Here is a 52,355-nt window from a genome sequence, read left to right as displayed (position 1 = left end):
ACTTGGTTGCTGTCGGGGTGACGCAGAACCGGTGCAGTTTCTTGGTTTAAGATGTTCGGATGCAGGGAGTGGATCAACGGTCATTCCTATTATTTTTTTGTTTATGCAACCATCCCTCTCGCTTCATTGTGATAAGTTTCCTTTCGCAGCCCTCAGCAGACAAGTACAACCCCACTAAAAAACAAATGCCTATCACTGAAAACGCACTTTGTCCCTGTCAGGACTGAACGTGGTTGACGGAGGAACGATGCATATTGGCCGTTCACGACATACGTGCGGTATGACTCAGCGGCCGCGTCAAAAGGGCAAGCAGACTCTGAATATTTGGCCTGATAGCGGTGACGAACCTTATTTCCTGAAGCACTGGAGTAGCTGGTTTGCTTTGTAAGAGCGAGGCTAACATTTGTTTCGCGTGACCTTTAAGCTTTACGTGCTGGATATTGTTTTTGTTTTGTATTACTTTAGATGCCTTCAGACTACTATTTCGAGCCTCCTAGAAAGAAGCACATAGTGAGAGTTCTCTCTTACATTTGTTCGTTTGGGCTTGAAAAGATAACTAAAAACGTTCCCGCGAACTGACATTTGTTAGGCTTTGTAATGAAAGTATACGCAAAAATACTGTTCCGCATGCACCACCAATGGCACAACATAGAGGAGCCAATGCTTCCTTCCTGTTGAGCGTGTGATGTAATGGCTTAATTCCACCTCACCGTAGAGCTGAAGCACGACCAGCAGCTCTCCAATGATGTTGGCGAAGCCCACGACGTGATACAGGTACTCCGTAACCAGGACCTCTATGTAGGGGCCAGCCTGAAGTTAGAAAAGATCGTTATTATTTCAAACAGGAGCATCTTGCACACATTAGAATGCTGAAAAGTAAAAGCTCAGGGATAGCGGCGAGAACTGGCAAGGAATCAGCTGCTTACACATTGCCGTGTGGGGAGAACGCCAGCCAGAATATAAATTCAGAGGTAAAAAGCAGTCAACTCTTTAATGAACACACCTGTACACAGAAGCGAAGTAACGGAACTCACGGGTGGCATAATTTTCAGTGTCCCTCGTCGACGTTCTTTTTGAACAAACGTTTCTTGGCGACAAGCTCAGACAATGGAGAATAGCCCTGACGAATGTGCATTTGTGTAATCAAATGCGCATTAATTGCGATCAAGGAAATGGTGGTCGCGGTAAATAACAAACTGGCCCATTGAAGCAAAGCACGAAATCATGACATTCACTCTCCGTGACAACGAATAAAAGTGACTAGGAAACCAGACAACCAAACATCGCTGCATCTAGATGCATAACTAACTTTATTTAAGTGTGAAAAGGCCTAAAAAAGAACGATCGGCACTTTTTCCCTCGAAATGTGCGAAGTAACCCTGATAGTCAGTCTTGTTATTATAATGGAAAGGGCATGCAATGCTTTCATACTCGTCTTCTCTGAACATGAACACAACTACCGCAGTGAAAAAGTTGTAGTGGAGTATTCGCCTCCAGTCCTGTAAGTAGTGGCCTCGAATATTACTGCCAGTGGCAGCCCCTGCAGCTTCCAACGAGTCACTGCAAGATCTCATCCGCACTTCTCTTCCAGCTCTTTTTGGCCCATCGTCTAATTAATGGTGGGTGTCTCGAACCCAGCGTAGATGCGTGAATGAGTGACGTAAAACATTGTGTTAAATGCAAAGTTCTTTGGCAGTCTTAGGCCATTTTAGGTCGACATTAAAGATATTCTTTGTCTTCCGCCATGAAACTTCTGTAACGAGTATTACTGATGTCATTACTGAGGGCTTCAATGATTTATCCGATCCTTAACGTTTCAAATCCTTGTGCATTTCGACGGTGTATTCCTTGAATTGTTGGCTGTTACCTCAAATTCATTTATGTATCGCAGGTAGAGCACATTGATATACAGAAAAGATGGTTTGGTTTGGTTTATAAGGGTTTAACGTCCCAAAGCGACTCAGGCTATGAGAGACGCCGTAGTGAAGGGCTCCGGAGATTTCGACCACCTGGGGTTCTTTAACGTGCACTGACATCGCACAGTACACGGGCCTCTAGAATTTCGCCTCCATCGAAATTCGACAGCCACGGCCGGGATCGAACCCGCGTCTTTCGGGCCGGCAGCCGAGCGCCGTAACCACTCAGCCACCGCGGCGGCTTATATACAGAAAAAAGGCTGTGCATCGCATCGTGTAGCTCGATTTTTGTATTACATCTGCAACATGCGACATCAACAACGACATCTCGCTGGCCTTTCTGTCGGGCCCGCTTTCAAAAAGGTGCCCAGATTCGTACACGGCTACCTCAATCGTATGGACTGTGGCGAGCGTTGTTTTAAATCTGCGGTACGAGAACTCATCACGGCATTCGTGCACTGTCTTTGTCAAATAGAGTTCACCCAAGAGTTAGCAGAGCGCCGATCCTCGCGATTCTTTGATCTCAGATTAGGTGTAGGCGATGGACACCTGTGCTAGTAGTTTGAGCCGAGAGGGAGCAAGCCTCTTCTGTCCGACAAATACGCTCACTGAAATTTCATAAGGAGAGGAACGGTGGACCTCTCTTTCAGAAATGTATTGACAAAGTCATACGCGCACTCAATAAGCGCACCTTAAAGGAGCAGCTTCCCGGGTCGATTAATCTGACTATTCGAGCACCTACTCATTTCAATGGCAGGAAGTCGTCTGAAGAAGGTAAAAAAAAAACATCACACTGCAGTGGTGGTCTAGCGGCTTGAACATCCCCATCGCATGTGAGAGGTGCGGGGTTCAATCCCTCGTGCCCCCGGGTACCCACCGGTGATACAATGAGCACGAACTTCTTCTGGCCTGGTGCTCAGCTTATTCAGGAAGAAATGCTTGGGAAATGGGTCTTTGACACCACCTTGAGCAAACAAAAATGCCTCTTGCCATGGTGCTCTTTGGCCGCAGATGCCATTTCGCCATAACAATTCACCAGCATTATCATAAAAAAATGACGGTCGCTGAACGTATTTAAGCCAAATAGAACCTAGGTGCGCTGGAATTTCGGTTTTTGGTTCGATCTTCGGTTTCCAGGTTTCTCTACTTTCATAGATACCTGGCAGTCCTCATACCACTCCCGGCGCGGTGGTGCCGCGGTTAACCGACGCGCCACTGTCCCGCGATGGTAGGCGCTGTCATCGATGGGGCTTGTGCGACTCACGTTCCTGTCCCTTAGCAGCCTCTCGTGATCAATCATTAACTGAACTATAACCTGGCATGGTAGTCATTTCGTTTACAATCCGGCAGGTAGGCTGTTATGACGTCACAAGGTCACGGGACCTAGTTAGCCTACCTTCTACCTAGGTGGCAGGTGGGCCACCTAAGGTTGCCCACAACGCGGTAGACACACAGAGGGACCGCACACTCCGACAGACAATGGCTTTTCGGCAGCGATGAAGCCTCAGTGCTAGTGCAGTAAAAGAGATTCGATGGAGGTGCGGTCCTAATCGGTGCTACTAAAAAAAAAATGGGCGGTGGTTCAGCTCTGGTTAAACCAGGAGTGACGCGATAGCTACAGCTGGCCGGAACTTGGTCATGTGGCCAACCACATGACGAACCACGTGATCAGCCACGGCGTAGCGCCGCCGGCAGCTTCTCCGCACCACGTGACCAACTACGTGACAGTGTGGCGGCACAGCCACGGTGTGGCAGCGCAGTCACTCTGAAGGCTCGAAACTCTACCGTAATGTTGCTAGCGCTACAAAATAGAGAGCTTTAGTTTCACGTACGTACAGAGTTCACGTACGGAAACGTGAGAAGTCCATGTAGCATACGCGCATGTCGCTTCAAACCCTTTCAGTTGCACGTACGCGGCAGTCGCCGCGCGTTCTTCCTAGCGCCATCTACTGACTGATGAAGACACTGCTGTAGCCACTCTAAGACAAGACGAGTCAAAGCCAATTAGGCCAGTCGAACTGCGTCAGAGCGCTGCTTCGTTAGGCTTGACAGCTGGGAAAAAACCCTTATATCTGAAAAACAAAAGCTATTTGTTGCTTGAAACTTTATTCAAGGGTAAGAATGTGCAAATCAAGGCGAATACAACAGTTTAGAACACGATGTCGCGTCGAGGTATCAGTGACGAAGCTGTTATCGCTCTGAAGCGGCGGGCAGGGCGCCGTCATTTTGTCAACGCTACGTACGAAAGCAACGCAAAGACCGCAACGTAAAAATCTGAATCTCAGTTAGGTATGTGAGACTCGCGCATAGCTTTTGCGTTCTGCGCATGCGCACTGGTTACCCGTAAGAGCTCTACGTACGTGAAGCCTCTACGTACGTGAAACTAAAACTCTTTAATGATTCGTCCTGCTTTCGCGTATGAACAGTCGGAGGAAAAGACCGTGCAACGAGCTGGAGTCCAGCCGTCTTTTTCAGCCTTTGGCAAGCTGTCAAGGCTGTGTAATAACGCTAATGCCTCGGCTAGCTGTCACCCAGAGCGCGCAATTATGCACGCGTTGTCGTCCTCGGCATGCAGTGTAGGAGCCGTCTGCGAAATCTGTCTAAGCAGTGGTAAGAAATATGTTGGCCTGACCAATAGGTGTCTTAGCAAAGGGCTCACGGAGCAGTGGAATAATGCACACCGAACTGTGAAGGGACATCTTAGGGTGCGCTGTCTTAAATGTCCCATACACGTCAGTGAATACCCATTTTCTATCCCTCCACTATCCTTGCTTATAAATAAGATAAATAAATAATGCCCTCTCCTTGCAAAGAAAACGCAGAAAATCACGTGCCATTATAACGAACCCTAAAATATTTTCAGATTAAGATATGACTCATCGATCCAGCACACTGTCGATTACCGGTCAGAAAGCGAATTGCGGTACCTTAATGAACCATGACTGCAACAGTACGTTGTAGCTAGTTTGTAATTTTCTTTTAATTTTTTACATTCTTTTTGCTTGAATATTCTCGGCCTGGTATTTACCGCTACCAATTTTATAGCTTTCCAAGCTCTTGCTCCTTTTGATCGCCCAGAAATTCTACTGCGCCTGTCATCACCTGTCCATGTGGTCGTCGTGTACACTGGTCGTTATTCATCTCAAAATTTGGATTTTTTTGCACTGCCTCATGCCTTCTTACACCAAATATCGGCACTATTGGTTACCTTTTGTTCCTGCACTTCCAAATGCGCTGTACCGCCTCTCTTCGGAATAGAACGAAAAGGTGAACTCAGCGATGTAGTGTTTTTCTCTTCCTGCCTGGTTGCGCAGGTTTTGGGTTGACACTTGTCCTAAAGGAGTTGGCAGTTGTTACGCTGCTGACAGCTAGTGAGAACTGATCGAGATCATGAGAGGAAATTGACTAGAAGGATAACAATAGGGTAAAGCGCATATGTCAGGTTCTCTCAGATCATGAATAACAGTTTACCAATACCCCCAAGAGAAAAGTTTACAACAGCTGTATCTTGCCGGTACTCACCTGCGGGGAAGCAACGTGGAGGCTAACGAAAAGGGTTCAGCATAAGTTGAGGACAACGCAGCCAGCCATGAAAAGAAAAAAAAATTGGCGGTGGTTTAGGTTTCAATAAACCTAAAGGGACGCGGTAGCTACAGCTGGTCGGGTGGGACTTGGTCATGTGAACAACCACATGACAACCCACGTGATCAGCCACGGCGCCGCGCCGACGGCAGCTGCTCCGCACCACGTGACCAACCACGTGACTGCGTGGCGGCGCAGCCACAGGATAGCAGCGCCGCCACAGTGTGGCAGTGCCGCCACAGGGTGGCAGCGCCGCCACGCTGGAGGCTCCAAATGCTACCGTAAGGTAGCTGTCGCTGCAAAATGATAGGTGTTACGTTAATAGACTAGAAGCGGGCAGAGTGGGTGAGGGAACAAACGAGGGTTAATGACATCCAAGTCGAAATCAAGAGGAAGAAATGGGCTTGAGCAGGTCATGTGATGCGAAGACAGACAGGACAACCGCTGGTTATTAAGGTTAACGGAGTGGATTCCAAGAGAAGGCAAGCATAGCAGGGGGCGACAGAAGGTTAGGTGGGTGCATGTGATTAAGTTTGCAGACATAGGGTGGGTGCAGCTGGCAAAATACAGGGTTAATTGGAGAGACATGGGAGAGGTTTTGCACTGAAGTGGGTGTAGTCAGGCTGATGATGATGCTGATGACAAGTTGATATACTTTGTCTAAAGAATGAAAGCAGCACAGTGGAAGTGATGCAAGCACAAGGATGACACACACTAATGGCTCCGTCTAACTTGTCTCGTAATCTGCTTATCCGGCTACTGCCTTGGTTCCTGTGCCTAGTCGCCTACATTCACTGGCTTCGAAAGCGAGTGTAGTGGTATAAGTTTGCGTTCTGTAACGGTACTGCGTTTTCTGTTCCTACAGGAAAAACCACGTTGACGCATAGAGCTGCCACGCTAGCGTAGATTGCAAATTTTTTACGCCTACCTCTACTTAGCAGAAGAATCGAATTGCAATAAACGTGACAAAGTGGTATTTAATTTCCGGCATCTGTGATTCTTCTGCGTCTAATAAAAAGCGTTGACTTTACCGCAAGCACGTCATGTGATCGTAGCACGGTAAGCGGGAAGCAAACTTTCGTCTGTTACGGGAGGTTCTGGTGAGAAGATAGAATAGCGCATCCATTTCTTAACTTCCTTAAAACACGCAGCTTCGATTTTTTGTCCCTGTGTGTGGCTAAATATTTCCACTGACATTGTCTGTGTTTTGTACACGTTTAAATCCCATATACTTTGAACATAATACATGTGCCCAACACAAGGTGTTTAAACGTCTCTGCCTAAACTTTTCTTCATGATTGTCATTATAATCTCAAATCTACCCTTTAGCCTGTTTCTTGGAGGAGAGCTTGCATTAAAATATGAATAATGAATCTTTGGGCAGAATAGGCGAATGCGTAATAGTTAACTTCAAACCGATACATTAGATTTTGGTTTTGGCATATCTCCTTGCGGAACTTAGGGTAGTGGAAATGACAGTGACATTACTGCAGCCCTTAAAAGTCTCATTGATGGATGTAAACTTTTTCCCGTGATGAACCCTAGAGGTGAATAGTGCAACATAGTGAATCATTGTTTTCTAAGAAAGCATAGTGGATCTTATCCGCGTCACTTCTGGAAATGACGCCATAGCATGTACCAGTCTTCATGAAATAGAAAGTGAAAAGGCGCTATGGAAGGACATAACTGGTAATATAAAAACATGAATTCTGTTGGGGTGCATGTGTAAAAAGACTAAAACGAATAAAAAGACTAAACCAATATTTGTATTCCTGATGTGTCCCCCTGGAAAAGCGTCCAAACTGGCCGTGCGATTCACGAGGGTGGCGTAGACGCAGCTCGCGAGCAGGCAGACGGCCGACGTGACTCCGTGGTCCGTGCGCTTGTTGACGTGAGAGTGCGGGAACTCCTCGCCGACCACTTCCACCACCAGCTCAGTCGTGAGCAGCTGCACAGAGCACGTGGAGAAGCACGTTCCGTTGTTCAACGCCAAAACACGTGGTAAAAGCTACGGAGAACGCCGCACGCAATACATCACGATTCTTCGAATATTGCTGCTGTGGACGGGCATTTTAGCTATTCATTCCACTGCGCCGAGACAATCTGTATTCATTACATAAAAAAGAACTAAAGCAAACATTTGCGAAACATATCATGAAACAGGGTTAGCTGCTGAGCTTAGCAGTGATTCTGAATACACGGCACCTAGAAAGTTCCAAGTTACAGAACGGTGTCAAGTAATCTTGACCGCACAAATCCTGACCACTGAGTGCGGTGAAAAATCGTAAACCATGGGGGAGGTGGACACTGTAAGAAGCAGAATAAGAAGCTGCTCCTAGCTTGTTGTTTAATTCCGGTCATGCTGGTGGTCATCTCAGTACAAGTGTATCCGAGCTACAATTAAGCTCTCCAAAGAAATAAAAGCTGACAATAAACGAATGCGTTTAGATTGCTTTCTTACAGCTCTATACTTATAGATTTCTGCCAATAATTTCAGCGAAAAATGAGAGAATATAAAAAATGCTCTTCTGCGGCAACATCAGAGATTGCGGCTGCTTGGACAGGGCACGCTCGGGTGGCAATTGTGGGAAGATCCCATGAAGGGCAGGCATTTAAACAGAGGGCACAGTGTGGTGTCACTGCACGTTAAACAATACCAGGTGGTCGAAATTATTCCGCAGCTCTCCTGTACGAGGCCTCTTTCTCTGCTCTTTAGTTCTCTCCCTCTTTCACTCCTTCCCTCACCGCGCCGTTCGCGTGTCCAGCAAGAGTGAGGGACTACTGCGTCTTCCGTGTCCTGATAATCGGTTTATGTTACATATGTTTATTACGTACCGAGTAATCGAGCTCATTGCACGCCAAGGTTTTTAAGAACACCGAGTGCCGTAGGTAAGTGAAGCGCACTGAATGCTGTTGACAGTCGTGTCGCCTACTCTGCAGCATTTTCTTCACTCTGTAGAGTTACTCTATTCTAAAATACCAATTAGCTGAGATTACAAATTAATGCTTCGGGAATACTGAGCATTTGAAAGTTATTGATGCTTATGAAAAACCATAGACTGAAATATTTGAAGCAAGGTACCATTGGTCTTATTGCTTTTCTGAAAAAATTTCGCGGAATACCAGAATCATCGCATGTGAGCGTATTTATTTTAGCGCCCCACGACTAGCTCTCCATGAACAATATCTACTCGTCTGCGGAGTACTGTACCCTAAAACACTTTGAGTTCGCAGTGGCAGGAATATAAGCGCCAGGTGCTTAAATTCGAGCTAAAAATATGCGTAAATTATCCCATGACGTAGACATTTTAGTCTGCGGTTTTACAAGACGATTCGCAACACCAGAACTGACGTTTTCCCGAAGCGAATATTTTTAAAAAGTTATCTAATTACTCTCTACTATTTAACCGAAATTGCCAAAATAAAAAAATTACTGCACACTAACCCACACGACTGTAAACAGCACAGGATGGGATTCACGTACCAAGGACACCCCGCATAAATTTCTTAAAGCGTGGTTGCATTTTGCCTTAGTACTTATTATAACGAACCAATTACCCATACAAAAGTGTCCTATGGCCGGCTATAGAATTTTGGCCCAAATAGCTATAGACCTTTCCTATTTCTCTCTATAGCTGTCTATACAGGCTGATATATTTTTCTACAGAGAGCTTAAGACAATTGTATGGTTCGAAAGCTATAGCTTTAGTGGCATAGATTTTTCAATAGCTGGCAATAAGCACCTCTATGGGTGCTTATAGACGTTCATAAAAGGCCATAGACGGACATAGCTTTTTCCATAGACACTCATAGGACTTTTTTGTATGGGTATAGCGCTTTTTCTATTTTACGCCAGGAATAAAAAGAGTTCTTCCAATGCATCTCTAATATGAAGGCGCACTAGCGGAGCTAGATTCTGACATCTAAATTCTACACTTCCTGATACGAATTTGAGGGGCCTTAAGCTGAGCAGCTCAGCCTTAACGGAACGGCGCGATAGCGTTAATGGGCCCGCTTCAGCGGCCTAGGGTACTCTTTTTATGCCATTTCGCAGACACGGGCGTGGTTCTTTATTTCATTTTTTTGTCGTTTTTATCGTGACTGGTTTTGTGTTTATTATCATTACTGTTGATTTACCATGAGACACAGAAGGCCTCCCTTCAACCAAGTCGAACGAACATTCCTCAGTGGTCAAGCGGTGTACCCGGTTCGAATCGCGGATGGATCGTTTTTGTTTTCAGGACAGTTGCTTTTACTTCTTCAGGGGCACTATGTAGCTGTGATGCAATGAGGTCACGATGATTTAAACCAATGAGGAATTGTGCAGTAAAGTCATCACTGTTGTAATCTGTAACCGTTGCGTTATGTTTGAACTACCCGCGCGAGGCAGTGCGGTTGTGGCATTGCGACCCTCTCGACCAATCCGTATTCCTCGAAACTCCATCAGTGCCAACACCGACATCGAGTTTTCCGTTGAAGGAGGCCCTTAATGCTATCGCGCTATAAGACACAATGCGTCAAAAATTACACAGGATGGTTTCAAGTGTGAAACAAGAATGTTTGTGTTAGCTATGGTGAAAGAGCAACGAGTTCTTCTAGTTTTCTGGATTAAACTAGGCGGCTCCTCTCCGATGCTGAGGTGAACGTTTTTCAACATGCGTAGCTTAGTGCACTATGCCCCATGCTCATAGTCTGGGCGGGTTTCTTATACACAGGCTGGCACAGCCGACAGCAGAAGCGTCAGCAGCCAACGTCTGCGCTGCGGATGGCGCCGACGCCGATGGCGCATAACTTGGGAACGAGCTGTTACAGAGCTCATGGTCTGAAAACCTTCCATTTGAAGACGGGATTTTTTTTGTAGGAAACAGACGACGAGCACATGCAGATGCCAAGGCAGATGGGGCAGCAACCGCCAACAACCGCTAACAGTTCAGACAGGAGACTCGTGCGTGGGCGATCAGCTTTGTTGAAGAAGGGCGCCTGCCACTGGCTGTTTATCGTCTCCCTTACAGTGTGTCATGCGGACGGTGCCGACGCCGACGGCGAAAAAATTAGGAAAAATCTGAGAAGAGCTAACGTTGTAGAATATTTTTATCAAGATGTCTCATGAACTTCTCCATGTCATGCCTTAGCAAGCAAAATATTTTGATGATGTTGAAGAGATATTTCTGGACGTAAATAATATGAAGTCAAGTAGAATGTGCAGATTCCAACATGGTATTGACTCCGGCAAGAAAAAAGGATAAAAACTAAAAAAAAGAAAATGAGCGGTAGTTTTAGCGACCTTTCAAGATTGTTGCCTCACTTTAGCGTGACCAATGGCAGTGGAACTCAACCAATGCTTCCCTAGTGTGTGTATTACTTTCTATGTGGTAGTTTTACTAGGTAACAAAAGATTACTTTTCCTGCCAGTTCTCGCGCCCATCTAAAGGTAGGTGTAACGTTGGTGTTTGATTCACGAGAATGTTTCCCTCGGGGCTATTCACCTTCGCGGCCAGCAGACCGGTGAAGCTCGAGTGAGGCACTTTTTTATGGTTACCTGACTGAGCATTCTGTCTGAACACAATAGGACTTAGGGATTTTCGCAATTGACTCCGCACATTATTCTATAGCAAGCGATATGGCAAATTTAAGCCCAAATTTGCAAGCGTTTCTAAGCAAGGGTGAAGGTGCCTTCTTGAGCGCTTGTGCAAAATGTGACTGACACGGAACAAATGCAAACCTTGAAGTGCCAGGCATAAACCCTGTAATTGTTGGTTCAGCCAATAAATACAAAGTTGTATCCGGGACCTTTATTGCGCCATGTTCTGTGAAGAAAATGCTCACTGCCTGGTATATTTTTCAGCTCGGCGAGGTACCAATCCTCATGAAGCACGTAAAACGAGTTAGGCAAGCAGAGGTACCAATTCACGCTGCACGGGAGGTTGATGCAGATATCGCTGTTCTCAATTTCTTCCTCTTTACATCGTTTACACAGAACACTGCAGCTGAGTTGATACACAGTTCGTTTGCCGGACAAAGAATAGTTGAGTGCATTTAGACCACGCTCAAAGGGGAGATGGAGGGCTGGCGCACTTAAGAGAGGTGCGCTCACTGTAAGAAAAAAAAAATTGTGAGCAAAGGGAACGAAAGGCTTGGCAAATGTCACACTACGAGTGGACATATTAACAGTGAATGAAGTAAGGAAGGGACAAAAAATTCACCGGACATTCACGCTTGTGGCCAAACAAATTTCGGTGATAGCTGGGATGGGGTGAAATGCGGATGTAAGTCAAAGTGGTTAGATGTGCCCTGTTTGCTAATGAGTATGCCTACTCTACAGAAGTTGGGACAGCAAACGATGTGGAGGGAGCGTCGTTCAGAACAATAAGCGGTCTGCCTTGGAACGGGCTCACGGCGACAGCTGGCAATTCGGCCTCTAGGTCACGGCGGCTCATAACACGGCCTGCATGGCTTGAACCTGCACCGCTGCTATCTTTGTTTGAATGGCACAAGGATTCCTGTAGCGATTGCAGCGGTCAGAGCTGCTTAGTTAGTTTGCAAAAACCGTATATCCAAGAATGTTCTAGGCTATATGTGACTAGATCAAACGTACCTGCGCCCTTAGGAACACTGCTGCTATTTGCCGGACGACTACTCCTTTGAGGCTCCACTTTTGGCGTTTCCAGGAGGCAGCAGCATTCTGCTCAGTCTCAGCGCCACTAGTTATATCATTGCATGTGCCCCGATTTATGTATCTCAGTAGTATTTAACGACCAGAGCTTTACTCTCCGGACACGCACTGTTTGTCTGTTCGCTTAAGTCTAACACCACAGAGCTCTTTGCTCAACCAATGTATTCATGCTGAGTAATATAACATGCGATCTCTGCCGTGCTCGCCAATAGCATGTGTGCGCCTTGTCTATATCTTAACGTTCTAAAGCCACGAAAAGTGTCGGGTTGTTTCTCGCGCCACTCCCAATACAACATTTGGAAATAAGCAAGAATTATATCTGTGTCTTTGAAACAAGTTGAGTATAGGTTTTTGAGGCACATGCCTTCAGAGGGGCGCCACATACCAAAGGTCCGAGCCCTGTGAAGGCGAGAAATAGGAGGAACAACACCAGAAGAGCGCCGGTCGTCTCGGTCGAGAGCAGCGCCTGTGGAATCTCAATAAAGGCCAAGTCCTGAACGACGTCTGCGCAGGGTAGAATGCGAGAGACAGAGAAAGCGAGCTTGAGAATGCCCAGCATTCGTTTCAAGACAGACTCGGCAAATCTGCATAATAAGGTAGCGGGGCTGAGAGGCACATCACTTATTGTATTTCATAGCTCTCGTTAAGACGCACGTTAAGCATTAAGCTGAGTGCCACCGATAGCGGCAGGAATTATGTTCTTTGACAACCACTGTGTTTGTTTGCTGATATCGCCTCCGCCGAGCTCATTCTTTGAGGGCATAGCTTTCGCAATAAAGTGTTTCTTTTAGAAGTCTTTCGCCTACTACCTGACCGCCGGACTGCTGTCAATATTTGTGACGGAACGTAATTTTGTGCCGTGGGATTCTATGATAAGTCTTTTTTTTTTGCAGCCACAGCTACAATCTCTCCATGTACTTCGTTATCTGTGCGGCTGGACCTGAGCAGTTTTTGTTCGAATGTGATATGCGAATGAAACCACCAGATGTCCAGTTAGCGCTTTTCCAGTCTTTTTTCTTTTTGTTTCCGCACTAAGTATCTTTCTAAAAGGTAATACCGACTAGCTCAAAGTTCTACTTCGCTATCAACATCTCTAGCTCCGTTTCTTTATGTCGAGGCAGGGTAATGAGGCATGTCTTCGCGAAGAGCTTTTTTCCGTCGAACTCTTAGTTACCAGCCAATGCGGCATTACTTACTGCTGCCCATGATCTGGTCAATCTCGAGGCCCGTCTTGTGGCCGTAGCTGCCGAGCATGAAAAATATGACCGACGCTGTGCCGAAACAAGTTAGCGCATCGACCACCAGGATGTAAACGAGGTCTCTGCGTCACAGAAAAATAGAAATATAAACTAAAGCCTCCAGCAAAGGAATGCGAGTTTCCGGTGACAGCTCAAAATTTTCTTTTCTCCTTTACAATGACTGTACAAACACATAAAGCAAGTACTGGCCGCAAACTTCATGCCATGACTTGATGATGATGATGATGATGGATTTTTATGGCGCAAGGGCATCTATGGCCAAAGAGCGCCATGACACAAGGTATTTTTCAAATTCTCAAGGTGGGGTCGAAGACCATTTCCCAAGCATTTCACCCTAAATAAGCCGAGCACCAGACCAGGGGAAAGGCCTGTACCCATTGTATCAGCGGTGGGTACCCGGCGGCACTGGGGATCGAACCCCGCACCTCCCGCACGCGAGGCGGATGCTCAACCACTTGGCCACTGCTGCGGTGACTTGCCATGACTTGTGTATTAAGCTTCGTGCATTGTTACTCCGCAAAGGCGTAAAGAGATCTGCGGCGCCAATTTCATCACGGACTGGCTGTACCAAAACGGAATGCTTGGCAGACGGCAGCGCTGATGTTGGCGAGGACAGAGTAACGACATGGTTGGAGCAAAAACGTAAATAAAACTAGCACATAGAAGAGATAGAGAAAACACTACATGAAGCTCAGTTAAGTCCTCTAGTTATGACCATAGGCAGATGGTGTAGACCATGGCACAGAGTAGGGCCCTTGTCATATGCAGTGGAGTCTTCTGTGGAGTGCGTATTTTTCACCTATTTCTGCAACTATGCAAGAACAATCAGCCAAATTCTTAGTCTCCCTATCATGCAGTTTTTATTTATTTACACTGACATCTCTGAGATAATTTATTCGCGCTTGAAGGTGCCGCGATCGTAACCAGAGTGGTACATCGTAGCCAAAAACTTCACGTTCCACCAAAAGGTCAAAGGTGAGGTTGTCTGGACACCCCTAGATGGCTGATAAAAGACGTGCGGGCAAGGAGTGGGCGATGTTGCATGTGGTCACATGTGGCGGCTAGTACTCCTAGTGTGTGTATTTCGGTAGAGGTTGGGAAGACTGCAGATGGTGGCACCACAGTCACTGCCTTTTCTCCACCCCTGGCAAATGCATAAAGGTAAAACAGCGCGCAATGACTGTATGAGCATAGCCCCACTGAGGCACTCACATGAAGAAGTTGTTCTGGAAGGAATTGTGGGCGCTGATGAAGCTGATGCCGTAGCCCCCGAGACCAGTGCCGAACGCGGCGAAGGCGATCACGTCTTGCCACATCTGTGCGAAAATAAGAAACGAAAACTGGACAATTATACCCATTTTTTATTGCTTGCATGTTGCAACTTCGAGAACCTGGAAGTTTACATGCTCACAATAAACTGAGGTTAGCCTGTGTCGATAAATTACCACTTTATAACGACGATGAAGCTACTTTATCTGAAAACAGAACATTTATATGCAGGAAAAGGCCAAAAATTTAGGTACAAATGTGGCCATCTCCAGCCGATTTCGAATTAAACTGCAACGCGTAGTCTGTTTTCTTTGCCCGGTTCCCAGAGGTTGGGCTGCATCGTTGCAGACTCCCAAATGGCGACGACACGACACGCGTTTGAATCGAGTGTTAAAAAAATTGGCAGTGGCTTAACTGTGCTGACCGTAGAATTCAGCAAAAAGCAAGCATGCTTGCTAAGCCTCTAAGGCCCTTCCTTGACAGCTCCTCCACAGGCTCGCGACAGCAGTTTTATGTATATACATACACGACCACGTGCCTATGACGCGGTATTGCATGGTCTTATGGCACCTCCATCTGATGCAATCACCTGGCTTCATATCACCCTATCTGATGTTCTTAAGGTGTAAGGTCAACCCAAGGGCCATCTACTGTCAAAGGTCAACTGAAGGTGAGGAGTCAGGGGTTCGACATTAGAACTACCACATATGGTCATACACGGCTATCGTTGTTTGGGCTGAAGTCGTTCAACGTCGGTGTGCTGCCTACCCGAAGAGTGATTTACGTACCGTAGTAAAGCTTTTCGCTTCAAAAATATCTGCAAGCAGTTTTCTGCGTCTTTTGCAATCGGACATACAACTTTGTCCGTAAAGTTGCGAGCCTGAGTACATTAAAAAATGCGTTTGACATTGAAATCAACCGTGCAGCATTCTTCTAATAAATAGTCTCCGTTGCAGTCTACACAGAGCTTCCAACGCTTCTTGAGGTCTTGAAAACAGTTGGAAAACGCTTCTGTCAGGGTGGTCAGCTAGCTCCTTTGTCGTGGCGCCTTGAATAGCCTCCATGTTCCCGAACAAGCGATCTTTTAGGGCTCTCTTCACACAAGGAAACCGGAAAAAATCGCACGGGGAGAGGTCAGGTGGCAATGGCGGATGGGGAACTACAGCATTGCGGTGCTTACCGACAAATTTTGTCACGTTGAGAGAAGTGTGCGGCCTTGCGTTATCGTGGAGAAGGCTACATTGTTCAGATGCCCATAAGACAAGGCGACGGCGTCGCAGTGCATCACGCATGTGTTGGAGCACGCGGATATAAATCTCCTGATTCACCGTCGGCCCTTGTGGGGCAAACTCATGGTGTATGAATCCTCTCGCATCTAAAAAAACTATCAGCATCGCCTTTGTTTTGCCTTTCTGTAGCCGCACCTTTCTCGGCGCCGGAGAGCTCTTGGACCGCCATTCGGCGCTCTGCCTCTTTGTTTGAGGATCGTATTGAAAACACCATGTTTCGTTTTCGGAAATGATGCTGTCGACGAATGCAGCATCCTTCTCTGCCTCGGAGAGCAAATCAGCGCTCACTGATGCCGGCGTATCCTTCTGGCTCTGTGTGAGAGAGTGCGGGTGAAAGTCTGGCATTCAGCTTTCGTTTCCCCAAGTTCTCACGCAAAATTGGGAGGCATGCTGAGTTACTAATGCCAAGGACATCTGATAGCATGCGGAATATAATCATGCGGCCTTGCTGTACGATTTCCCTGATCCGAGCCACATTGGTTTCATTCCGTGAGATTGAAGAGCGCCCCTGCATTGTGTCGTCTTCCACCGACGCTCTCCCTGAAACGAACCTCTTGTGACATTCGAAAACTCGCGCCAGCGATTATGTATCGGTGCCGTAAGTGTCGCGAAGGAGATCATACGCTTGTGTGGCTGTCTTGCCAAGCTTCACACAGAATTTTATGTTTACACGCTGTTCGAGATGGACGTCCATCTCTCGGCATTCACTCACAGGGGAATGTACAGACGACTTGTGACAAGGTATTTTTTAACATGTAGTGCCATCTAGCAGCTGCCACCGCAATTAACATAAATTGCTCAGGTTAGCCCGAAAAGATGGCGCTACACATGCGCACCAACATTTGTTTTGAGGAATCATTTGTAGAGAAGAAAATATATCAGTCTCGAAACTTTACGGACAAAAGTTCTATATCGACTTTCCCTGAAAGAGCCATAGGAGAGATTTTTACTGAGAAGCAAAATTGTATGCAGTTCTCAACGTCCCTGGCTGGACAAGTTGAAAGCAAACCACTACTGCAAGCACCCATCTGCCACTTCCTACGCTCAGTTGGTGCCTTGCGGAAGCGGTCCGCGCGTGGGTCACACAGACGCGTTTGTTTTCAGCATGGAATAAGATTTCAGGCGGTTTTTGTGCAACACATAAATTATACCCCCAATCGCTAGAGGGCGCCGCGTTTTGTGAAAACGGCGAATTGATGTTGCAGAGAAGAGTCCTTAGGGAGAGTAGACAAGCCTACCAACTGTGCAACGTGAATCACTGTTCGATTTCAAAAGAGGAACCACTATCGTGAACAAGATGCAGACGTTACCAATTTAATAATTGTCATCGTGAAGTGATTTTTCCACCGCGATACAGTTTCTGAATGTTTCGAAAGGTTATAAGTTTGCACGACGATGGACCAGAAGCATGGCGTTACGCAAAAGTCGCTTTGCTATAATTAATAATTGAGCTATTCGCATTTAACATAGAATGATGTCACAACTTGGCCTGAAAGGGATGCGCGCTTCAGTATTTATTCTTTGTATCAAGGGAAAGTGTTCTCTGGAATCACGTACTAAACTCACTGAAATATAATATGGCAAAATGCTTTTCGAAACGTGATCATGAATGGTAGGAGCCCGCTTTCAAGTAGTCTCTTCGGATTCTTGTCACCTTTCATCTCCCACTTTGTACTTGCTGATGATGACATCTTGGTAACAAAGCTAAAATCTTCTTACAAAACTCCGCTAGCCTACACAAAACCGGCAATTCTGAACAGTCTTCGCCGACACCCTCTCGTGTTCTTTACGCGTGACCCTTGCGTAAAATCAGTCCCTTAGTATGTAACGTATGAAATCCCCTAAAATTCTCCCCAATTAGGAGTCGAGGCTCTTGAACGTATCCATAGGGTGCGTTGTGGAACATGTTTAGCACATTAATTGAAGGGAATATGCTTGGAAGCTATTATAATATCGTTGCATTACGATTAAGAACCTCCAGGGCGGCGGATTCGCTTTGGCCTTCTGCTACTGACCCAAGGTCGCAGGATCGAATCCTAGCCCGGAAGCCTGATTTCGATGGAGACCAGAGAATAACCGTGTGCTGCGCGACGTCGGTGCACACAAAGCACTGCACGTGGTTTAAATGAATCTTACCGCTGCACTGTGGCGTCTCCAGCCCGTGTGTCACTTCGGGAAGTTAAATCACATATATCAAGTATTCTTATCACTATGGATGAAGAAAATGGGTTATTTTACTTCGAATTCTTGCCCAATCTTTGAATTAGAAGCCGCATAACCTATTTGGGCTCGTTGCTCGGCCATGGTTGCCACGAAATAAGCGCTGAAAACACAAAGACAACAAAAAGATTACTAAGGGCACTTACAGCTTCTTGCGTGCTTTGAATGCGAAAACATTATTTCGTTTGTTTTTATTTTTCTCTTCCTTTGCAATAATACACCTTCTGATTAGCATGCCGTCGTAAGGCAACGCACACACTAGATTCACCTTTGTTCTCCAAGAAGGCACGCGGTTTTGCGGCCTGCGGGTGCTTGCCTCGCAATCTGAAAGTTCTGGGTTTAATTTCTGGCACGTTCGGAATTTTTATTTTTTGTTTGATACCATGCTGACGTCATATGGAATTTTTGGGACCACTGCTGTTGATCAACGCCAACGCCGGGTTTTGTTGCCGATGAGTCAAACGATGCTTTCGCATAAAAACGATAGGAGTTCAGTGTGCTCACTTCCAGCTTTCCATTATTCATACGAGGTGTCACTATTCACAGCTTGTGATATCTGTACGGCCTTCATTTCGCGAGATATCTTTTCGGGAGAAACATTTCAATCTTGAGCGTTATTTGTGAAACCCGCTGAAACAATCATGATTAAGCGACCATTCCGAAACTGCTTCCGACTCCGCTTTCCCAGTAAACAAAAAAAGAGTCCGAAGCGCGTGTCGTTCACCGGCAGAGATGCGAACGATTCCAGCTTCCAAATAGGCAGCTGGCCGATGCCTCGGAAGGCGCCCTCACGGAAGATGGTTCCAAGGAAGAGCCCAACCAGCAGGGAACACTTGGCAGCAGCCAGAAAGTACAGAGACTGGACCAATACGATGTCATATTCAGTACGGAATCATCGTTTGAAAATGACATACGCAGAAGTGTACACACACAAGCAGAAATAAGCTAGTGTAGGACCGCAGCGGTGGCCAAGTGCTTGAGCATCCGCCTCGCATGCGGGAGGTGTGGGGTTCGATCCCCATTGCCGCCGGGTACCAACTGGTGATACAATGAGTACAAGCTTTGCCCTGGTCTGGCGCTCGGCTTATTTCGGATAAAATGCTTGGGAAATGGGTCTTTGACCTCACCTTGAGAAGTCGAAAATACCTTGTGCCATGGTGCTTTCTGGCCATAGATTTCCTTGCGCCATAAAAGTTCACAATTATGGTCAGAAATAAGCTGGTGGAAACAGAGGAGACGGAGCTGAGCGATTATAGCTGGACTTGAATTGAATTGTATTTCATTTCTGAATATTTTTACAGAGCACACTGTTTAGCGTAAGTCGCATCCCCTGCTTGCTAACGTATACCGCAGGCCACGAGCCAACAAGAATTTTGAATGACATTCCTGTCCACACCGAATTCCTATGTCGGTCTGTGAGAGTACCATCGATGTGAATCAAAGAGTGGGTGCAGTGCAAACAACGCCCTCAATGGACGCGTGATCCGTGTCAGCGTAGTAGTGGGCGAGTAAATAGGTTAAAGGTTGCAACACAGGCGTCACACTCGCTTCTTGGCCCCACAAAGAGGGAGAAGGATCTGGATGATTAAATTTTAGTCACTCTCTGTACCCATAGAATCCCTCATGCTACAAGCGTAGTGAATGCCCTCCGGGCTTGATCCGCCGACCGGCTAACCCTTATAAAATTGTCTAAAGCCAGTCTATAGATGTCCATAGACTCCATTGCCTTCCTATAGATAATTCTTTTTGTCTATTCATTGTCTATAGCCAGTGTATAGACAAAAGCCTACTAAAAGTGTATGGCCATAAATCTATAGATTCTCTATAGACTGTCTATAGGATTTGTATTGCCTATAGACTGTTATTTAGGATTTGTCTATAGAGAGTCTACAGACTTTATAGATAGAAATCTATGGAAGTAAAAAATTCACTTCGCTTAGACAGTTAGAATACGGATAGTCTATAGACTGCCTAAAGAATTTTTTGCAAGTGAAGACCCTAGCCAGATCCCGAGAGCCTAGGTACAACTCACGTGTCGCATCTTGGGCAATGCGTCTCTGACCAGCGCGAAGAGGCCTGTCAACAGGACGACCGACATCATTACCGTGTTCATCCGCAGGCCCCAGAGGTCACGCACGCTGCTTCCGAGTCCCAGCATTACGTTGCTGCGCATCGGTAACCGTGGTGAAGGCGACAGGAGTGCTCTAACACGGGCGCGGAACGCGATATCTGTACAATGCGCAAACTGTGGCAAAAACTGCCATTTGACGTAGCTGGCGTGCCATTTTAAAAAAAAATATCAACACAACAACAGAACAAAAGAAATCACCGAGGCGCGTCTACGTAAGGGCAGTATCCGAGGCCTATCATATCTAAGAAGGAACACACATGTGTAAGTGACCCATAAGTTATGCTGCATGAAATTAAGTTTCGATATCTAAACATGCCTCATTAATTTCTTCTATTTTACTGCTGTTTTGAGTATGCGCATTTTCAGAGCGTACAGTCGTGACAAATATGAGAGGGAACAAATCTTGAGCATTCATTTTCATTATCTCCCCATAGTTATTCTCGATCAGCACTGTCTTTTCTGTTTTCTCACTTTTTTTCTTTTTGGTATATAACATCCAAAGGTCCTTCGTAAATTTATTGCCGACATAACCAGAAAATCGGCGATTTTGTGCAAAATTTTGTTCCCTCTCATATTGCTAACGACTGTAAGTAGTCGGCGTTTTGTGAAAAAACGCTCAGTTGATTCTCATCGCCTCTGGTGTTTCTTCTTTCTGCGTCCTTTTTCTTGTGCGCTGTTTTCTTTCTTTATACTCACCTGGCAAACTGCGACATCTACGGATACTACAAGGTGGCTGTACTACCAAATACCAAAACGCACCGACTATAGGTGGCGCCCGCATAAAAGCCCATCTCGAACGGTAAATTACAGGAAAACCACGTGACTCGCACCGACATAGAAACTTGAGCTCTACTGCCTACGTCTTTTCTTATTGAGTGCAACGTACGCAAGAAATTCAGGGGCCCAAATATACTGTGGCGTTACTAAGGTCCTGTGTCGCGGTGCCATGCTGAAGAGCTTACGACGAATTTCTGATCTTTATTTGCTCTCGTTGAGTCGCGTTATTTTTGGTACCATTCTTAACTTAGTTTTCTTTAATGTTATTTATTGTTACATATAAGGAAAGCTGGGGCTGATAGCTCGAGGACTAAGAGAAGCTGTGGCTTTAATTAGTACCACTTTCTAATCACACTGATTAGCACAGAGGAGCATTCGTACTAGGCAACGTGATACCAGACGAACCTGCCTCAATGGCCTCAGGGCAGCCTGCAGACTGTCAACGCAAGGTTCACGGCTACTATTCCCAATTCATTATCACAGATTTCTTTACAACAGAATGATTTTCATTTTGTTCACATAAGTCACAGTCACATTTTAGTCATGCTACGACCTCGTACTCATGATTTACGTCAACCATTATCTCCTGGATTGCACACAGCAAGGTGTGACGTGACAATCCTCGCCGCCAATCTTGAATTGCTGTGATCACTCGCAGTTTTTCCTCCCAACGTACGCTCTAACACTGCTGCGTTAATGTCACATTTGGCGTGGCTTTATTTGTTTCTTCTTCTTTTATCTCGTGGCCGCCGCTTCATGGCGCCCAATCAAAAGTTAAGAGAGCGTGGCCGTGGTACCCAGACCGGCTGTACTGGGTATAGCAGTCACACGTAGTCCAATTTTTCTCGTTTGCGATGCTATATAGCTGCTGTAGAGACATAGTACTGAAGAAGTTCCAGACTGCTTAATATGCCTACGTTACATTGAACGCCCTAGCAGGATTGCCACGCCTATTACCCATATCTGCGGAGACCCGACGTGAGTATAACAGCTCTTTTACGCATCCCTCGTCTGGGGTCTTATGCGCATACGTAGCTGCAGGCCGCGCGTGCTCCTGCCTTCGTCGCAAAGTCGTTAGCACGCCTATCTAGAGCACTGGTGTAGTGGGCTGCGGAACTAACGGTAATCTTCACTCACCTCATCTGCTACTGATGCTAAAGGGTAGAAAAGAACCGCGACAGGAACAGGACGTGCGAAGAGAAGTAGACAAGACGAGCGGTGCCGCTCGTCAGAGCAAGCTGTGTGTTAATCTTGCTTCGTTCCAACGCAAGCATTGTCTCTAGAGCCGTATGCCTGCTTAAAAATTTCTCTTTGTGCGACAAGGCAGCGTTCAAGAGCTCTAGACGGTCGTGCTGACGACTGTATTAGCAGCATGCCTTCTGAACGCAAGGAAAGAGCCTTTGCCTACAATCGCAATTGCGTCAAGAATCCTCCTGGAGAAATACGATCAAAGACAAAGCCGAGAGTACTTGAAATGTGCAGTGTTTCGTGTTACAAACTAAACCATCTGCTCTCGCCCAGCCAACGTTATCGAGCGATGCCAACTCAGGGTAAATTTATATCTGCTGCTGGTGGAAGTTCAAAGCGCGAAGTGAACCAAGAATGTTGCTGGGCTATTGAGTCAACTGCTGATACTCCCTTAACGGTTCGGAATCTTTCCTGGCCCAGTAGCGCTGGCACCCGTCTTTATCACTTTGTGGCGCGTGATGCAACCAGATTTATCTGGAATTATCGCAGCCACGCGCTAGTGTTTGTGAGGAAAACGGTATTATCACCATTGATTTTTACGCTTTATCTCCGAAGTTTTATGTCAGCTATAAATAGAGCGTCGTCATAAGCAGCGGCGATTCTCTTCGTCGGCTATAGCCGGTGCCTCGGTCTTCCTGAAGTGAGCTTTGTATAGAGTTCGATTCAGTGCCACATAAGACTCCTCGTTTCTTTCATAGTGCTGTTATGGCCACTCTTTTCATGTTTTTGATCACTACCAGGCCCTTTATTTCGATAGTGCCCTGTGCCCTGGTGACCACTGGTTTTATTGTTCTACGGCGCAAAAAGCAGCGTTCATAGAAGACCGCGGTTTCGGATCGGTGTGGGGCACAGCAAAAAACTTCGTAATATAGCAAAATTATCTTCCCCAAAAAAAAGCTATGCGCAATGTCTCATTTCGCTCTCAGTGAACACATATAAGTAGTTAGAAAACACAGGTTAATTTGAATTGAATAAAAATATCATAAAATACTTCCTATATACATTAGAAACCAAGTTAAACAAAGCACACATTTTCGAGAAAACCTATCTTGACACCCCAAGAACTTATAGCTTTCGATCTCTTCGCTCCATCCTTCTAAGTCCCGTACAGATTATGGCCGCCAAAACCTGACAACTACCATTTCCGTGTTTGGAATACCTCATTAAAACTTCCTGTTGGGCGAGTTGGTTGTTCATCTTGATCTAGAAATGTTCTTTTGCGCAAATAAAACGACACACGAGAAAGTGTGTCGCCTTTCTCGTGTGTCGTTTTATTTGCGCAAAAGAACATTTCTAGATCAAGTTGGAATACCTACCCCCCGCCACTCATTATGGTATTGCGGGCTCGGACTGTATGTTTTAACAAGTCGTGCAAGACAGGCTACTTTTCTAACACTTCTTACAATTTCGTATGTCCAGATCACACTGCACCATCATGTACATAAAAGTGTTGGTTTTATGAATATTATTGGTCTTGAATGGTGTTTGTCATCCCAGCCTGTATTCTTTTGTTAAAAGCTGCCCTTGCCAATCGCTTGGAATTTTGTTTAAGAAGGCAAGCTTTTGTAAGGTATTTTGTAACGTTTTTTCTCTGCATTTGCTTGGCTTTTGCACTGTAATCCAAGAATGTAATAAATAAAAAAATTGGTGTTTTCGAGGTCAACGCGTAATCTCTTGAGTACTGCGTGTGCGATGAGGTTCTGGAGGCTGCCCGGCTTGCCCGGAATGTGGATGCAATTTATCCCTGCATGTCGTCATTCCTCTGGGAGTGTCTGTTCTCCAGCCTACATTGTAATAATCTGTCAGCGCGGTTATCTGTTCGTCAACCAGATTTTATAACATGTTAAAGGTTGTCCGTCGGCCTCCCGCGCCAGGCTTCTGGTTATTTTTATGAGGGGTGCGCGTCCTGTGCCTTTCTGTATCTTCATTCATTAGTGTCTCCTCCGACCCATACGATTAGTTTGGGTACTGCTGCTTACGGTCCTTCCCTACATATCTATCTTCGAGTACGCGAATGATCGCTTCTGCGTAGTGCGCCTCCTTGTACAGTTGTTTAGAGACCGCCTTGCAGGTCTCCGTTTTTGTTATGGTTCCGTTTACGAGCCCTCTCACAACAGCTTGTGTTGGGCTGTCCCCACTATTCCCTGTATTTTATCACTCTCTCGATTACAGTTAGTATGATAGCTACACAGCATAGAGCTCTACATCAGTAGTTATTGGTGCTATCCTCAGTTTTAGTTTTCTCTTTATATTTTGTAGACGCCACCTTCAGGTGAGCCCTCATCTCGCTTCCCACTTGCAAAGAAAGTATGCGTACACTTTTTAATTGTTAGCGGTAGCCTGTACCGCTCTTGACACACTGGTTACATCAGCCTGGAGTGTCCTGAACAATTCGGCAAGAGGAGTCTTTCTTCCTCTTTTTCTTGGACTGCGATATGGTTCCTAAAGCTTCCTTATTCTTCATCTGGACTGCAGTATAAAATGATCGCAACCCAGATTTTTCTCTTAGTTTGCCAGAGTCAAGTCGGCGAATGTGTTTCGATTAATGCTATTCGTCAGGCTTGCCGGGTGCTACAGTTCAGTTTAGCCATGTTAGTTGTTTTTGAGCCATTGTTCTTTAGCCCCACACCCCCTTAGAATGTGTGCCGCAATGAAGTACCCAGTTGTCAGGAGGGAGTTTCGTCTCGGTTTGGCGAGCATGAGTGCATCATTGAAAAGCTCCTCAGACGTGTCTTATTTCCCTCTTTCAGGCGCTTGTGTGCATTCAATACTAACTTGCCCTCTTCCTTCACGTTGGGCATTAATTAAGGCAGGCCGGGAGGTATGCTCGCGTGCTGGACCATTGTAGTATCTATGAGTGTCTTCTATGAGGTTACCCACATCCCGGTGGGCAGTCTTCAGCTGACCAAACAGACAAATGAGGAAAGAAAGGAGCCCACAACAGCTAAATGCTAGAAAAGCCACTAGAAGCGCTATCACGCTAAAAGCTTCACCGGACACAAGATCCTTGTTATGGGTATAATGCCGTTCCGAAAATGACTCCCTGAAGTGGTCTGGAATCCGCATTCTTTTCCTTTAGCGAATCAAGCGCTGCAACAAGCCATACTTGTCAAGAGGTATCCGTAAGGACTGTGTTTCTTAACTATACCGCTGGGTTCCTACACTCGACGTCTCTATAAACTTTCCTCTTTTCCGTTGGTAGAAAATACACCATAAATCTTTGGGGCACACTTAACCTCGAGGCAGATTTATGGGCACCCCTGAAGGAGTAAGATGGGAGTGGGGTGGGAAGGTAGTGAAAGTATTTTTCAGAGTTGTGTGGCAAAAAATTTGGATTTAGCAAGGTTTTTCTACGCAAAAATTTGAGTTTTATGAGGGAGGGTTGCAGATGCGTATTAAGGGTATGACACGAAAGCATTAATGGGTTCCTTCAGCGGCCTGCGCTCCTCTTTGTGTGTTATTTCGCAGACACCGTCCTCACGTTTACTTCTATGTTGACATGTGCACACACGAATGATTGAAAACCGATAGCTAAAAAAATATTTGCCACGCTGCTTATGGAAGTGATCGCTTCAACACAACCATGTATTCGGTCCAACGTTACAACTTCTAAAAAAAGCGAGCTTCTCGTATAGTGAAACACAGCCCTGCGTAGCGGGGTTTCCGTAGCCTCCTAAGCGCATCCCTGAGGAAGTCTTGAGCCGGAGGACGCATGCACCCATTTTCACCGACAGAGCAAATGGCTTAAAGTAAGAGCGCTAAGTAACAGCTTTTGCTCACACCGCTGATCTGAAAAACAGTGCACTATATAAAATGCACTAAATATTCCTGATGTCACGGTAACATTTCCAGATAATCATATTACTAGCTTTACATATATCATCGAGGTATCAAAGCATCGACGATACACGAACGAGTGTCTGTGTCGGAAGTCAATTTCAGTTCTGTACCATGTATCCGTATCGGAAATATAATTATCGCCTTTATCGGGTACCGGTATCGAAGATACTTTTTCCAGGATTCTTGCAGAGGCCTACAACGCGGAATCAGCGGCTACCGCCATTTGAAATGGGTTGCGCGGCTGCGGGAGCTTCGGAACTTAGCCGGACATGCTCAGCATAAGACGTAATATGTTTAGCTTAGGAGACTCGTTCTTTTTTGGCTGAGTACTTTCTTTCCAGTGTTTAGGGTAAACGTAATGATTTGTAGTTCTTTCAAGAGCATTAAATAGGTTTTTCTGCCTGTTAGTTCTTCAATTTTTGCACACTGCTTTTAGTGATCGCATTGTATGTCATATGTTTATTGCAGCAGCTGTGTTTAGTTTCCACACTATAGATGATCATTTGGCATATGCTGTGACATTTATGCTAAACATATAGATACCCAGGTGTGCTTACATGCAATAATAATTTAATTCGTCAACAGGGAATGCCTCATCGAATATTTTGCACTTTGCTTAACAACGAAGCGGAGCAGGCAAACATTTCAACTTTGTCGGAACATTGCTCTTTAGAAATGCTCTCATTGCAAACTTTCTTCCCGAAAAAGGCTGATTTCTCTCCACCTAGTCCCGCTGAAGGGTACGCCGTTATAACAATCATTCAGGTGAAAGACCGCTGCATATATAGTGGTCTGCTGCAGAGTTTCAAGGATAATGTTGTACAGTTGGTTATTATATGGAAACGTCTTCGCACTGGGCGAATTGAAAATACTTCGAGCACTGTTCACACATAAAAGGTATAATTTGAAAGACTACATAAATACACTGCTAATAGTTCTTGATGTCATCGACGCAGTATGTTACCTCAATTTGCCCTTTTTCGCTGTGTTAACTTAGCATCAATCTCTTTCCGAATATTGTTTCACTGCAGCCAAATGGCCGCCATGCTGGAGCCATTGAATGACAATGATGATGTAGGATGAAGTTCAACAAACACACCGATTTTTTTACCGCGCTAATTTTATTTCCTTCATTTCCAGACGCGGTGTGCTTTCCTCAATTTCGTCACACAAGTTCGGTTCCGGGCACATTGGCGGCAACGACCAGCGTGGAAGAGCAGCGAACTCAATTCCAGCAAAGGCGCTTGGTTCTCGTATTCTTTGATGGAAAGTAGTTACTATCAGGAGGGGAGACCTCCGGGAAAAGGAGATCTTTTCCAGTGCCCCTTCTGTTCTTACAATGCAGCTAACTTTGCTGATGTTAAGAGACACGCGCAGTGTCAAACGGGAGATGAACAGTTGGAAAGCTCGAGGGATGCAGTGGCGCTTGTGAAGTGCGTCTATAGTAGCCAAGAGCCTTTCCATACAGAACAACCACTATTTGAATTCGAAATGCGCCATTCCACAGCTGCTGAGTCTAAACTCTCAACTTCGCAGAAGCCTACGAACACTGACGAGACAAGATTCAAGTGTGAAATCTGCTCTTTTGCAACCGCTCGGCCTTATAATCTGCGTGCCCACATGCGCACGCATACTGGCGAGAGACCCTACAAGTGTGAATTATGCCCTTTTGCTGCTGCTCGCCATTCAAGTTTAATTAGTCACCATCGCTGGCACAACAGCAACGAACCCTTTCAGTGTAACCAGTGCTCGTTTGCAATTACTACTCCTGAGGCTCTCAATCTTCACTTGCGCTGGCACTCTGGCGAGGAACCCTTCTAGGGTGTCTTGTGCTCTTTTGCGGCTGCTCAATCTGAATATTTTGCTCAGCAAACGCAAGCGCATTGTGACGAGCGGCTATTCAATGTGACAAGTGCTCTTTTGCAGCTTCTCGCTCTCACAAATAACCTCCGTGTTCATATGTGCACGCACACTCGCAAGAGACTCTTCAAGATTGACTTGTGCTTTTTGCAGCTGCTAAGTCTGCAATTCAACACTCTTCAAGTGCAGGCACGGTGCCGCAAGTAATCAAATACACCTGCCAAGTCTTCTGATCTCACTGCCCACAAGCGCACGCACAATGGCCAAAACCGTTCTTGTGTGAATGGTACCCTTTTGTCGCTGCTCAGTCTATAGCTTTAACTCACCCCAAGAAAACATATGGTGGTCAGAGAAGCAGAACAAGCGAGCTTTTTCACCTGCTGGTGTGATAACCTGTGTCCATATGCTAACGCATACTGGCGAAAGACGCTTCAAGTGTGACACGTGCCCTTTTACAGCTGCTGATTCTGAAACTAACTCAGCACAAATGCACGCATACTTGCAAGAAATCCTTCACGGGTGCTGTGTGAGCATCTGCAGCAGCCCATCTGAAACTAAGCTCAAGCGCACCCACAGTGAAGAGAGGCCCTTCAAAAAGTACAAGTGTCCTTTACCATCTGCTTGGTCTGGTAACCTCTATGCTTTCCCAAGTGCTTGGTCTGATAATTTAAGTGTGCATATGGTCACACATACTGAGGAGAGACCCTTCCAGTGCGAATTGTGCTCTTTGCGGCTGCTCATCCTGAATCTATCTCAGCACAAGCGCACGCATACTGGCAAGAGATCCTTCAAATGTGGCATGAGCCCATCTGCAGCAGCTCATCTGAAGCTGACTAAGCACAAACGCATACACAGTGATGAGTGATCCGTCAAGAAGGACAAGTCTGCTTTCCCATCTGATTCGTCTTATAATGTCAGTGTTCATAAGCACACGCATACTGCGAGAGACCCTTCAAGTGCGACTCGTGCCTTTTGCAGCTGCTCATCCTGAATCTATCTCAGCACAAGCGCACGCATACTGGAAATAGATCCTTCAAATGTGACATGTGCTCATCTGCAGCAGCTCATCTGAAACTGACTAAGCACAAACGCATACACAGTGATGAGTGACCCGTCAAGAAGGACAAGTCTGCTTTCCCATCTGCTTCGTCTTGTAATCTTAGTGTTCATAAGCGCACGCATACTGGCGAGAGACCTATCAAGTACGACATGTGCCTTTATCGGTCAGCCATGGGTACAAAGAAGAGCCAGCTTGAAACTGTGATGGGGGAGGCCGCTAGGGGGCCGGCATGATCAGACGTGTCTCAGCACAGCTCCATGCTTTGACGCTGTTATCGGGAGAAATCCTGCCCATCGACTGAAAACGAGTGAAGAATCGGATGTCGGAACTCGCCGGGAATACGAGGATACCAAGTTTTCCACCAAGTGAGTCCGATTTTTCGAATAATCCAGGATTTTTGAGGCGAAGCCAGCTAAGCCTAGTCCGGGCGATACATGGTCGGAGCCCCGGCGGGGGAGCCGAGGGAGCAGCAGCGGCGCAGCGGCGCCCCTAGCGTGAGGAGCAGCAGCGCCATGGCGCGCGGCACGAAGCGCGCGGGAAATTTGAAACAAGGGCAGCCATCATGGAGGTGGTTGAAGGTGACGAAGTGGACCCGCGGGAGTTCCCGGCGCCGGGACAGTGGTTCCAGTGCAGAGGGAAGAAGGTTGTCCCGCTCGAGAAGAGCAGGAGGGAAATCGAGGCCGAGCAGTTCAGGCTCCGGCAGGCCGGAAGAAAACTGGCAGCATTTTCAGTAGAGAAACAGGAGGCACAAATACCGGAGGGAGCGGACAAGATTATTCTCCGACCCAAAGGTGGACTAGATAGACTCCTTAAACGTGGACCTGCATACTTAACAAGAATGATCAAGGCGTCGGCGGGCGTGAATATTCAGGAAACGGAAGAGGAAGACATCGTGATACCCAACACGAAACAACATTCCATCCTCATCGCTACGACAAGTGGGGAAAGGAAGATGAAATACGTGAGCACAAACCTAATCAAGCTAGGGGAGGAAGAACAGGTGCCAGTCTTCGCCTACGTGGCCACTCCGGACGGCTGCGGCAAGGGAGTGGTGCACGGGGTGGATAGGATTTTCACCCAAGGGGAGATCATGCAGATGCTAAGGCACAAGGCAAACCCGGAGGTTATCGGGGTAAGAAGACTCGGGAAAGCTTCCACGACTATATTAATACTCTTCAAGGAGGAGAGAGTACCGAGGACAGTCATCCTTGGGGGAGCCCCGCACAGATGCTACCTGTATAAGAAGAAATACGAAGTATGCAAGGCATGCGGAAGACTAGGCCATAGAATCGACGTATGTCCAAACCCGGCAAACATCAAATGCCGTGGTTGCGGACAGGAAAATCCACCAGAGGACCACACCTGCAAGCTGAAGTGCCAACTCTGCGGGAAAGATCACATGCTGGGGGACAGCAAATGCAAGCTGATCCATCGTACAGCGTACGAAATCAAAAAGAGACACTGGGAAAAGAAGATGAAGGAAGAAGCGGACACGGGGGGAGCAACCAACCGCATCGCAAAAACCCAAGAACACCAGAGCCGCCCAAGGGCCAGACCAGACGGGGAGAAGGAAGGATACAAGCCCAGGACGAGTTCCTTCCCTAGACTAGGAGAGGAGCAGCGGACAGCCTCCAGGGGACGAAGCTCTTCCAGAGGGAGGAGCCAATCTAGGGGACTGTCGAGCTCGAAAGCCAGGACCCCCAGTCGAGCCCGAGGCGCGTCAACAACCCATAATGGTGAGAGCAAAGGCGTGAGCTTCGCAAGCACGGCTACCCAGGGCGGAAATATTAAGGACAAAAAAGACGAGGAAACAGAAAAATTGACAAACATTATTAAGAGCATGAATGCAACGATCCTTAGTTTAAAGGAGGACATACAAATTTTAAAAATGGAGCGCAATACAGTGACGACTCAAACTCAAACAAAAGCAGGCGGATCTAAAATAGCGGCGCCCAACAAAATCGAAGGCGACCCTCTTAGCGCTTAAGCCGACAGCAAGGGTGCGGAGATTAATATGATAGTCGAGGGTACCTCTCCACCCCCATTTAAACGCAAAGTCAGGGAGGAAAACTACTCAGACCTGACAGTAGATGAAAAGCTAGAGAAATTAAATGCGAAACTGGAGAGAAGTCTTAAGAATTTTGCTAAGGAAAGAGACAGTAAACTTGAGGACTTAGCCAATCAGCTTCAACAAATGCAGATACAGATGCAAAATCACTTTCACCTCATGACGGAGGCGCTCCAGCAATTAAAGGGGGAAACCGCCAACCTAAATGCGAGAGTGACTCTACTTGAGGAGAACATGACAAAGTTGAATAATGGACAGACCGCCCAATAACATCCAAATTTGGCAGTGGAACTGTCGCGGGTATCGGCGCAAGCGACCGGTATTGCAGACCACGCTGTCGCTCCGCGAATCAGCCCCCCTTGCTATAGCGTTGCAGGAGACCGGTGGCCCGGCCAAATTAGAAGGGTATCGCGCCTTCCACAGTGGGAAAGGGGACAAATCGAGAGTTACAACACTGGTGCAGAGAAACGTAGCAACGATCGAACACTAATTAGAAGACAACGTCATAGAAAACGTCTTTGTAGAAATTCTAACAGGTAAAAAGGAGGATTCAAACACTTTCCTACTCAATATTTACAGCCCACCGCGACAACGGAAGGTCCGCTTCAGGGCGATAATGAACAAGGCACTTAAAATAGCGGGGAACCAGCCGCTAATTATAGTAGGGGATTTTAACGCCCATCACCCGGAGTGGGGGTACACTAAGGAAGACGCAAAGGGGAGGCAGTTGTGGGAGGACACGCATAACCTGGGGATAACATTGCTGACTGACCCGTTACACCCCACGCGGGCGGGGAACAGCATTACCGCCGATACCTCACCGGACCTGACCCTGATTAAAAATGTAGAAACGACGCAATGGATAAATACGGAACTCAATTTGGGGAGCGACCACTCAATAGTGGAAACCACGGTTGAAATCAGGAGTAAAGTCAAAGGAAAAAAGTGTTTCCGGACGAAAATCACAGACTGGGACCGATTTAGATAGATTAGGGGGAACAGAGACATAACAAAGATAGGAAATATAGAGGACTGGTGCGAAGCGGTAAAGAAAGACACCAGGAAGAAAACAACTAAGACGCTAGAAGGAGAAAAAGCTCCGGAAATAGCGGATGCCCGACTCTTACACATGTGGAAGGCCAAACAGGGCATGGAACGTCGACTTAAAAGGCAAGGTAGAAACAACAAAAACCTCAGAAGAAGGCTGGCGCGTCATAACAAAGAAATAGAAGATTACGCCTTTAAGCTCTGTGAACAAAATTGGACTAACAAATGTAGTGACATGGAAAGGAATATGAATCTCCCCCGGACGTGGAATATCCTAAGACATTTATTAGACCCTGACACGTCCAAAACACAAGCACGAGTCAAAATGGCTAACGTTAGACACGCATGCGAAGAACAGGACGACGACATATTCATGAAAAAACTCGTCGAGACATACATAGGCGACACGGAAATTAGAGAGCTACCCGACTACCACGGGATTCCAAATGAGAAGTTAGACGCGCCCATCACGAGAGCTGAAGTAAGGGCGGAGATAGCGAAACTCAAAACCAAGTCGGCTCCAGGGCCAGATGGAGTCACGAATAAGATGCTCAGGAACTTAGATGACAACTCGATAGAGGCCCTTACCAGCTACATGCAGGATTGCTGGGAAAAAGGGGAGATCCCACCGCTGTGGAAAGAGGCTACCGTGATCCTGATTCCAAAACCCGGGAAGCAACCGCAGCTGGAAAACCTCCGGCCTATATCACTCACGTCATGTGTCGGAAAGTTAATGGAACACATCATTCAGACCAGAATTTCAAATTATATGGAGGAAACAGAGAAATGGCCAGACGAGATGTATGGCTTCAGGCCCCATCTGAGCACACAGGACGTCATGCTGCGGCTGCAGCAAGACATAATTCATTCCAGAACCAAAGACGCGAAAGTCATTATGGGACTAGACCTAAAAAAGGCCTTCGACAACGTCAAGCACGAAGCCATTCTGGAGGGGCTCCAGCAGGCAGGAATAGGGCTAAAAACCTATCGTTATATCAGAAATTTTTTAACGGACCGCACGGTGGTTATAACTTTCCAGGAAATACAATCCGGCGTGATCAGGCTGGGTAACAGGGGGACACCTCAGGGATCGGTACTGTACCCACTCTTTTCAACATGGCCATGAGAGGGCTCCTGAAGGAATTGCGAAAAACTGGGAACTACAACTTAAACTACAGCCTGTACGCGGACGACATCAACCTCTGGATCAACAGAGGGAGCGACGCAGAGATCAATCAAACGCTGCAGGCGGCAGCAGACGTCATCTCAAAGTACGCGGAGGACAGAGGACCTAAATGTTCGCCTGAAAAATCAGAAATCTTTATGTATAATGACAAGGCACTCAGGAACAAACCTCCCTCTGACCCACAGGTGTACGTGGAAGGAAGGGAAATACCAAAGGTAGAGACAATACCAATATTGGGCCTCCACTTACAAACACATGAGAGGAACACGATCACAATTAACGAATTAGAAAACCACGCGACCCAGACATTAAACCTCATCAGGCGGGTCTCACGTAAGGGAGGCGGCCTCAAGGAAAAAAACCTCCTAAGATTGGTACAGGCCTTCATCATTAGTAGAGTGGGCTACGCCACGCCATATCTAAACCTAAAGGCAGATGAGAGGAGCAAGATAGACGCGCTCATCAGGAAATGCGTAAAAAAGGCCCTAGGGCTCCCAGTCTGTACATCGACGGAGAAGCTACTGGCCCTAGGACTGCATAATACGATTGCAGAAATCGCGGAAGCGGTTGAAACCTCGCAACTTGAAAGACTCAGCACGACACGAGTGGGAAGAGCTACGCTAAGTAATCTTGGAATGGCCACAGACAGGGGCAAAAGGAAAGGGTCGACATTGACAGGGAAATCAGGGCGCACCTAAGAATCCCTCCCCTACCCAAGAATATGCACCCTGAGTTTAATAAGGAAAGGAGACAGAAAAGGGCGGAAGCGATAGAAAGAATATATCGGGGTAAACCCCGAAATGAAGTCGCCTACGTAGATGCGGCAGGGGACAGACACAGTCGATACATGACCATAGTGGCGGTAGATGGGGAGGGCACCCTCATCACGGCGGCCACCATACTAGGGAAAGAAACCGAGATAGCGGAGGAAGCCGCGATAGCGATCGCTTGCGCTGGCACCAAAGCTAGATATATTATTAGCGACAGTAAGACTGCAATCCAAAATTTCAGCAGAGGGAGGATAAACCCCCTCACCACCAAAATTTTAACACAAGGAGTGATTGATAGGACGATCAACATCATCTGGACCCCGGCGCACGAATCTGTCAGCTGTAACGAGGCGGCCCACAGTGCAGCTCGAGATCTCTACCTCCGTGCTGTACAGGATGGGTCGGCTCAGGCCGAACATGATAGAGAAGGGCGATTAATCTCGTATCAAGAGATTACAGAACACTACAAGCAATGCCGGAGGTGTTTTCCCCCACCAAACACGGCGTTAATTAGGAGTCAGGCGATAGCGTGCAGACGCCTGCGGACTGGAGTATACCCGAACCCAGTACTAAACAAACATATCCGATCGGACTGCGAGGGCGATAAATGTAAAAAGTGTGGGGCGAGAGGAACCCTCGACCATATAATTTGGGAGTGCGCTTACTCCCCAGGCAGGGCGCAAAGCATTAGCAGTAGGGAAGCCAGGGAAACCTTGTTGCGGAGCTCGGACCCTGAGCTCCAAATCAGCGCCGTCCAACTGGCAGAAGAGGCCGCCGGCGAAACCAACCCGGCCAGCATCGAATGCGACCATCCCGTGCGGCTGGGCCGCTCCTAAGTCCACTCCCCTGTAAAGGGGGGTGATACAGAGCGGCCCAGGCGGTGTGGTCTTTCTCTGTTGAACAACAACAACAACAACAACAACAACAACAACAACAACAACAACAACAACAACAACAACAACAACAACAACAACAACAACAACAACAACAACAACAACAACAACAACAACAACAACAACAACAACAACAACAACAACAACAACAACAACAACAACAACAACAACAACAACAACAACAACAACAACAACAACAACAACAACAACAACAACAACAACAACAACAACAACAACAACAACAACAACAACAACAACAACAACAACAACAACAACAACAACAACAACAACAACAACAACAACAACAACAACAACAACAACAACAACAACAACAACAACAACAACAACAACAACAACAACAACAACAACAACAACAACAACAACAACAACAACAACAACAACAACAACAACAACAACAACAACAACAACAACAACAACAACAACAACAACAACAACAACAACAACAACAACAACAACAACAACAACAACAACAACAACAACAACAACAACAACAACAACAACAACAACAACAACAACAACAACAACAACAACAACAACAACAACAACAACAACAACAACAACAACAACAACAACAACAACAACAACAACAACAACAACAACAACAACAACAACAACAACAACAACAACAACAACAACAACAACAACAACAACAACAACAACAACAACAACAACAACAACAACAACAACAACAACAACAACAACAACAACAACAACAACAACAACAACAACAACAACAACAACAACAACAACAACAACAACAACAACAACAACAACGGCAACAACAACGGCAACGGCAACGGCAACGGCAACGGCAACGGCAACGGCAACAACAACAACAACAACAACAACTGTGATGGTGGGCAGGTTCCAAAATGAAAAAAAGGAAATCCTCCTCTCTGCTTGGGAGGGAAGGGTGGAACCAGAAAGTGGATAGCAGGGTAGCCAGAGGATGGCAACGCACTACACGCAAATGTCATCAGATGGGAGAATTCGCGGCGTTGGACCATATTCAAACACCGCATTACCGAGCTCGAAGTCGGGTAAAACGGAGCGCATATATTTATGAACACCAATCTAACTTCAGGTGGGAAATGCAGGAGATAAAAAACCTACGTACGGGCAATGACGTTGTAGCAAGGTAGAGATGCCGCCGCGGTTTACAAGGAAGGGCCAGAGTGAACTGTGTGCTTTTCTCTTATCTGCTTCGAGTACATACCAAACCAAAAGGCGAATTTCAATTTCTTTCTAGCTATAGTGAAAGGCAAACGCTGCAAAAAAATGGGGGGGGGGGGGGGGGAGTAGAGGCCACAGGGCCGCTCAGACGCTGCGTAAGCCCAGCAGTGCAAGCGAAGTCGTGTTGTGCAACGCCACCGAATGGAGCACTTCGGGACGAACGCGCGGGCCGTGGATTCTCTTTAAACGGATACGGTAAAATCAAATAAAATAGCCGCTTCAAATGGATACTCTGAGCGCCAACTATGCAACAGCGTCCACTTTTTCTCGATGTGCGACGGAGAAAAGAAAGACGCCTGGTTAACGCCTTCAGGACGACTTCAGTTGAGAATATCGTGAACTGGGGGTGAGTTTTGGCTCACTTTGGTTTGCGAAAGGCGACTTCGCGCCGCCGTGAGCAGATCGAAGCCGGTGTTTTCAGATTCGCACCTCTGACCAGCGGGACTGAAAATACGCGTCGACAGGGCTGCCTTCAAGGATATGTCTGAAGCCCAATTTGACATTAGTATCGGTGTAAGCCGTGGTAGGTGTTTTATACGTTAAAAAGCGTCGGGCTTTAGAGGCATGACCACGCTTGTGTAGAATGCTTGAGGAGTGTGCTTGGAACAAAGAACAGTATTAAAGCACATATATAGGGTCACATAGTCTTGCTCCGCGTATAGGGTTAAGGATTCGTATTTGGTGAAGTTTTTGTCGTTTTTGTGGTCATCCGTCTGCGTTCAAGCGCCGGAATTGTCAGATAATCTCAGTAGCTGCGCGTTGTATTCGCCTTTCTTTACACCACAAAGCACCGTAGAAACACTCTGCACAAGTCTTTTCACATCTGCACGCAACTTCACCGCTCCAAGAGGCGATAGGTGTTCGACATTTTCCTTATTTAACGCACCTTGAAGAACTTGTCTCAATTTTATTCCCCTGGATATAGGAAGCATTTTCGTATCCTGCTTCCTTCTTTGATTCGCGCAGGAAGCGGTATGTGGCATGAATAATTATGCATCTTGCTTTAAAAACCTCTGCGCTTTGCCAAAAATGCGGCAAATATATAATTTCGCCAATTGTGCACTACAGAGCAAACACCCTAGCCCGATTTTTTCCCTCTCACAGATGCCGCCACCAGAATTAGGATTCAATCCTGATTCCTCGTCAATTTTACTCAGACAGCGAAATGAAATGTCACTCCGCAAGTGTGGAAGCGAGAAAGATGCCTGTCAGTTCTCACTTCTGCAGCGACACCTAAACTACGCCACCTCTTCAACCTTTCAGCCTGGCACCACTTGAGCTCCGTTTCTGCGCCGTTGGTCACGTGGGTTGATCACATGGTGCGGCTGTTGGTCACGCGGTTGGTCACTAGGTTGGTCACATGATTAAGAGCAGCTTCTGGCGGCGTGGCGGGCAACAGCTGTGCGCATGCGCCGTGTCAAGTGGGACGAAGATGAAGGAGCGCCCAGTGAAACGGAGTGGCGAAAGACTGACATTGCATTTCGACTGACCAATTCCACTCGGGCATATATAGCTATCGCGTCACTCCAGGTTTAACCAGAGCTAAGCCGCAGCCAAATTTTTCGTGTGGCTTGTTACGTCATAAGCACGATATGTGTAGTGAGGAGTGAAAATACACCCGCTGCTCTATTCCAAGAGTTTATGGTTTATTGTTTACGGTGGTTTAACGTCACAAAGTGACTCAGGCTAGGAGTCTGGAAATTTCGACCACCTTGGGTTTTTTAACGTCCACTGACATCGCGGCAGTGGGCCGTTTGCGAGAGATTGTGGGCAGTCAACGCAAGGTGCGCCTGTCTGAGGTGGCTCGACCCCACTGGACAGGCTCGAGCCGCTGCGGGTCGAGGACCCATGGTAGCGAGTTCGAGTATGCACTGGTCCGAAGTGCAAAGTGCGGCTCGGATAGACAGTAGACTACGCACCATACGCTGTCACGCAGTGGTCTCCCTCTACTCTCCGCTCGTACGGCCGCGCGGCGCGCGGCCGGCCAAGCTGGTCTCGAATTCTCGCCAAAAGGCACCAATGGCAAAGTCCATTGGGAAGCAGGGGCGGAGCTACGACTGATTGGCAGTGATTAGTCACCCAGCGGCGTTTCCGCTGCCTGCGGCGGGAGAAAGGGAAACAGGAGAACAACGCGGGATGTCGGCAACAGCCGCGCAAAGGAAACGGCGGAAAGCTCGGATTCCCACAAGTTAGAAGCAATTTTACTTCTGCAGTTAAAACATAAAACAGCAGCAGTAAGACGTCAGTGCAAATAGTGTGGTTTATGGGGTTTAACGTCCTAAAGCGATTCATGTTATGAGAAAGGCCGTAGTGAAGGGCTCCGGGAATTTTTCACCACCTGAGGCTCTTTAACGTGCACTGACATCGCACAGTGCACGGGCCTTTGCAATTCTGTCTTCATCAAAATTCGATCGCCGCGACCGGAATCGAAACTGCGCCTTTCGGGCCAGCAGCCGAGTGCCATAACCACTGAGCCACCGCGGCGGCTTCAGTGGAAATGTCATTACTATTAACAGTTCCGAAGACAGACAAGCCTCTTCATGAATAAACCAAAGGCAGCGTATGAGTACGCTGTTTTTGTCATAATAAATAAAATAGAAGATTTATGTGTTGCACAAGCTCCCTCTCGTGAGAACAAGAAAATCAGCATGCCCCCTTAGGACTGTATGAAATTAATACACAGTACAATAAAAAGTAATGGCAGATAACTTGTGTTAAGGTAACAAACAAGCTTCGTTTTGTAAAGCCTGTTCCTGGGTAATGGTAGACCTCCATGCACCAGGAACACTTTACAGATGTAACTTTATGTCCTCCTCACATTGGACACAATCTTCTAAACTTCTTCCTACTGACAAAACAAAAATTTTTTTACGAAAGATGCAGAGACAAGCTTCGAGGAAATCAAATCATATTTTCCTACGCGAAACTATAATAACTAAAGAAAAAGACTCTACTCAAATTAATAATGAAAGCATTCTTTTCAAAAAGCATTGCGCTTAGGGGATAATGAAGTTCTAGACATGTCTATGGTTCATAATATTTCTAGAGAAGGAGGCTTTTTTGTCCAACTGCTTAGCTCGATCTTTTTATATCATCTGCTTTATCATTCATAAGAAAAAATCTGACACCTTTATTTGAATCGCTGGGGGCTTCACGATCGTTCCCCAGCCAAGAATGGCCACCGAGGTTACCCTACCTTTTTTAAAGCATTCACTAGAAGCAATTTTTACGATTTTTTCCTCTCTCATTGCGAACTAGAACGAGCAAAATTTTTGGGTTTCTACGTCTTCGATGTTTTTTACATAAGGCTGCCATGGTGGCACAATGGTTATGGTGCTTGGCTGATGACCCGAAAGAGGGGAGTTCGATCCCGGCCATAATTCTCTTTTCTACGGAGGTACTGTGCACGCTATAGAACTTTAGGTGGTCCAAACTATCCAGAGCCCTCCACTGTGGCATCCCTCATAGCCTGACGTTAAACACTATTCACCCATTTTTTACATATGTTTATGTTCTGCAGAAAGCAACTTTCTATGGACCTCCTTCATGTTTACAAACAAACGAGTTGGTGTAGGTGGCGCTGCAGTCGCTAGCGACCTCGTGGTAGGCAAAAGGCTGCGAAGCTACATTCAGTTACAGTGCGACCAAGCTAGCGAGAGTGAGCTGTATGTGCTTTTTTTGTCTGCTTGATCGACCATGCTGTCCGCGAGCGATTATGTCGTGAGCCTGAGCGGTGCGGACCAAAAGCAGTACATGGAGAAGCTCCATGTATACGGTGCGCAGCGTCCGGACCCGTACACCGTACCGGAAAGCGAGTGGGTACAAGGCGCAGAAGGGAAGCGTCGGTGTCCGCCGGTGAAGATGAGCAACGTTGTTGTATATCTGCTGTTTTCACCGAGCAAATTCACTGCGGAAAACGTTGAGAACTACAAAGCTCTGGAGGCTTACAACTACTTTGAGTCAGGTAAGTGGCCGATGTGTCTTCTCGTACGTAAACAAGCAGGGCGCGCAGACCGCTCAGCATGGCGCGAACCAAGCATTCCGCACAGTACTTCATTGGTTATAGCACCATCGCATGGCACTTACGACTGCACGGCAGATAAGTGTAGGTAAGCACGGCAACGGTAGCAGCGCCAACGCGCCGTAGGGACCGTATGGCTATGTAGTCCCTCGTTTTAGACGGTTGAAATCGCCACGTTAATTGTGTGGCGTTTGTATCCGTTTTGTGCGTTTGTGGCATCGCTGTCGGTGTTACCTACCGCATTTCAAAGAACAAAAAGAAAATTATCATATTCCCGCAAGAATACTTGTCAACTGTTTCTTCTAATTGACTCGCTGCGGTAGCGCAGTAGCGGGATGCCTTCAGCCTGCGCGAGCAGCGGCGGCAACGCACACATCGTGTGCTGCGTGATGTGTGGACACGTTAAAAATTGCGCGTGCACGAATTTAATCTGGCGCCTTCCACGGTAGCTTGCGTACTGCGGGACACCTCCTAGACGCCAAACTCTGCAGACCAACCGGTTATCAGATAAGTCTATATCTGATGTAGGTACAGCTTCATAAGTCAGAAACTACCGTTCTCCTTTAAGGCTGGATATTTTATGCATTTTAATTTTTTTCCCTCGCTGTGCCTTTGGATGGGAACATTGGGATTACAAGTACATTTTTTAATCTCCTGGTGTTCTTCACTATCCTCCGTCTGCAGGACTGGTCCGAAAGTGTCGCCTGTGGAGGCCAGGTGATGTGCAAATAAGTTTTGTGCGCGCCGAGGTCATGCCCTCGCAAACCGCGGCTGCAAAAGGCCACGATACATGGGTGTGTGTTAACGACACATCAGGACAAATACTGGCAGGCCACTGCCAGTGCAAAGCTGGGTAAGTTGACTTCTTCCACTAAATCCTTCTTATGTCAGGGTGATCATCGAGTGCTTTGTTATGCAGGCTAGGTGAAGTGTGCAGCCATGTTGCTGCACTACTGTTTGTGCTCGAGGCAGCGGCTCGGGAGCGTGCAGATGTCTCATGCACCTCGCAGCCATGTGCTTGGCATGCAGCTGTGTCCAAAAAGGTAAATTTAACATTGACATGAGAAAGCTTTCTTGAAACAACTAATACCTGCATCATGTTATTATTGTACATAATTGTGTTACATTTTAGGCCACCATGGTCCCAGTTGACCAGCTCAACTTGAGCAAGCCCGGCAGGAAGGCACGAAAACTTGCTGCGGAAGCCAATCACACTTCTGAGACCTATGACGCGAGAGACATAGAAATATTTCAGCGCTTGAGGAAGGCAAGCTCATGTGCTGTAGTTCTGAGAAGCATTCCGAAGACAGATTCAGAGGACACAGACTCTGCTTCAGAGGATGAAGAAATGTACACGTTTTTAAGGTACATTTCTCACGTTTCAGTGCCATCAAGTGTCTTCATGAAAGCATATTTGCCCAAAAACAGGAGCTTGCATGCATTAGTATGTTTTGTTATATGTTTGCTCATTTGCAAATTCTTGTTGCCACTGTCATGCACAATTCAGTAATAGGTCAGGATCAACCCAGGCTGTCCATGTTCTGCTATTGCTTGCTTTTATTTTATATAGACCTCTTTCTTGATACGTGAGTTTCTGTGCTGCATCAGGCAGCTAATGCTAGCAGCAGAATTTTTAAACCAACGTACAGGGGCGTCCATTTCTAGATTGAACGCGCGAGCGGCATGTCATGGCTGCGCTCTTAAGGACGCAGTCTGTACATTACACGTGTGCATCAAAGCAAAGTGGTATACGATTAGAAGCACCAGCTCTAGAACCTTTTACTCTTGTTCCACTTTGCTTTGATGCATAGCCATGTTGGACGCACTGGCAATCCGAAAAGCACTGCTGCACCTCTCGCATGTTCAAGCTAGGAATGGACAACCCTGTATCTACTCTTTCGGAAAAACAATGTATCCCATAATTTCTGCTGCCTTTTGTGATCATGCGAGAAGTGAGTGCATGACTCTAGATCTCAAACTCTAGCACATTCAATTGCAACGCAAGCTGTAGAAGAAAAGAAACATGAATAGGAGTATCTATTAAAAGCAGTAACAATAGCAGAACACACTGCAATGCTAGAAGGTGGACATTTGAAACAAGTGAAATAAATGTACATGCACTTAGCTGCAAACAGTGCAAAAAGAAATGGCAGTGAAGTTTTCTTGCCATGGCAGAGTAGGCACTTTGTTAGGCCTGCATGTCTAGCCCTGAGATTATCGGCTGGTGCATGAATGGTAGTTGGTAAATGACATGGCTAATTATACGTCACTTAGTGTTCCATCGACATGCTTAATGAGTGCTGCACCTTTGATAATTTTTGCAAAATATTTGATTGAGGTGAAATGAGATGTTCAACTTCAAAATATAGTCAGCATGCTTTGGGTGGAAAAAAATTATGCTTAATTTTTCACCCAGGAATGCTAGAAAAGCACGAAGCACAAAGGAAGACTTCCTTGAGGATATGTTTCTTCCACTCAGTGAAATTGAGCGAATAGAAAAAGCCACGAGGCTAACAAGCAAATCACCGTTGTGGCATGAAGCTAGGTACGGAAGGCTCACTGGCACCACTATGCACAGGGTGAGAAATCATTTTTGTACTTGTAACTATTTGCTTGTAGTGAGAGCATAGGAGTAAGTGAATTAAAATAGCTGCATCTTTTTTTTTAGATCCGAACACTGAAGGCAGACACAAATGTCCAGGGCCTTCTGGACAGCGTCCTGCAGCGGCGGCCCCCACTCAACATTGAGGCTGTCAGATGGGGTGCAGACAAAGAGAAGGTGGCCAAGGAGCAGTACCTGGAGTTCATGAAAGCACGTCATGCCAACTTCGAGCTCCATGAAATTGGCTTTGTGATTGATACAGATGTATGTTTCTGTTCAATTCACATTCAGTTAGCGGCTTTGTAAGGAACTTGATCATGGTCTTGTTCATTTTATGTGGTGCATGAATTTACCTCAACAATATTTTTTCCCAGGCTCCCTTCCTTGGTGCAACCCCTGACGGTCTGTGGCACTGCAGTTGCCATGGTGTGGGCCTACTGGAGATCAAATGTCCCTGGTCTCTTAAGGAGCCCCACCACCAAGTATTGGAAGCCTCATATTTGAGTGCCAGTGGGGCCCTTTTGGAGACCCACACGTATTTTACACAAGTGCAGACGCAGCTGCACGTTTGTAGAAAAGCTGTGTGCCATTTTGTGGTGTGGTTGCCGCACCAATTTGGAATTGTGGAGGTGCCATATAGCAGCCACTTCTTCAAGCCTCTTTTAGAAAAAGCTCGTGCTGTTTGGGCCGAGCATGTGCTTCCGACTCTGTTGTAAGCTGGCCTGCAAATACTACTGGTCATGTTTTATTTTCATGCATGCAGTTCATTCATTCTTATCACTTAGCAGGCTGTGCTGCAAGGCTGAAGTACCAATAGACAAATCCTTGCATAGGATGTCCGACAGCCAAAATGAAGCTTCAAAATTTTGTTAATGACTGTGTGCAGAGGATGTTTGTAACATCGAAAAGCCAGAGTTTCCAACTCTAATAATGATGAATTTTTATGGCGCAACGGCATCTCTGGCCAAAAAGTGCCATGCCACAAGGTTTTTCTTTTTCTCAAGGTGGGGTCAAAGACCTATTTCTAAAGCATTTCATCCTAAAGAAGCCGAGCACCAGGCAGGGGAAGCTTGTACCCATTGTATCACCGGTGGGTATCAGGCGGCACTGGGGATCGAACCCCATGTCTCCCGCAAGCGGATGCTCAAACGACTAGGCCGCTGCTGCGTTAAAGTTGCCAACTGAAATTGCCTGAGCTAAGGCCACAGAAACTGCAAATGTTATAGATTGGCGCTGGAGTGAAACTTCACATGCCTGCCAAACTTGATGGATGTAATCATGAACCAGAAACAAATCTGTGGTATAAAATAATTACAACATGGTAACCTTGGAAGACCTCTCCGGCTAGAAGCTGAGCATTTTGTTTAACCTCAGTTGCTATGCATACATCTAGTAATTTACTGCATCCAGATTTTTTTCATCAAATTTCAATGCTTTTCCCACGTAGTAACCCAGGATAGCGTTCAGTGGCCGGTTGGCAACTAAGAACTTCACTGTACACAACCTTTGCTCACTTGGGCATGGTATTTGACATTCAGCTTCAATGGGAAAGGAAGCTCCTGACTGTGGTGCGTTACAGATGCATGCAGTGGTTTCAGGTCCATTAGCCAATTTCATGTATGTGTTCTATGTTCACGTCAAAGCTCATGTTGCTACTGTGACCTTCAGACTGTTGCGACTGTTGAGCAGTGTTTATGTTGAGACTGTGCAGGAAGAGCTTGTTCTGAAAATCAAGGAGCCCGGTTGTACTAACTGTTGCCTCACTGAGTTTGCCTACATGTACTTAGAAAATACCTGTATTTCTTGTAGCAGGAATATTTGTGTGAGCAAGTGGAAGAGGGCCAGGAACATGGCTTGTGCGTGCACCACAAAATGAGTGATTATGTTACTGCTTCAGCTCCAGTCTGGGATGTGGAGTTCTTTATTTTTGTTTTATCTTTGCTGCTTTAGTTACTAGCATATCCAGAAGACCCACCATAATTTATGCTGCTTTTCACATTGCAAGAACTTTGTTCGTTGATAAGGAACATTCTCAGAAATCTACTCAGTATTGCATCTCTTACAACAAAGCAGTTGCAAACAAGGGTGACCAGCCAGATTTTGCCTGCTTGCCTCTTGAGCCGTTAAAAATTCAGTAAGTGCCTGGGTTCCTTTTTGCTGCATTGAGTTAACGATAGCTGTATATTAGCATGGTTTTCGAGCACACCAAGTTAGCACATAACTGCCCCTTTGCAGTCATGAGGCCGAAATATAGCAGCCTGGCTGTTTTTAATGTGGCCTCACGGCATAAAGTTTTTCCACTTTCCCAGTCTTACTTGCCTGGCATTCATTACTGCGTGGCTCAGGCTGTGCAGATGGTCACAGAAATGTGCCTGCCAGAAAGCAGTCGCAGTCTTCTGCCATACTTGCAGTATATTTCAGAAGCAGAAACCAGAAGTGGTACTATTTTTTATTTATAAATACTGAAGGCCTTGACAGGCTCTTACAGGAGTTTTGTAAAAAAAAGCATACAACCTTGAAGTCATACAAATCAAATCTTTATTTTCCATCAGGTGCTACAGATGGAGGGGCTATGGAAAAAAAGCTGCCACTTGGCAGCTTGACGAGTCCGCAGATCCATATATAAGGCAGCGTCTAGACAGCACCAGAGCATAAACAAGCGATAAACAAATCAAGGCACTTGAACAGAGCAAAATAAAAGAAAAAGTCCTGAGCCAGACCAATCAAACACCATCAGCACAAAAGAATGAACAAGCGATAAGCATATCAAGACACTTGATAATTGCAGAAGAAAAGAAAAAGTCCTGAGCTAGATAAAACAAACACCAGAATAGATGAAGTCACGTTAGTCAATGAGCAAACAGGTCTCGAAGTGTAACAGTGGAACAACTAAATAAATCAAAATTCAGTGACTGATGATAGTTTAAAAGAGATGGCAGAGAAAAACACAAACGCTCCATACCAGAATTAAAGCATGGTACAGCAACCTTCCAGTTTTCTCCACGTCTAGTATTATAACATTTCTCATTTCTTTCTAAATGTGCCAAGGCATCGAGGCTATGAATATTTTTTTTCACTTCATACTTAAACCTAGCACTCAAACGGTAGCGGTATAGCTTGTGAGCTGTAATAGCATGTGCCCTGTGAAAGAATTCTGCAGTGGTTGCATTATAACCAGCATTGTACACGTGGCGTAGATACCGTTTTTGCATATGGAATATTTTTTGTGTGTTAGAGAAAGTAGTAGTGCCCCAGACAAGTTGGCAATACTTGACATGTGGATAGAAAAAAATTATAAAGCATTATTTTGGTTTTAGTAGAAAGCATGTATCGGAGACGACCGACTACACCGGTTATTCGAGCATGTTTGGCTAATACAAAATTCACATGCGATTCCCAGGGCAGATTGGCAGTGAATATAACGCCTAGACATTTAAACTGGTCAACAATGTCAACAGGATGAGAGTTTAAAACAATATCGGCATGAGGAGGAACAGGTTTATTTTTTGGCCGGAAGAGAACTGCTTTTGTTTTATTTTCGTTAATCTTCATGTAATTGGATAAGGACCATTGCTGCAGTTTGACTATGGTATCATTGCAATCAGTGATAAGTTTATCGATGTTATTACCAGAAAAAAATATGCTGGTATCATCTGCGAAAATAATAAATTTGGCGTTCTGATTAATGTTAACAATGTCATTTATACACAGGTTAAATAGCAAGGGGCCCAATATGCTGCCTTGTGAAACACCACGAGGCAGTGGCAGCACTCGTGATCGTGAGTTGCTTATTTGGACTACTTGACATCGATGAGACAAATATGATTGCAATAACTGTAATCCACACCCTCGTATACCGTGAAAGTCCAGCTTCAGCAGAACATCATGATTGACGAGGTCGAATGCCTTGGAAAAATCGACAAATAGGCTGAGTACTATTGCCTTGCATTCAAACTGTGTTAAAATATACCCTTTCTGGTGAAGCAGAGCTAATTCTGTAGACGTATTCTTCCTAAACCCAAACTGGTGTTTTGTTATTATCTCACAGTGATGAACAAAGTTTACAAGCCTACAGTGTATTATTTTTTCAAGGGGCTTAGAAAATATAGGTAAGATAGACACCGGATGGTAATTGCCCAATTCATTTCGGCTTCCCTCTTGAAAAAGCACTACTACTTTTGCGGTTTGCATTTGCACTGGAAATGTCGATGTCATCAGACATTTATTAAAAATATGCGTTAAGACTGGTGCAATGACATGTGCGACATACTTGACTGGTTTTATTTGAATTTCGTTGATATCCCTACTGCTGCTGTTGTTTAATTTTTTATTGTTGAAATTACTTCCTGTACATTCACTGGCTGTAGACATATTGATTTTGCATTCCGCATGCTGATATATTGACATGCATTTGAGGAGCTTCTTGGCATACTAATATTTGTAAAAAAATTATTGAAAGCATCAGCCAGTTCCGCCTCGTACAAAACTTTGCCATCAATCATTAGTTTGTAAATGCAGGTACGTTGGTTATTGCGACGCAATAGCATGTTTAATTTGTCCCAGAGCAATTCACTCGGCACACACATCTAAAACAACACAAGCAAAGACACAGCAAAATCTTCGCATGTTGACACGCCTCAATTTGCTGCTCCTTTTTATTCGATATAGCGAAAAGATGCTGTGCCATGCTCTGCTTCATATTCATGCAAGTCGAGGTTTCATGTTTGTGATAGCAGCACAAATTACAACAATGTCTGTTGCATGCCGCAGCATAGTGATGGACAGTCGGTCCCTGAGAATGTGGAACACTTTAATGCGGCCAATGGCTCGCTCCACATGAATACGCACTCTAGAGATGTGCCGGGCATCTTCCACTTCCTTAGCTGAAAGTTGCCTTTTGCCTCTTGTCAAGGCTGGCACTTCTAACCTGGCACCTCGATGGGCAACATCTTCTCTGATTAAAAACCCTCTGTCAGCCAAAACAATGTCTCCTTCCTGAAGTTTGTCCAAGAAGCCCGACTTCAATATGATCTCCTTGTCTGATGCCCGCCCTCCCCAGCATTTCGTGACAAAGCTAATAGCACCGCATGGCGTGATGCTGACCATGAATTTGATAGTATTGGAACTTTTATAATGGGAATAGGTTTTAGACCTAGCAGAATACCCTAATGGTTTTTGAATTCGTACTTCGGTGCAGTCAATTATGGCCATGCATGTCGGATACTTCCTGCGCACCATCATGGGCATTGTTCTGCATGCGTCCTCCCGTGAAGGCCAAATAATGAAACGCTTCAGTTCAGAAGCTATGATTGGTATGTTCTTTACCATTATCCTTGCCACTGTTGTTTCTGAGAGCCCGAAACGATGACTGATGTCAATGTTCAGCAGCGCAAGCCTTAGTTTCATTAGCACAACTAGAACAGCATCTGCTACAGTGCAGCGATTTGGAATATAAAGAGCCACATTTTTAAAAAGTGAAACAAAAAAGAGGAAAAGCGCTTTGCTTGGCAGTCCTGTGTACACACTCACGCACTGCTCCGTGATACAGTTTGCAGAGAAGCGTCCCTGCTGCACATTCTGCTCTGCTTCTGCAGCTCTCTCGTTGGAATAATGCAGTGCTTTTTTTAGGACATCAATATCTCGCTCCTGCTTCTTGTTTTCTTTTTCAAGAGTAGCAGCTCTTCTTTCCAAAGCTTGATATGCTGGCTCTGAAACAAGAGCATTGGCTATAAATGATGCACGCCACACGTAACTGCAAAACACTTACTGCAAATGTAGCATGGTACTGCTACGAGCAGCTCGTCCCCCATGCTTGATGTAGCAGATGGCATCTCTTCATCCCTCCATGATGCATGTGCAGCTGCGAGGCCTGCATATGAATGAGCTGAATGGTTCATTGAGATACTCGTGTTTTTACTTTCTTACCTTCAGCACCGGCATGCTGTGAATAAGTAGCTCCCATGTCAAGCTGAGAGGGCTCATCCTGAGAATCTGAAATAATGTAACTAGCATGATGCATACAATAATAAAAGATGACCTGCTGTGTTAATAAAGTGCTGTCTTAATTAGAACTGAACCACAACCAGCTCACCAACATCACTGATGGCTTCGTCAGCTTCCATAACTTGATCATCTGATGAGGGTGCTGACAAAAAAAAAATGAAATGCAAAAGCATCAGCAAGTGTAGGAAGCTTGAGTGCTAAAGATTGCAACCGGGGAAAAAGCAGTAAAAATACATGATACATTTAAGTGCAGGCTTATAATCTACTTACAAGTGTTCATTGGTTCCTGCACTTCTCGAGCGAGGGCTCGGGCCTTGGCGCGCTGCAGGCGAGCAGCTGCCGCAGTCCTTTTGTTCTTCTTGTGCGCGAATATTGTCGGCACATAATCGGGGTGGTGAGGATCGTCTGATGGCTCTCCTGTGTACCAAGGATGAAATTACATTCTGCGCTTTTAGAGTGCGTTATACAGTTACGAGCTGTACCCGCCGCGAACGCTCGGTGGTTAAGGCGCTCGGCTACTTAGCTGTGAATAGACCATGCACGTGGTAAAGAAAAAATCGGATGGGATCGAGCAAATGGTTATCAGTTAACACGTGCACTCTCTTCATCATGAAACCAAGGAAAGCAGTTCGAGGTGTACACTGCTAAACTTGTTAGCGATCCCTTTCGTACGGGTTAAAATTGCTAGATTAGCCGCGACAACAAAACCATCGCCGAGTGCAACTTTGTTCGTTCGCGCAGCCGCTGACTACGCATATCTACAGTTGTGTATGTGACACGGCTTGTTCTAGCAATTGTTTGCACAGGTTAACACATCCTAAGCCTGCGACAACAAATAAAATGCCTTCGCATCACACAAATGCTTTGTTGTCTGCGTGCACGTATGTAGTGTACGTACTTACTACATTCGGAATCGCACCCTACATACAAACACAGCGCTAGATGCACTTACATGTTGCGAAGAAAGTCAAATTAGAGTTAATGGTGACTCTTGCGCAGGCACATCACAGTGTGTAAAGTTGCATCAGCTTCAGCTTACCTGTGACGAAGTGTTTTCCGCATATTCGATGAGCCGGCATCGGTATCCATCCTTCGCGCTTCACCGCGGCCGCCCACTGCTTACGGCGACCTTCTTGGACTGGAAACCTGTGGAAGCTTACTGAACTTCCCTTTATGTGTCTTTCAGTGCACGCCACGGCAACACAGCTAGTCGGCATGGTGATTTTGCTTTTTTCCGAGCACCCCGAACCATACACTAACTGCGGTAGGCAGGGGAGTGAGGCGTTGTTTTGCCTACCACGCGAAAGTCACTATCGACGGCAGCGCCACCGCATCTTCGTGACGTCGCAGAGTGAAGTAGGTCCATACTCTGAGCTAGGCGCATCATGGCCTTAGAGACTTACGAGCCACAAACGCAACACAACACTTCCGTATGTGCTGTGCGTCACTCACGTTTCTTAGTATCTTTGTTTTTGCTAAATTAAATGATTGTGACACTGGAAGCAAATAAATCTGATTAAGAAGCATTGTGTGTTTCACACAGTACTTCAATAAACTCTTACATATAGGAGCGACTCTGAGGCATATCGAAATATTTGAGACAATAAAGAGCGGCTACGCGTGCTGGTATTAAACTTGAAATGCGGCAGGTGAGAGAGAAATGTTTCTTTGTGGCAACATACCCATCGTTGAGAATTTTTCATGTGAGTTAGGCACTTCAAGCCAGAGTGATCAGTTTTCTTCCAAAATGATGTCATGCACCAAATTGTTTATTTCTCATTTTGTAAATTGCATTAAAGAATGAGAATAGTTTGTGCTTGAAAAAGTTTGTTAGTTTTCTTTTTTATGCACGCTGCTAAAGCAGAAAACAGTTATTTGTTTTCTCTTGTTTCTAATCTTAGTTATTTATTCGTAACAGTCTTCAAGTCACCGCATCTGCCAACATTTCCTCTGTAGGGACTGAACAGGCAACAGACGGTGTGTAGCGTGAAACTCTATAGCTATACTGAAACGACCTGTTGCATGAGCATTGCTGAACCGTCGGAGCTCTTCTCAAGAGGTGCAGTTAACCTATAATAGGAATAACAAACAAAAAATGGAGTCTGAATATATCAATTCATTTTCCATTACATGTACTACTGAAGCGGTTGTGATGTACAGATCTGTCGATATCCTAATTATATAATAATAAAACTTCACTATAAACTTTATGCGGGATTTTTTCTGTTGATTTTCTGCATTTGTAGTTTAAGAATGTGTGGTTTAAGAACATATATATTCACTGATGTTGAAATGTCTAGTCTAAAGCACCAAATATAGGTTCTTCATTTCTGAGGGATATAAGAAAGGTTTAAAAAAGAATTGTTTCCAACTCATTCTTGTTTTGATGATATTTTTCAAGTGTACTTGAAATCTATAACAGATCACTGAACACGAAAGCTTCACTTAAGTATTAAGATAGGAGGCGAAAACCTACTCAACCAGACCAATACGTGGAAACCGCACTTCTACTATTACAAGTAGACTATAGGTAAATTACTTCTTGAAAATTTCTACAGACCAAAGTTCAAGAAGGCATTTGTCACAAGAAAAAGCAGCTTGTGATACTTCACGGCATGACTGTTTATATAAAGGAGGTCTTCATATGTCTTCCCATTTGTGAAGGCTGCTAAAGGCAACATACTAACTTTTGCGCTGTAATGCCCTATTTTGACGCACTTCATCATCTGATTTTATTCGTGTGCTTTACTTTTATGAACTGCTCGCTCAGCCATATTCTAAATATACTTCGTTATCCTTGGCACAATTTTGAGGCAAGCAATAATAACGGCTACAAAAATTGCTACTCATGAAGCTTGCAGACAATCTTCCTAATAATTAGTACTATGTGAACAAACGGCCAGAATGCAGTAATTTAATGTCACGTTTACTGTCTTCATTTAGAAATTTTGTCAGATATATTACATGTTGATGTGCTGGAACTCTTTGTGATAATTAAGTGATAGCGTTATTCTTCATTTCAGGCATTAGAAGAAATTACTGTTCATATTTTCTTGTAGTACTACACAATGAAAGAACAATGGCATGCTGCATACATCGCGCTCTTTCATAATGGCTACTCAGTGTTTCTAGCTATAATGATCGATGATAGCTTGCTATAAAAATGCTAGACGCTAGGGGTAAATATTTTGGTGGCATGCGGATCATTGTTTTGTGCAATCTGTTAATTCCTGCGTTTATATCGGTGTCTTACTGGGAATAAGTTTGTGCTCATGGGCAATACCCTGTTGAGTTGAGTTGAGGTGTTGAATGCTACAGGTGGGGTTAGCCTTGCTTTATCTGCCGGCAATTGCTCCACCGCAGCGTCCCTTCTATATTAACAATGTC

General features: G+C 45.8%; 4 protein-coding genes across 4 annotated transcripts; 1 reads left to right on the top strand and 3 right to left on the bottom strand.

The window, feature by feature from the left end:
* Positions 1-479: 479 nt before the first annotated feature.
* Positions 480-20,381, bottom strand: LOC144108486 (sodium- and chloride-dependent neutral and basic amino acid transporter B(0+)-like). Its single transcript, XM_077641708.1, has 8 exons — positions 20,241-20,381; positions 18,933-19,067; positions 14,643-14,746; positions 13,368-13,492; positions 12,557-12,675; positions 7,318-7,446; positions 711-810; positions 480-493 (listed from the first exon to the last, which is right to left on the bottom strand). The coding sequence occupies exons 1-8, from the start codon at positions 20,379-20,381 to the stop codon at positions 480-482; spliced, it is 867 nt and encodes a 288-aa protein (XP_077497834.1).
* A 19,558-nt stretch (positions 20,382-39,939) lies between these two features.
* On the top strand, positions 39,940-43,681 carry LOC144108485 (uncharacterized). The gene is made up of 7 exons (XM_077641707.1): positions 39,940-40,306; positions 41,048-41,216; positions 41,283-41,406; positions 41,496-41,728; positions 42,780-42,942; positions 43,032-43,229; positions 43,340-43,681. Exons 1-7 carry the CDS (start codon positions 40,039-40,041, stop codon positions 43,679-43,681), a joined length of 1,497 nt encoding a protein of 498 aa, XP_077497833.1. The 5' UTR covers positions 39,940-40,038.
* A 3,794-nt stretch (positions 43,682-47,475) lies between these two features.
* Positions 47,476-48,933, bottom strand: LOC144108484 (uncharacterized). The gene is made up of 3 exons (XM_077641706.1): positions 48,891-48,933; positions 48,733-48,834; positions 47,476-48,673 (listed from the first exon to the last, which is right to left on the bottom strand). The coding sequence occupies exons 1-3, from the start codon at positions 48,925-48,927 to the stop codon at positions 47,667-47,669; spliced, it is 1,146 nt and encodes a 381-aa protein (XP_077497832.1). The 5' UTR covers positions 48,928-48,933; the 3' UTR covers positions 47,476-47,666.
* A 76-nt stretch (positions 48,934-49,009) lies between these two features.
* LOC144106351 (THAP domain-containing protein 2-like) lies at positions 49,010-50,296 on the bottom strand. The gene is made up of 3 exons (XM_077639127.1): positions 50,008-50,296; positions 49,239-49,385; positions 49,010-49,110 (listed from the first exon to the last, which is right to left on the bottom strand). The coding sequence occupies exons 1-3, from the start codon at positions 50,183-50,185 to the stop codon at positions 49,031-49,033; spliced, it is 405 nt and encodes a 134-aa protein (XP_077495253.1). The 5' UTR covers positions 50,186-50,296; the 3' UTR covers positions 49,010-49,030.
* Positions 50,297-52,355: the final 2,059 nt, after the last annotated feature.

Source organism: Amblyomma americanum, chromosome 10, assembly GCF_052857255.1.
Source record: "Amblyomma americanum isolate KBUSLIRL-KWMA chromosome 10, ASM5285725v1, whole genome shotgun sequence".
NCBI classification, from domain to species: domain Eukaryota; kingdom Metazoa; phylum Arthropoda; class Arachnida; order Ixodida; family Ixodidae; genus Amblyomma; species Amblyomma americanum.
Note: the sequence above shows the minus strand (reverse complement) of the source record. Positions and strands in the feature narration are given on the sequence as shown.

Excerpts from the sequence above, each read along its gene's own strand:
- LOC144108484 (XM_077641706.1), bottom strand. The coding sequence starts at position 48,927 with ATGGGAGCTACTTATTCACAGCATGCCGGTGCTGAAG. Across the intron at positions 48,835-48,890 it reads ACAGCATGCCGGTGCTGAAG|GCCTCGCAGCTGCACATGCA; the intron begins GTAAGAAAGTAA and ends ATTCATATGCAG. Across the intron at positions 48,674-48,732 it reads AGTACCATGCTACATTTGCA|AGCCAGCATATCAAGCTTTG; the intron begins GTAAGTGTTTTG and ends CTCTTGTTTCAG.
- LOC144108485 (XM_077641707.1), top strand. The coding sequence starts at position 40,039 with ATGCTGTCCGCGAGCGATTATGTCGTGAGCCTGAGCGGTGCGGACCAA. Across the intron at positions 41,217-41,282 it reads CACTGCCAGTGCAAAGCTGG|GCTAGGTGAAGTGTGCAGCC; the intron begins GTAAGTTGACTT and ends TTTGTTATGCAG. Across the intron at positions 41,407-41,495 it reads ATGCAGCTGTGTCCAAAAAG|GCCACCATGGTCCCAGTTGA; the intron begins GTAAATTTAACA and ends GTTACATTTTAG.
- LOC144106351 (XM_077639127.1), bottom strand. The coding sequence starts at position 50,185 with ATGCCGACTAGCTGTGTTGCCGTGGCGTGCACTGAAAGACACATAAAG. Across the intron at positions 49,386-50,007 it reads CGGAAAACACTTCGTCACAG|GAGAGCCATCAGACGATCCT; the intron begins GTAAGCTGAAGC and ends CTTGGTACACAG. Across the intron at positions 49,111-49,238 it reads GCAGGAACCAATGAACACTT|CACCCTCATCAGATGATCAA; the intron begins GTAAGTAGATTA and ends TTTTTTTGTCAG.
- LOC144108486 (XM_077641708.1), bottom strand. The coding sequence starts at position 20,381 with ATGCGCAGCAACGTAATGCTGGGACTCGGAAGCAGCGTGCGTGACCTC. Across the intron at positions 14,747-18,932 it reads AATCGTTCGCATCTCTGCCG|ATGTGGCAAGACGTGATCGC; the intron begins GTGAACGACACG and ends ATTTTCGCACAG. Across the intron at positions 12,676-13,367 it reads TGACCAGATCATGGGCAGCA|ACGTCGTTCAGGACTTGGCC; the intron begins GTAAGTAATGCC and ends TACCCTGCGCAG.